This window comes from Manacus vitellinus, unplaced genomic scaffold, assembly GCF_001715985.3.
Source record: "Manacus vitellinus isolate BGI_N305 unplaced genomic scaffold, ASM171598v3 scaffold_7_pilon, whole genome shotgun sequence".
Classification (NCBI taxonomy): Eukaryota; Metazoa; Chordata; class Aves; order Passeriformes; family Pipridae; genus Manacus; species Manacus vitellinus.
Genome location: NW_021940813.1, coordinates 15,745,716 through 15,801,584, shown reverse-complemented (window position 1 = coordinate 15,801,584; position 55,869 = coordinate 15,745,716). Strand labels below are relative to the sequence as shown.

The 55,869-nt window shown below is 40.3% G+C and overlaps 1 protein-coding gene and 1 long non-coding RNA gene across 6 annotated transcripts; both read left to right on the top strand.

Annotated features, from left to right (window-relative positions):
- Positions 1-6: 6 nt before the first annotated feature.
- Positions 7-3,971, top strand: LOC103760327. Its single transcript, XR_608089.3, has 3 exons — positions 7-324; positions 2,784-2,831; positions 2,918-3,971. It is a non-coding gene; the product is annotated as an uncharacterized LOC103760327 (long non-coding RNA).
- Positions 3,972-33,469: 29,498 nt separating this feature from the next.
- Positions 33,470-55,398, top strand: MSL3 (MSL complex subunit 3). Of its 5 annotated transcripts, none has more exons than XM_018084206.2 (13): positions 33,470-33,599; positions 35,566-35,648; positions 36,229-36,324; positions 36,890-36,990; positions 37,700-37,791; positions 38,640-38,762; positions 39,225-39,385; positions 41,254-41,412; positions 41,680-41,942; positions 42,326-42,435; positions 42,621-42,720; positions 43,155-43,239; positions 51,883-55,398. In XM_018084206.2, exons 1-13 carry the CDS (start codon positions 33,504-33,506, stop codon positions 51,980-51,982), a joined length of 1,569 nt encoding a protein of 522 aa, XP_017939695.2. In that variant the 5' UTR covers positions 33,470-33,503; the 3' UTR covers positions 51,983-55,398. The 5 variants fall into 5 exon arrangements, 4 of the variants coding, with proteins under 4 accessions (XP_017939695.2, XP_029820586.1, XP_029820585.1 ...); XM_029964726.1 differs by lacking the exon at positions 33,470-33,599 and adding an exon at positions 34,250-34,402; XM_029964725.1 differs by lacking the exon at positions 33,470-33,599 and adding an exon at positions 34,250-34,414.
- Positions 55,399-55,869: the final 471 nt, after the last annotated feature.

Genomic DNA, 55,869 nt, shown 5'->3' with positions numbered 1-55,869 from the left:
GCCTTCCTGGTGTACGCCAGCGTGCTGTGCGAGAAGCACCCGGCGCGCTGCGGAGCCATGTTCAAGTACCTGGACACCATCCGCAAGCTGCACGCCACCTACGGGGGCACCTCCTGGATGAACTACGACGAGGACTTTAGGCGGCGGGCGGCGAAGAACCCCTCTCTGCCCTGGGGTGACGTCGACCTGGACCTGTGGATGAAGTGGATGGCGCCGCTCAAGTCGCTTGTCCCCAGGCACTCGCGGATTGAGGGCGAGACACAGCCCTCGCCGGCCCCGCCGCCCCCGCCGGCGCAGAGCCCCAAGCAGGAGGAGAAAAGCCAGGTGTGATGAGCCGATGGCCGCGTGTTTTCCCGCTCCGCTGGCTGGGCATGGTGCCCCCTCGGAGGGGAAGAGGAGGAAGGGGCAGTTGGGGTGCCCATGCATTGGTCAGCGGCTCCAGTCTCACGGCGCTGACCCTTTGCTCGTGTTGACCATAGGGACGTGGTATCACGGGTGCCCGGCTGGCCACCGGCAGAGATGTGGTCGTTGATGGACGCTGAGTAAATAACTGTAGCCTTTATTGCCCTGGCCACCAGGAAACAGGAACTGCACTAGTTCCCTCCCCCGATACATAACTTCATCTTCCTGAAGACATTATAAAAAAGATGTGGTTTTATTTTTTACCTCTGAGTTGTCTTTAAAAAAAATAAGTTTCTCATCAATACAGTTCTTTGTATGTAAGACAAAGCATCCAGACTCTCCTGTTACTATGGGAGCATGTGGGTAGTTGCAGGCTGTGTGGGAGGGCAGCAAAATTGATGTGAATAAAGATAAAATTCAGTATGAATGACCACAGCTTGCAAATGCACTGTGATTTGAAGATCAAACCTCGTTTGGGACTCAGGAGATTTAATATACAAGTTATCACCTGTTTTGTGGGAAAAGATGGTGAGTGTGATTAGGGAAAGTGAGGGAGGATTTTATTTATTTTTTTTTTTGCTTTCAGTAGAGGCATCACTGAGTTCCTCTAAACCCTGGTGCACACAGGCAGGTCTTCTGCTGCCTGAGGCATGACGCTGAGCTCTACAGCTACAAAGAGCTTCCTGCCTATATTAGGGGTTGTGCTGCTTCTCCTACTCTGGTGGCTGTAGTCTGCCAAATCCCCAGCACAGAAAATGCTGAATGCTGAACATTTAGTTTCATGCTAGCTGAATGGTGGTGTAGAGATTCTGTGATACTGGCTATATTTATTTCTAATCAGATTTTTTGGGTCTGTAGGAAGAACCTTTGCATTCCTGTAGAATTTTTGCTAGTTTATCAGATGCTCTGCTTCCTGGGGATTGCCAGCACCGAGTGGCTAAGTTGTTTGACTCTGTTAGCCTGATCTGGGAAGGGAGGATCCATTTTCAAGGCATCTGGACGTGTTTGGTGTGTCACACCAAGTCCTGACTTTTATACCTATTAAAAGTGACTTCACTAGGCCAACTGCTGACAAAGAAAGGGAGTAAACACCACACAGTAATATAGATAAACCCAGGTCTGTTGGCCTTGGGCCTTCTGTAGTTGATGCTCTATGTTCCTGCAACTTTTTCCAATATCTTGTTTATATTTCTCCATTCTCAAGAACAACAGCTCAGTTCTTGTTCTCCTACAGATCTCAGTTGAGCACCAGATGAGCAATGGCTTATAACTTTCATCTCATCTGAGACTGGACCTTCAGCTTGTCATGTTACCCACTCTTGTAACTTCTGCAGCAGCTGGTCTGTCAGTGCAGACCTTTGATCTGTTGTCTGTTGAGGCACCAGAGGTCTCAATCCCCTTTGATTTCATGGAAACTTCCCAACTGATTATTAGCAGTGGCATTGATACGTATTTCTTTTCCCCCCAGAAAGTGTGTAAAGGAAAAATGTTTAACTAAATTACAAAATACTGGAAGTTTAATCTTTGTAGAAAGAGTAGTGCTTTAGCAGCACAATTAGAAAGTAAAAGTTTTGCAATTGTTCAGTGTGGTTACAACCACTTTTCTATTATTAGAGCAGTTTTTAATTGGTAGTGCACAGTGTCTTATAACTGCTTAAAAATGTCCTTAACTGAACTAAGGGTTTGAGCAGCTGTTAAATGTAAATGAGGCCTAGGATAAAGCATGAGTTTATCACTGGCAAGGCAGCAGCAAGGAAATGTTTTCTTGGAGGTGACTTCTGTGTTTCCCCCACACCTCCCCAGTGCCTTGCAAGCTCTGACTATGTTGTGTAAAACTACTTCAGTAAAATAAGATGTGACATCACACTTGGGCAAAAGAATTGGAGAATTAAAATGGGAGAGAATAGCCTTTTATGGGCTTACAACTTTGGCCAAAACCTAAGCTTTTCCACATTCATGCTGTCAAGAGGAAGAGGAGGTGTTCTACAAAAACATTTTCCAGATTGTTAGTTTGAACTGATTTTGGTTCTGTAATTTCAACAGATAGCATTAGGCAGCATGACTGAATTTCATTTCCCCTCTAAGTCAAAGACGGGAATTTCAGCGTCATTTAGTTTAGTGACTGTATCTCTGGTTTTGCATTTCCACAGATGGTTAAACAGTAAAAGTCAATGTAAACAAAGTGTCTGTCTTCTGAAGCTATCTGTCCTTTCTAAGGCACTGGTGAAGAGCTGTATCTTTGCTTTACGTGGAAAGAACAAAGTGAGAAACCCTAGTTTTAGTTTGAATGTGGTAATTGGCATGTATGTAGGATAGCTGGTATTCATTCCTGCAAATTTGTCTGTATATATAACTTCAGACAATTCTCTTTTTTTCCCCAGACTCCATGAAAGCAGAAGGCCAGTTGGGATGGCAGTCAGACTAATTGGGTGAGTTTATTTATAAAAGTGACTAACTTTGGATCTTAAATATTTGCAGATTTGTTAAATACAGAATTTTTTATTGGTGCCAACAGCCTGACTCCGTTGGTGTTTAAGTGGAGCTCTGGTATTCTAGTGCATTCTTTTACCTCTGCTTCTGTTGCGTTGCAAGCTGTGCTAGAGAAGACGTAGGAAATTCATTTTACCCAATCAGCAATTATAACAATGGACTACAAACCTGCAGAGCAAGCCAGTTTGCTGGAAAACAGGAATTCCTGCAGCGCAGCACTTGTCACAGACTATCCAAAGAGGGCAAAGATTCAGGAAGGTGAATAAATTGAACATTGGTTGAATGAGGTCAGGAACAGTCTCCCGGAGGAGAACCCTGCTCTAAAATACTACTTTGAAAGTAAAAGCCAATTTAATGTGCAGATTAAACCTTCTCATTTGACCAAACTGTGTGCAATCCTGGATCTTTGCAGATCACAACCGGACACTTCAAAACCTTATGTATTATATTTGTTTAAAAAAAAATAAATCATAACTTGTCTTGTTACAGCTGTTACTTTTGCCATTTCATTGAGAATATTTGCAACATAAATGTGTATTTGACTCAAAACAGTATCATACACTTGCTATAATAACTCAGGTTGTCAACAGAATTATTCTGTTAGGCTCAGTATCACCTCTCCATTGTTCTTTAAAAAATGAGTTAACCATTGCTGTCATTGCCAGATAGCCCAACTGTGCATTACAAAATTCTTCAGCTATAGTAATTGACCTAAATTATAATTTTGTTTTTATTCTTGTTAGAATACTTAAGATCCTGAACATCAGACTACACCTTTGTAGTCTGGTGTTCATGAAAATTATGTTCGCTGGTTCATGGTTTAATCGTTCTGCATCTCAGTGTTTTGTTTTCTTTTCCTTTTTCCTTGCATACTAGGGGTTATGATCAAGGTAATACTATGATCCAGTAACACGCATGATGGTAAGGGTTTACCTTTAGTTGTTTCAGGAAAAAGTTGCCATTATCTCCTCTCCTTTACCTTTCTCGATAGTTCCAATAATATGCGTAACATGGAGTGTTTGTAAATTAATATCAAACTGTTTGTGACTTCACCTAAATAAATTTTTATATTCAAATGCTGTTCTTAATCTTAGTGGTTTTTCCTCCTTTGTTCTTATATTGCCACTTCCCTTTTGTAATCACTTTTCTATTACCTGACCTTTTTACAAAATTTTTGGTTTTCAGTTAGTAAAGCACAACCAAATTTTAACTGTGAAGAGAAAACAGCCTTTGAAATTTGCTTCCAATATTTTGTATAAAGACTTCATAACGTAACTGTAGTTGTTGTAGCTTATTCATCTGCCACTTGTTTAGACAGTGATAGGTATCAGGCCTTGACCTGTCTAAAAATGAAATAACTGCTGTGCTAAAATACCAGTATTTTAATGGCCCCCGAACTCAAACTGATCCACTGAGATTCCTGCATTCAATATGGTAGAATATAGAGCACTTTTACAGATGGAATTACAAGTTTCAAAATTCCTTTTCATTTTTGAGAAGAGGCTTAAGCTCAATCATCAGATCATTCATGTAATTTTTCCCTCGTCCCGTTGTCTTAAGAACTCAGAATTTGGTTACTCACTGGTCTGTGCTGCGTTTGTTACCGTCATTGCTACGTGAACTACATGCCTGCTCCATCACTGCAGGCATCTCCTCCTGAGGAAGTGTTGTAACAGTGGCAGGAGTTGGGGAGAGATGTGGGAGAGGGAGGGAATGAGGAAGGATGAGCAAATACTGGTCTCTTCTGTCTCCCTCATGAATTGTTCAAGTGTGGGTCTTAACCTACTGACTCAGAGCAGCAAAGCAGCAACAGTTTTGGTTTTTGTGTCCTATTTGGGAGCAGCATACCCAGCTGGAGTCTGAAACACTTCCTAATGTTCTTTAATGAGTCCTTCTGCCAAGAAATTTTTGGGTTTTTTGTTACTCTCTCCAGCCTTCATAGTCTGGTGCTCTTCCTGGCACTCTGTCACCTCCCAGTTTCCTGGTTGCTACTGGTGCTGAGTTGGACCACCCTGTCTGCTATGTCTACTGTAGACAATTGCCAGAGCTTTGTCTTGCTCTCCAGTGTCAGTGGCTGCTTTAAACTTGCTGCCTGCTTTCATAAAGAAACTTGAATTTCACGCAGTGCTGTTTTTACAACATGTGGGACCTCCCCCTTCTCCCCTTGTTTTTTTCCTTCTTCATCACTCTCTTTGAGCCACACAGTAATTTCACTGTGGTACTTGTGCATCCTTGCTTTGGGGTTTATTGTTGCACATGTGCTTTCCCCCTTATTGGTGTGCTGCAACCTTCTGCATGAAACTTCCTCGTACACTAGTTTCTCATTAAAAGTGTTGGGCTTAAATAGGTTTGTTCAAATTTTAACAGTTAGTTACTGCACGGGTTTGCCTGTGTCCTTGACACCCAGTGAATCTTATCTTTACAGCTCCTGATGTCCCGTCCTTGTTGAGTCAGCGTGATAGCTTACGAAAGGGTGGTGCCAAATCTGTTCACCTCTGATTTATGAGTAGATTTTTTGGTGATTGGAAGCTAAACTTGCTGTCATTTACATGATATGGCAGGCAGCATGAAGAATTTGAAGATTTTTACAAAGGTGCTGCAAAGCTTTTCACCAAGACATGGAATTTCCAGTAGGGAGTACTTGTGAAATGCATGGGAATTGATTTGTTTGGGAGGACGACCAGCATCTTATGGAAAAATAGTTTTCTCTCAGTTGAGTAGAATCAAGGAGCATATACTTTTGGGGAGTAATTTCAGACAAGTTTATTTTTAGGGATTTCTAGCAGGATAGGATTCTTTTTCACAGATGTTCTTTTTCGTGTGCTGGATTGATACACATTGTTGCAAAGAACAAATTAAAACCAGTGCAATGTGACTGACAGCACAAAATGTGTTGCAATGTAGGATTGAGACTTAATTACCTTAGTCTTTATCAAGCTTTAACAAGAGTTGAGCTTCAGCAAAAGTAGACTCAAATTTCTAAATTTCTCAAATTTCTAGATTTCTACTCAGAAGTAGACTCAAGTTTCTAACTTCCACCTGTGTGTAGCAGTTCAGTTTGAGATAGTTGAAATATCTTGAAAACTCAATGCTGTTACTACTTTTGGTCATAATTATGTGTCTTTAAAGGTAAGATGTCAGCAGAATATTTTGCATGTGGGGTAGCCTGTCGCATCTGCAGTTGAGCAAAATCATTACTTCTGATCTCAGATCTGCCAGTTATTCAGTGTGACTTCCAATTTAAGCTTAAAACATTGCTTTCCCATCTTCTGCTGTCTCCTATCATCTTGCCAACTTAGTAATCTTCTTTATAAGAATCTAGTGAGCACAGCAAACATGTTCTGAGGGTCAGCTGTGGGATCAGGCAGCGTCTGACCAGCCTGTCTGCATGTACAGAACCTTTCACCCCCGTATAGGTAGCTCTGTGACGGTGGTGGTCTCACATTAAGGAAGTCAGGCTGGATGGAGTGCACACAGGAGACTCCCCAGCTACCTGCAAGGCTTGTGGGTTTTTGAGAAGCCAGTGGCATTGGCAACAGGTTTTTCTGTCCACTCCTCTGGTAAAACCAAAAGCCCCAGAGGCTGTTGCAACCATTGAGGGGAGGGATGTGACTCAGTTCTAACAGCCTAGGAGTTGGTGGAAATGTTGCCTTAGTGATCAGCTTCTTTTTGGGTTATATCCTTAACATATGCTACAACAACTGATAGTATCTATGGAATACTTTTGGTAGTTCTTTCTGCAAAGAAAACACAGCTGGAGAAATCACAAAGCTAGATGTTACTTTTCCCCTCTTAGTTTGGCACTCAGGTTTGTCTTTTTCCCTTTTCACGAAGTTCAGCATGCATCAGCCCAGTCCAATAAAGGACACACATTTTTATCCATAAAATCTTCTGGGTCCTGCACTTTTTTTTTCTTCCCCTGGGAACTCTCATCAAAACCAGTTGGCATCTTTGCAGTTTAGCAGTTTACTGGGCAATCAGCTAAACAGCAGTGGAGATTTAAAAAGCAGGAACATGTTTATGGTATTTTACATTTTTGTAAACGTGAAATAATTCAGTAAGTACTTTTACCTTTTTTGGTGGTTGTTGTTCTTCCTTTACTTTAAAGAATACTTTCTTTTTCATAATGTCTCGGTGCAGTGTTGCTGTGTCAATATTTCCAAGGCAGCAGGGGAATGTTTACATCCAAACAAAATCTGTTTTCTTCGAATTTTTTTTATTGCAAATATTTGTGTCTATAAAATCCTTTCCATAAAACTTTTTTTTTTTTTATTCTGTGCAAAGTTAAACTTGGGTCACAGTTTTCAGATTTATTTTCTGAACCATGTAATACGAGCGTTGTATCTGAACCTACATCAGCAGGTGTAGAAGGTGCCACTTCTAATGGCAGTTCTAATTATCAGAAGTCGAGTGGTTGTTTAAAAACAGCTACATTGCTTACACTGACTTCACATGTTACAAGCACCGTTTGCATTGCTGATGTTCAAAGTGTCCATAAATATTACCCCCCAATATGAGTTTACATGAAGACAGGAGGCAGTTAAAGAGTTACATGAAGGAAGTAAAGTGTGCTGGTGTGGGTTGGTGGGGCTGCTTCGTGGATAAGCTGCAAGATAACGTGGTGGCAGAGGACCTGGGCTGTGTGTTCCCTGTAGATGTGCCTGACACAAACAGAGGCAAGACATGCCCTTCAAAGGTGTAACATGGGCCAAGAGCTCGTTTTCATACCTCCTCTGCCTAAACTTCCCGCCTTCCACTTGGGTGCTTTGGCACGTGTCTTCCACCATACCTCCCTTGTTTCTGCTCTTGGGTTTTTTTACTTTCTAACAGTGAAATGTCATTCATGTGAGTGTTTGGAATGAAGAAATACCCCTGGGACATGCAGATGGTTCCCTACTGTCTATATGTTTCCTGTGGATGATCTATGCAGTGCTAAGGGAAAAGATTTTTTTCTCCAATGACATTTATACAAGTACTTAAGAGAGGTGCTGGGATTCCAAATGTTAGCAACTGGATTCTGGAGAATAAAATAAGATCAGTTGGAGGTGGGGAAATTTCTGAGAGTGTCCTTGCTCAGGGCATGCAGGTGTGTATCTTGCTGCACTTGGTGTACCTGGGGGTAATGGACTTGAAGCAGTAGGCTTCTTGAAGTGCTGTGGGATTGGGAGAAGCATTTAATTTTCCTGTTCTCTGTCATTTTCCTTGTCGTTTCTCCCTCACCAACAGTCTTCCAAGCAAGATATGCGACTTTGTTGTCAAGCACTGGACAACAGGGGAAATCTCACTGCTGTTACATTGGGTTGCTGGGAGAAATTAGTGAGTTTATACCTGTAAGATTGTGGGGTTTTTCCAGAAGCAGCACAATAAATTTGGTGGTATTGAAGGGAAAAAGAAAGGGAAAAGAGTGACTTTGAGGGTACCTAGTCTGTCCTTTGCTTTCCCATTGAGGAAGAGAAGATTTAGTTATTTGGCTTAATGTGATATTGACCAGTGGAAAAGCTTTGGGCAGAGTATCTCAGTAAGATTTGGTACCAGAAAAGAAATTATGTGTGCATTGTTACTGCTGCAGGTGCTCTGTAGGCCAATATATGAGTAGAAAAAGGAGCCCTGGCCAGCAGGTGAAGTTGGCCAGGCTGCCTGTGATGTTGACCCACTAAGCCTGAGGGTGTTTCATAGAATTGGTTACAGAATCATGCAGCTCAAGGAGGAAACTTAAGAGAGCACTCTTCTTGTGCCTTAAGAAGCTTTAAAAAAAACCAAACAAACCACCAGAAACAAAACTCAAAAAGTACTTTCATTGTATAACTGGAACGTGCAACAAAAGATATACTTGCAAATGCTTTCTGAGAGGAGAGGAGGTGGTATCTATTATGCACCATTGCCTACACCATGCATTTTCTATTTTGAATATTATGATTGCATGCAAATGAAATGGAGTAAAATTGAATCTTTCAGTACAACTAAGATGGAGAATAATACAATTTACCAGTGTGTTAAGACAAATTAAAATGTTTTGTAGTTCTGTTAATAAGCATTTTTAAAAAAAAGCATTTAAACATTAGTTTATTTGGGACTTTTTTGTCAGTACTCAAAGCATTGAAAACAAACCTTTAGTATGTTACAACATTGTTGCAATGTTGAGAGCAGCACAAGTTGTTCATGGCCCTGTGTTTCACAGATGTGTAAGTAAGCTCAGTTGTTGCCCATCAGATGGGAGAGGAATGGATAAGCACATCCTTTACCTGACTCTATTATGAGGAAGCTATTAATTTGGAGTGCTTCCCCAAGTGGACAAGCTGAGAACTAGACCTTGGGTCACCTCGTTCCCCACTGATTCACAACATCCGAACTGCTGGGCTTGGGCATAGGCAGTACCTTTTTGCTTCACTTGATCTCTCCAGCCCACAGTTGCTGAATGAGCAGTTCCTGCAGAGCATGGAAACAAAGAAACTCTTCTTTTTCTGTGTTGTTTGTTTGTTTGTCTGTTTTTTCTGATGTTCCTGCAGCTTCAGTCTTGATGCCTTGTTCCGTGAAGCTGCTGCAAGAGAGAATCGCTGAAGCTGAGAAACAAGCGAGGAGGGCTGGCTGAGGTGTTTCCTCACAGGTGTAAGAAAAGTGCAATGAATGCTACTCAGCTTTCCTAAGTCTGGAAATGTTTGTTATAGCCTAGTTCATAACTCACAGTGGTAGAGGACCAAAAAGGTAAACTTGCTTGTTGCTGTAGCTTATGTTGCCTAGCAGTGTATTACAGCATGTTCTGTGTATTGAATGGCATGGGCATGGGAAGATTTAGTTGTGGTAGGAGGTGAAAATTACTTGACAGACATGTCCTGGTAAGATGGCTGATACTGTGGTTTAACCTGGCAAGCCACAAGGAAGTAAAACACGTCTTAATTCTCTTTCAAAATGCAGAATTGACTTTCTTGAGATGGGGGTGTTGCCTTGAGCATGTGTGCCTGTTTGATGTAGGGTGATTAAAAATAGTGATGCAAATGACAGGCCTGGTCAAGCAAGAACCTGAAAGCTTTGAAATGTTAGCTCTAGATAGCTTCACCTGTGAGTTTGTTCTGCTCAAAACTACTGGCAATTAAATTAACTGCTGTATTCCTGTTTTAATGCTGGTGAAGTTGCACCACAGGTTTACAGTGGCATTACTGATTAATTACTTCATGCCCAACAAAGGACCTATTCTTCTGATTTGTCATCTCCTCCCCCCCTTCCCCATCTGTGGGAGAAATGCCACTGTGAAAAGGAGAACAATTTCAGGCATCATGGTGAAGGCTGGAGTTCCTTAGGAAGCTTCAGAGGGCCTTTTGCCTGATCTTCCCCTCTCTGTTGCTGCACGCCTTGAAAACAGGGAGGCCCAGAGTCAAAGAATCAGCAGTACCTGGGTGGGTCAGTGGAGTGAGCCCTTTGAGATAGCTAAGGATGGGAGAGTTGTCAATATTTAATGACTTTCAGCTATGATGTCCATTTTAAGTATTTGGGGGAAGTAGGAAACACACCCACCTCACACACTAGTACTTACACAGGGCCTCCAGAAAAGGAGTGAAGTCTGGAGATAGCTTTGATTCCCTCTTTCCCTCCTTGCCTCTCTGCCATGCCTGCTGTGGAGGCTTTGGCCAGAGGAAAGAGTCAATTCATCACCTCTGTTCCCTGTCACACCTGGGCTGGGGAGTTCAAAGTGGTTCTGGAACAGTTGGTGCTGCTCGGAGAGAGGTGGGGTGAACTGCAGCTGAGGGCTGGTGGGAACAATAGTGAAAATTAAGTTGTGCTGTGCCAAGGCTGCACCACAGTTGCCTGAGCTCATCTTACTCCAGGAGCTGATGTTAGAAGCAGGAATTTAGTTGATGTCTACAAAAGCTGAGTTTTTCAAATTTGTAAGCATTGGAAATTGTAACTACAGAGCTACAGGAGGCTGGAGAAAACATAGTCAACAGTAAACTATGGGAAATACTCTTTACTTGGAAGCCTTTTTCAAGCAGTAAGGAAATAGCAAAATCTGCCAGACTGTTGTTTGTCATGCTTTTTTGAGTAAAGGACAGTCAATACAGAGAGATACATCAGAAATTATTGAGATCCATTGTACAGCTCAGATTGTTGAGTGTGGCATATGATTATTTTTTCCTTGTGTTATTTCTTATTGCAGTTTCTACTTCAGTCTTTGTCTTAGAATAACTCTTTTGTTTCTTTCTTTTTTTTTTTGACTAGGAGTTCCCAGGGGCAGTCAGTGGCAATGCCCTGAGTAGAAATTGTTTAGAGCCCTCCAAGATACACTCATGGTTTATCTTCCATGTGTGCTCCTTTGCTTTCATGTATGCTGGATTTTACCTCCTGTTGTTCTGTGTAGTTCAGTGGTTTCCCAGGGCCCTTGGCAATTTCTCAGCGTTTCCTTAAATATGACTATTCAGCCTGCATAATTTCCAAACATCACAGTATTCCTTTTAATTTCTTCTGAGTGGAGGTGCTTTCAACATCTCTAAATACCTCTGCTAGGCAGTGGGTAAGAGAAGCTTAACTTCTATGTCCTCGTGTTTATTTTGTCTCTGTCATGCCTCTTGTCCTCTGAGACACTGTGCTGTTCTTTACAGTTCAAGCTTCTATGTCTCATGTTTCTAAAACAAAGCTTAGTCACCTGACCTTGGATGCAGTGTTATGCCAAAAAAAATCAATCCATTTTGTTCAAAGTGAAGCTGCTCCTATGCCAACTATATAAAAATTATTCCAATTGTTCTCAACAGATGTGTCTCTTACATTCAACGTCACACCTTGTACATTTATTTATAAAAGTATTTCCAATTAAGTGTTTTCATTGTTGAAGTTGTTATTTTAAGAAGTTTCACCATTAGAAAAGTTGTTTCTTCCAGTAAACAGCAATTTCTATAAAACAGGAAAGGTCCTGAAAACCCATCTCAATTATTCTAAGATGTTTTGCTCCTTTTTACTCCATGAAAGGAAAATTGATTAATCTAGGAATTTGCACAGAAATTTCTCTCACTACTGCAAAGCCCTGGAAGGTCATTAGAATTGTATTGTCATGCAACTTGTTACTGCATAAAGGTGTGTGTGCTAACAAATGAGTCTTGGCTTTTACATTAATGAGGATGGCCTGCATCACAAGTGGGATGTTTCAAAACATTTTTAAATCAGAAATTTTAAATAATTTGTCCTTTTTTTTTTCTTACTTAGAGGATAACCAAATTGATATGAACCAATTTCTGGAACTATATTTGTAGCTCTATCTTTAGTTTCTATTTTGTTGTCCAGCTTGGAGCCAAACTTTTTATTTTGTTAACTTCGATTTTTTTCCTGATACAATGGAAAACAGGCTCTGTTTTATTATTCCAAACATTTTGCAAAATCTCCTTTCAGAGTAGACTTTTCTAAATTAACCAATGCTTGTGCAGTTATTTTCTACTTACAAAACCACAGCTGAAAGGAGCAATTAAAACACTTGATTGCTGCTTTAAGCCTGGAATTTAATCTGTATTTAACACAAGTAAGCTCTCATTTCAAGATTTGATGCAGCCAATGTTAATCGTACTTGTGGGTGTGTGCAGACTGTAGGATCTGGTGCTTGGGGATTTAGAAATCACAGGCTCTCATACAAGTGATTCCAGATGGGTGGATTTTTCCTTCGGTCACTTCTGGCTCTTCCCAAGACATAACTTGTACCAACCAGTTCACACTTGCAACATGATGCCTCTCAAGAGGCATTTGGTGTCACTAGGCTGTATCATGCCTCTGTAATCCTGCACCAAATTTCTCTCATCCACACTTGCCAGCAGAATAATACTTACCAATACAAAAAGAAACACGTGAAAAATCCCTGGGGGTGACTCCCTGCATACTCCCTGCAGTTTCATTGTCATTATAGGAGCAGGAAGGTGCTTGGTTCAGAGACAGCTGAGCTGATCCTGGAGTTAGGTACCGCAGAGCTGTGGCAGCATCCTGGTGATGTAGGTCTGGCAAGTCCGAGTCCTTGCTTGCTATAAACAGTGTCCCCAGCAAGACAAAAACACGAAGGAGGTGAACTGGTGCTCATCTGTCGCTTTTAGACAAGACTCTGTAAGGTGAGCTACAGAGTCAGGATTTACTCCCAAAGCAGTTTAAGCATAGGAGAGCACTAGGTCCAAGTCACACCAGCCCCAACCACGGCAATGATTAAACCTGCATCTGACTAAGTTTAGTGCTGTCAGTACAGAAGGCCAAAGCATTATGCCTGCCTACCTTTATTCCCTTTGTCCCTAAAATATAAAGCTAAGTTTACATAAATATGTAAAATACACATATATAAATGTAATGCTGATTTCATCCACAAATGTTAAATAAATGTCAATGGTCTAAACATAAATAAATAAATGGCTGTATGTGTCTGTTTTATTCAAAGCCACTTTTGCAATTCAGAAATGTTTCTTGAAGCCATCAGACTTTTCCCAGCTCTCAAGCAGAGAGAGAATCTACTTTGGGGAAACTGCCTCAGGTGCTACACTACTCATGAATATGTTGCATCTACTAACTGCAACAGCAGTCCCTGTCTGAAATTTGGGGCAGTGGAGGGCTCAACTGCAATCTTACTAGGGCATCACAAAGCTTGTCACGTATAATCAAGATACTTGTAGTTGGACTAACTTAGGTAAGCAACGTGAGGACAGAAAACCAGATCACAAACAGTTGGTAAGACATAGTGTTGTTTGATTGCTCTCTTGGTGCACATCGTTCCTGTGTCGCAGGAAAAGACCCTACCATCAAAAAAAAAATTTGTCTTGTTTTAAAACAGGATGCCAAATCACATGCACAGGGTTGGTATCCACTAAGTTTCAGTGCAAACTTTTCTTTCCTGAGTAATAGAAGTTCTCATTATCCTCCTGAGGCATCAATTTCATTCTAGTTTTCCCAGCAGACTACAGAGCAACTAACAAATGAGTACTTTGATTTTTACCAACTTTTAGTAGTTGGCATGTTTTCATAACACATAAATTATTACACAGATTGTCCTTTTGGCTGGAGAAATGAGTTCTAACACATTGCAAAGCTTTAAGGGAGAGAATTTGTTCTGAGGACAACCATGTGTCCTGGGAAAAAGATGAGAAAAGATAAACAAAATAAATTAACATTTGGAATGGAAATGGTGAGTTAGTATCTGTGTTAGTGGAAAGCAGAACTCAAGTGTATTTCTTCACATGCATGTGCAGTAGTTTGGTATCTTGAATCAAGAGAAAGAACATGAAGAATCTGCCCATTCTTTCCATTAACTGCCTGCATGCTCACATCCAGCTAACATTTGCATTTTCAGTGTGAGCAGCAATACCATAAAAAGTCCTAGCCAACCTACAGATAATATACTGAAATGGTTGATTTGATGTATTGTTAATTCTAATCTTTTTTGTTCCCATTACATTTAGGTGCTCATTTTGCTTTCTGTTTGAAAACTTAGAGATTTTTTTTTCTGCTGTTTGATTTTAGCTATATAGACCCATCCTGCAGTGTATCACTAATGGGTAAGATTTTAATATCATAAAAACTAGACTGAGGAGTTCTTAGTTACAGCATTAGGGATGGATCCATCTTCCTTTGCGTTCATCATGGGTCAGCTGAGGATTTCACTGGTGTGAGACAACATATGGCTGATGCACTGAAATTCAGCAGTGCTGAAATATGCCTGTTGTTGCCATAAGCAGCAAAATTCAATGTAGTCCTCAGGATCAGGCTGACAGCAGCTCATGTGTATGAAGGCACTTTGTCATGCTCTTCAGGATGTGCTGAAGAATCCTTAGCCATGCAATGGAAATAAGGCACATTTCCAAGTCATGTCAGCAAGTTACGGTGCAGTGCTGGTCAGTAACTTTGTGTGTGCTCCTATTCTGTCTTGTTTTAGTCTGCCCTGAAGAAGGAGGAACTTTTGCAGCTTGAGAAGTACCTGTACTTGCTCTGGCTAAGCTTCAGACTGATTTTTCAGCTCCTTAAGCAAACCAAAAGATTAAAAGAAAAAGCCCTCTCAGTCTCTTTAAGCTGACTTTTTGTTCTTCTGGAAAAAAATATTTTTTTAAACACAAAAATTTTAGAGATAGTGTAGGGGATTAACAGACCTAGCTCTATTCCTTACTGACAATGGAGAGACATAATTTGAGAAGGTGTCTTTCAAGGACACCATTTGCTTCCTGTCAGTACAGGCCTACAATGCAGATTTAATTATTAAATGAAGTATTCCTCATCTAAAGTTTCTTCTGGGTGTTCTATTTACACATAGTCCCTATGCTGTTTGTTTCTTTCTGCTTCTGTTGTCAATCATCTCTTCCTTAATTTTTAATTTTTTTTTTCTGTGTTTGATTAAAAACACCTCTGTGAATTTTTTTCCCTTGCCTTATGACAGGGGTCTTCACCATGCATCCAGTTTCATACGACTGTCTGTTCACATTGTATGCCAGAGCCTCTCCACACCCCATCTCCCCATAGCACCATGCTCCACTTCTCTCCTTTTGCCTGGGGCTCTGCATCTCCTCCCACCTGCTCTTTCTTCACCACACTTATGAGTGCCATGAATGTGCCTCTCAGTTGGTCCTCACGCTCATCCACATTGTGGTCCTTCCCCAGGTCTCCCTCTGGCATCCCTGCCACCTGCCTCTGCTCTGCTCCAGAGCCCCTCTCCCAACTCAACCCTCAAACTAGGAGACTCTCCTGCTCCTGCTGATGTTTCATTTTCCTTCTCACTCACTGACACTCCTAACTTGGCAGCTTGGGACCTGGTTAAAAACAGGGTGTTGTTTTTGCAATTAATAAATAAATAAATCTTTCAGGCTCTCCATGGCTGTATGCAGCAAAGAAAAGGTGACAATATTCTTGTTCTAGTAGAAATCTCAAAGGTAAATTGGTACCTTATGGGAGTAAGGAGGATAGATGAAGCAAATCACAGAATCATAGAATGGATAAGATTGGAAGGGACCACAGTGGGTCATCTGGTCCAACCTCCCTTCTTAAGCAGGATCATCCTAGAGCACATGGCACAGAATTGCATCCAGATGGTTCTTGAATATCTCCACTGAGGGAGACTCCACAACCTCTCTGGGCAATCTGTTCCACTGAGCAGTCACACACACAATAAATTCTTCCTCATATTCAGATGGAACTTCCTGTGCACCAGTTCCTGCCCGTTGCCTCTTGTCTTATTGCTTGGCATTGCCAAGAAGAGTCTGGCTCCATCCTCTTGGCACCCTCCTTTCAGACACTGATGGACGTTGATGAGATCCCCTCTCAGTTTTCTCTTCTTGAGGCTGAACAGGCCCAGATCCCTCAGCCTTTTCTCGTAAGAGAGATGCTCCTGTCCCTTAATCATCTTTTTTGCCCTCCACTGGACCCACTCTAGGAGCTCCATGTCTCTCTTGAACTGAGGAGCCCAGAACTGGACACAGCACTCCAGATGTGGCCTCACCAGAGCTGAGCAGAGGGGCAGGATCACCTCTCTTCACCTGCTGGCAATGGTCTTCCTAATTCACCTCAGGATACCATTGGCCTTCTTGACCACAAGGGCACACAGCTGGCTCATGGACAGCTTGCTGTCCACAGGACCCCCAGTTCCTTCTCTGCAGAGCTTCTTTCCAGCAGGTCAGCCCCAGCCTGTCCTGGCACAGGGGGTTATATTAAATTTTGCGATTTTTTTTGTTAATCTGTACTGCCATCATTCAATAATCTCCTTTTTCAGTTTGTTCCATATGCCCATAATGCTACCTAAACTGCCTTAATTTTCCCCATTCCACTTCCCAGCCTTCAGTTCTATGGCTCCTGAGTCCCAGAGAAGCAGAGGGTGCAGGAACTCATAGGAAATGCTACAAACACCCACTGACTGGTTTTTTTCAACGCTGACTATTCCCACAACAACCTGCAGCCTTTTTTTGTGACTTCAGCATGTCTCACACTGTGAGTCTCTAGCCAGAAGCATATGTATAAGCAGGTGAATGATTATCTGGAGAGATGAGGCAATGTATTTTCACCTGTGATGCGAAACCTCCAGGCCTTCATGACCTTCTTGATAAGGCCGGCCCCACATGGTGTGTCAGGTGCACACCTCTTGGAAGACAAAGCAGTGAAACATTATCTCGGGAGTCAAACTTCAGGTCTGAAAAGGTCTGTGAAAAGCTTCGTGAGCAGCTTTTACTTTTTCCTCCAGTCACAAACCTTATCATGGGTCTGACTTTGGGAATGGGGTTGTGGTCAAGAGAATTAGGAGTGTATTCAGGTTTGCTACTGGGAAAAGAAACCAGCAGCAGCCTATGCTAAGAGAGCACTGTAATTAAGCCAGGTGAAAACTAAACCCACATTGAAACTCTCAAGTCTTTGAAATCCCAAACTACATATAATTTTTGAAGCTTAAGCAGATACTACTGTTAGATGCCTTAGCTATCTGCCTTAGGCTGAGGTCACCTTTGAGCCAGGAGTGATCTCATGACATCACATCACAGGTTCCTTTCCTGTTCTCCCCAGGACTAATGCATGAACAAGTCAATGACTGCACTGAAGATTTCTTTTAAATAAATACCACAGATATGTGAGTTTAAAAAGTTAGTTACGATGTTCCAGTGTGAAATATAAAATGTACTGCTCCTTATTTGTGGCAAAGTCACTTTTATAGCATTTTACTGAATGAGACTGTGTCACAGCCATTCTCTTGAAAAATGAAGCACACTTGTCAAACTAATTAAGGTCCCCAGTCTGTTTCAACCTGCAGGGAGTAAGGCAAATGAGAGATAGACTTGATCCAAAACCCCCTGACTTCAGAGGGAGTTTTGCTGATCTTGGGATTAGATTCTCCTGTAAAAAGTAACATAAGTCATGGTAATGGATACAGAAGCTGTACTACTGGATCACCTGGCAGCACAAATCTGATGATATCAGATGTGAACACCTCTGCATTACGCTGAATCAGAGTGAAAAATATGTTATGTATGTTGATTTTATGCCAGCCACAGGAGGAAAAACAATACCTCAGCCAAAAGAAGGTGTTATAATACTTTATGTAATACCTTACACATAGCTTATGTAATAAGAATTCAGACAGACTATGTAAGTCTCTAGGACAAGACATACCTCCTACCTACATTTTTTTGAACCAGTATGAACCAGTAGAGTGAGTTTGTCTGGCACTGTGCAATTTGTGTCTGTTAGGTATGGTATGAAACACCCTAAATCAGCTTGTCAAACCACAGCCTAGGCAAATAATAAACCAAGATATTTCATACAAAGTTTCAATCTTACAAGCACAGTCATACAGCTGAAGTCCCCCAAAAACACATATGTGCTCAGGAGAACACCTCGTGGGCTCAGAATTACGTAATTAGCTGAGAAGTTACACAAAAGGGGCATTAATCCATGATTTCCACAGTTCAGTTTGGCCATAAACCTGGCAATGTTTAGCTAATACCCCAGAAATTATTCCAGCCTGGAAGGATATCTTTCCACCCTCAGCTGGAGATATTAAACAGGATGAAGTTTTCTTCATGGTGGGATCCAAACACTGCCGCTATAACATGTTTGCGCAATCTCTGCAGCTGGGTTTCTCAAGAATTTCATGTACCAGAGGTCTAGAGGTTCTCAACAGTACCAGAAGGCACACTTTGCACCTGAAAATATGAAAAGGTCACATCCTAGAACAGTGTTCTCTTGTTGTTAAAACACGAAGTGCTGTTCATTCCCTTACCTGACTCTTTAATAGAAGAAGCCAAATATAAGGAAGAATGTTTGCATATGACTCCACAAGAAATGCCTTTGCAAATCATTTGCACTAGAAATCATCTATTTGAAATATGCTGTCCTATAACATCATCTGTGAAGAGACAATCAGATGTCCTGGAAATATAACAGCTTAATGACACCTCAAGCAACACAGAACCGTGCTGGGCTGAGGCTAAATATTTGGGAAGCTATATTTTTGGCTCTATTCAGCCCAGTTAATTAAGAGGACTAATTGTGTTACTGAAAGTTTTATTATCTTCCCAAATTCATTTGAGATCACTACTGAAGGAAATACAGGCAGTGATTTAACCACAGCAAGTCTCTCAAAAGATCAGATACTTAATTTTGCTTAAGCAGAAAAGGCATCTTGAGGAAGAGAGATTTATTTTCATAACAGGGGGGAAAACATAATCATCTGTCTCCAGAGAGGCTGTAAGCTGTTGGCAGTAAATATTTAACAAATAAAATGTAATCTGGTAATCAGTTTAGTGCTGTGCCTTTACCCTGATGTCTCAGTTTAAAGAGACTAGTGTTTTGCTAAGGAGGATGAGTTATGAGGTAGATCAAACTCTTCTCTCTCAGCAATTGTAAATCTGCATTAAGAGGGTCCAATCGAGGAAGTATGGAAAAAAGAAGAAATAACAACCCTTTATTAAAGGATACATGTATATTAGCAAAAACAGTAACAGAACACAAAAACAACTAAGCAATAATCCTGTACCCAAAAAAGTCCCCTTCAAAAAGGAAACAGTCTGATACTTCTCTGTCCTCTAGCGTGATTCTAATCACGGTTGGCAGGAACACTGTTGGATCACTGGAGGAGCAGAGCCTGCAGTGCTCAGTGTTGGTTGGCAGGGAGCGCTGCTGGGCTCCGGTGGTCACTGCACGGGGGCCCCGGATCACGGGAGAAGCCGAAATTGAGAACTTCTCCCCCACCAAGGAGGGAAAGGGGAAAAAAGGGGAAAGAAAGGAGGTTTCTTTCCCACTAAACTCACGCTGTCTGCGGCTGGCTGTAGACAGGACTCCCCCTTTGTTTGTCACTGAGCACAAATTCTACGATGAAATCTGAGCAGATTCAGCTGGCGACACACAGACCGTAGACAAACCAAGACCGGAGAACAGACAGATGACCAGGTCGAGAGCAAAACGGTCTCCAAGCTTTTCCAACACACCTTGCCCTGTTAAGGCACAAAGTGAAGTGTTCCCTGTTTGTAAGGAGAGGAGAAGAAAAACTCCTCCCCCCCCCCTGCAGTTTTTAGATGGGCTATTAGCCAGGAATGCAAGTCTGCCAGCTAGTTCTTTTGTATAGTTAGTTACCCCTTCCCCCTCCTCCTCGTTCAACCTCCTTCTCTTACAGTGGAACAGGGGAAAGGAAAATTTCTGCTTGGATTTTTAGAACAAGTAAACCTATGACACCTGAAATTGTCTGTATGAACTCAGAGCAGAGCATCACTTAACTCCTGGCACCCAAGCTATGGCAAGGCAATGCCAAGCTGAAGGCATTTTCATACACGTTACCGCATCCACGACAATAGTACACGGAGCTTTCCTGTAATGAGGAAAACTAACTCCTAAATGAGGGGAAAATACACTGCTGCAGAGAAGTCCCAGAAAAGTCAGGTGAAAGCTGTAGTTATCCATCAGGTTGTGTTTCCCTGCACGAGGAGGGAGCTTGGGGATCCACTTGCTGGGATGGCCGGGTAGGGCTCACAGTCAGTAACAGCATCCCCAGCAGGGTCCAGAGACCACAGGACCTTCAGCTGGCCTGTTAGGAGATGAAAGGACTTCAGTACTTCCCTGGAACTAAACTATAACAATTCATAGTCTCTTTGAAATTGGAAATAGGTTGTATATTCTTTTTTTCCTTGCCCACACTTAGAGTTCACTTCGATATGTCATTAAAATGTGGGAGATGAATGTAAAACAATCAGATGAAGCGTTTTCCTTACCTCAGACTGTGTTTAGGATTGGAATGACATATTATATTACTGTGGAGTAAGGACTGCATTTGTTTACTTACTGAAATACAGTCAAAATCTAATAGTATTTGAGTTCATTTTTCAGCCCTTCAATAAGCATGTCTTTTCACATCTGTTAGTTTTTCTGGAACTCGATCAGTAAAATGTCTTTCAGTCTCCATTTTTATATTCACGCTCCATAGATATACTGTATGGTTTCTTACATATTATGTTCTGTCTGTATGATGCTCTATATGCATAAATCAGTTCTCTTGTGTTTTCTTTTCAAAAGATGCCTTAAAACTTTCTCAGAAACTTTCTTCTACTTCTTAGTATTCTCAGATATGTACAAAATATAAATCTATGCCACTTTCAGTAGCCAAGGCTATTCTGCTTAACAGCTTAGTATACATGACCCAAAGAAGTTTGGACATTGCATGAGTTGTCTGATGTAAACAATTGCCTTCAATAAATAAATTAAGTAGAAATATAAAAAAACCAGTGTAATGGAAAGTGATTTAGTTTACACAGAAATCTTTGGATGCCAAAAACTGTATTAATATGAGATAAAAATGAGCCACTTACTCCAAGTAGCTTCTCCACAACTCCACATCCTATCTTTCCAATATCAGTACTGGAAAGAACAATCTTCTAGGCTGTTGTAATGATCCACTTCAGAGCTTATTCAGCCTTTCTCAGCTCTCCTCCTATGTTACGCACAATCTGCAAAGACCCCAAGACTCACCTGAGCCCCCACTGCCCATTAAGAAGATTCCAGCCAACAGCAGCTCTCCTGAATTTGCAGGTTTTGTAGCAAGCTCCCTAGGCAGCCCTTGTCTGATGCTTGATGAAGATGAATTCTGCAGCCCTCCCCAAGGCTCCTAAGCATTGAGATGCTGGGCATCCCAAGACCAAAGCTGGACCAGGGGTTGGGACCTCTGCTCCTCTGGGGACTTAAAGGCCTCTGCTTTGCCAGCCATCTTCAGTCATTCATAACTGGCACATGCAAGGAAAATAAACATAAGACATCTTATACTATTGATAATTGACTCCAAGATATCTATTTCTTTTTTCCTAATAGGCTGCCAAGGTCATCATCAAAGATTTCCACATTTTCCTCAGACTTGGGTACACTGTTTTTGATAAATTTCATCCTGGCCTTAGGCTCGCAAAGCAACTACTGACTGTATACTGACTGTATCTCTCCTTTCACCCCTTAACAGTAAGGCATCTACTAAATATAGCTTTATTGAAGGGGTAAAGTCTTTTTGATTGACTCAATTAGAACATTACCTTGTCCTCTAATTCCTGGGGACTTCTTTTACTCTAATCAGTGAAATCATATCTTACTCAAGCTAGACCAGTATGCCCTGACCCTGTCCAAGCTCAAGGTATCCATGAGTACCTGAACTTCTGGACAGGAGAAAGCAACCTATACAGGGCCATCAGACATGTCAGTGGACAGATAACCTGAATATCTTCAGTTTGGTTTTACAACCCCTAGTACATTATGTATAGATCAAAGAAGGACTGATAAAGACTTGCCAGAGAGAACAAATAGGCCCTTCCTGTTTTCACTTTTCCATAGAAAATTGTTTTTGGAATAAGAAATTAAAAAAAACAAACAAACAAACAAAAAAAGCAGACCTAGCTACCTAATGAATAAAAAACCCACAGTGGTTATATCTGTTCTTGTACTTTTTTCTTAAAATTGCTGCCATATGAGGTGTGTGATAAATTGCTGAGGGTGCCAGGACATAGCAGGCGCAATAGGGCAGGGGAGGGAGAGGCAGATTTGCATGCCTATGCCTGGACTACACAGAATTGTGAGGGACCAAATCCCACAGGTGGGCTGAGCACAAGATGTATCAGGCAACATTAAACTTCCTCATGGCAAAAGCACACAAGATCTAGCACAAAAAAACCCCAAACCACTACCACCACCAAAACCCAAAGCAAACAGAAAAAAAAACCCAAGCAGATAGAATGAGCAAATGACCCACCAAGCTGTTTTCTGAGCCTGTTAGCACAGCTCTTTGTTCTGACTCTGGGTGTCTGGAGATGCCTGTAGCTGAAAGTAGCAGAATACCAAGAGCTCCCACATCTGTGGGATCCCACACCAAGAGCATACCAGACTGTCCTATATCCTACAGTCTGGGCATCACCCTCATGTCTGTTCTTCTGCCCTGAAGAGCTCCAGAGGTTCCCTGGAGAAACCATGCTGAACATAAATAGGGATGATGTTCCCCTCTTGACTTTGGATGTGACAAAGCAGGAACCTTCAGTGTTGTCACAACGGTGATTCCAGAACTTCCATTATTTTCCTCAGCTTTTGTTTTGGCCTCCTTTGAATGCCAGGTCCCTTTATTCCTACAGCACCCACAGTGATGCACACTGTTGGTGGAAGATGCTGCTGGAACTTTGCCAGACAGAAGGGCATCACCTAGGGGCTGGTGTGAAGATCTCTGTGCTCAGTGCTTATAGAAAAGAACCAAGGGAAAAGATCTTGCTTTTGCTGAAGATGACTCTTGTCACCATCCATCCAGGCAGCAGAAGTAAAACTCCAGGCAGTCATTTCTTGAGTAACTTTGCTGTATCTTATCAGCTTACTTTCAAACACATGATTGCAAACTATTTTTGTGTGTTGGGAGTTTAGGTATCTGCACCACTTTAAAGTCAAAATTTCTCCAAATTATGCACACAAAATGGCAAGAAGGACAGCTAAGAAGTGTTCTCTTATTTAAAAAAAGATTTAGGCACAGTTTTTGACACCAAAGTAGATACTAATATTTCAGTGTGTGTTAATACTCTTTGCTGAATAGGAACTGAGTTTAGCTTGTGATTAATTTCCAGCAAAACAGGGAATTTCAAACATGGGCTAATCATGTGTTTTGCTGAATTTTCAGCCTCCAGCAAAACAACCAAAGAACACAGGTGAGCCTACCATCTGAAAAGCTTTCCTGCTTTCTCTTTTCAGGGTGCATTACCTCTGTTTAGTTGTATTGGCAAATGGTAAAAGAAACAAATTGCACTGTGTGGCTTTTAGCTGAACCATTCTTCCCTGGGAAGTCCAGAGCTGGTTAGTCCAGAGCAGACCAACTAATACCAGAAGGCAGAATAGACAAGAAAGAACAAAGACACTTAGCACTAAATAAGTATGTTGAGAAAGGAATTACTCAAGGCTTGAAAGAATATGAAAGCACGTTTTTAATTCTCTAAGTACCAGTGACAGCAGCCTGAGTAATCAACAAGAGGAAGTAATTGCTTTAAATTAGCATAACCTATCCCCCAATTTTACTAATAAGACACAGTGGGAACATTTATATTATTAGATTTTTAACAATAAATCTTTTCTCTAAAACCAAGTAAAAGAAAAGAAAGTAAAAAAGAGTCCCATTAACTGGGAAAACAGTTTAAATATTAGGTGTTAGATAGGTTTGATTAGGGGAAAAAAATCACACAACTATCAGAGGAAAAGAGTTGTTACTTTCAGTTCATTGAAGAGAACTATCTTGAGGTGGTGTAGACCAGGGCTATGGCAGTTTGTCTACCTTTAACATCTAAATCCACCTCTCCCCATATCTGAGGAATTGCTGTGGTCTCCAGGTGCTGCACTAGGCTAGACTGACAGTTTCTCCTCTGGACATTTTTCAGACTCTGTGAATAATTAAATATTGACTGGAGCAGGGGTAGGTCCAGGTCCTACCTCCTGGGAGAAGGACCCAGGCACTGGCCTGCACAGTCAGTCTTCATCATTTAGTCTTTTTTTCACAGTAGTATTTACACACAGTGAAACAATATTAAGGAAAGCCTGGAGGAAGCTCATTGTGGACAACTTTGTGAATTGAATGTTGGGTGGTATTCTAAGAAATGGGAGAAAATCTCTGGCAATGGGAGAGTGAGGAAAAACAAAAGCTCTATTTTTCCATTCCCATTTTCAGACTGGTTTGCGTAGCCTTCCTTACAAATTAATTAGGATGGATTGAGTGGGTAGAGGGGATGGAGAACTTCTACACTATATTTCTGAACTGGTTTCCAAATCACTCAGAGCCTGAAAGCAAAGGAAGGACTGAGAGGATGGGATTTCATGCCACAAATGCATAATTCACAGAGATCAGTTGTGGCTCCACAAATTCTTTCCCACACCATCTGCTGCTCACCACACTTAGTCCTTGACTCATAAGCCCACCTCTGACCTCTATCTCATCCCAAATATCCTTAATTTTATAATTGTAGACAGGTCTATTGTCTGACTTCAAGAATTTGTCTCAGCTTGGGAAGAGAGGAAGAAAATGTGAGAAGACACACAACTGTTCCCAGAATTGCACCCTTTCCTATACTTGTTTTTCCAAAAGCTATCAGTCAGACACTCACTCTGAGGATAGCAAAGGCCATTCATGGTTATTTGCCATGAAGCCTGGACTGCCACTCTAAACTAAGGGGCTCCATTGCAAATACATGTTCTGCAGGGAAGAGCATGGAGGGCTTCACTGTTTCAGAGAGAATTTTCTTCTGAGCACTCAAAAAAATGACATTCCATTCCAAAGTAACTACACGCCAAGTTTCAAGCTAAAGTCATTTTGGAGTTATCCAAGCAAGAAAGAAAATAAAATACATATCCAAAAAATGTTTTAACTACGGAAATTTATGCTCAAGGTCTAAATAACTCAGGAGATGCCTAAAAAACTTTTGTGAATTACGTAAAGAAAAAAATCACTTAAAAGCACAGGGGCCCAATAAAGCATGAAAAATATCAAACTACTGGACAGATTATAAACACATGAAAATGTAAATTTAAAACTTTAAAATTGGCCTTATCTCCACCATTAATGAAAAGAGTAAAAGCATATTAAGAAACAGTCTCCCCCATAAGGATTTTGCCATGTCAGTTCATTTAGAAATAATTCAGAAGTGCTCTTGTCATGTCAGATGAGAAACTTTCAAGAATGCTCCAAGGAAATATATCTTCATTATAGCAGACATTGTTATTTGTATCTTCCAAAGGTTACCTTGGTAACTTTTAACACTGATCTTCCACAAGTTGTATAATCCTCATCCTGTTGCACTAGAGACTGCTAAACCTTTCAAGAATGCTAAATCATATTTCAATGACAGTCTATACTTTGACTTCTTAAACGTTGCTTTGTCAGACTTATTCAATGTACAGGTACAGAAGCAAAGGGAGGAACATAAGCTGTTGACTGAGTGACCTTACAGAATAAAAGACCACACTGTATCTTGTTATCTCAGGTATTTCTTTTTTAAAAGTCTCTCCCCTTCTTTATACTTTGTAATAAGATGACCATGAAAAATAGAGCTTAGCAAAAGAATGGACATACGAAAAGAAAAACTTTACTGTGCCAGCACTTCAACTGAAGATATGCAGTATGTTTGGCAGCATGAGGACATGCCTTTCTTTGCAAAAGGTAATTGCGAAGATAAAGAGGAGAAGGTGCAATTCACTTACCTGTACTTAACATCAACTTTTCTGACTCTTTGAGTAAGGGCACGGGGTCAGGTTTTTTTATCAACCACCATTTACTTTCATTAATTGCCAGTTCATGCTCTTACATCTACATGAGGAAAAATCTTGACCTTGCACATGTACTTACCCTTCCCTTTCCAAGTCATGCAAAAACTTCTACATCCAAAGAATATTAATGGGAATGTGAACTCCAACCAAGTGAGCAGGAGGTGTGGGGAGCTGAAGGCTACAAGAGAGGATGAGAAGCTGGGGCGTGGGCAGGGCGGAAGTTTCTCTTGTTGGAAATTTTTCCTGAGCACTACTAGAAAGCTTCAGGGAAGTTCTCTCAAGCTTCCTACCTAGAAAATTGAACAGGAATGAAAAAAGAGCTTAGGTGAAAAAGCAGATGCAAATTTTGTCACAGATCTTTCACACCAGGTAGAGATATCAGCCCATTTCTTTACAAAACAATGTGTCAGTTCATCTCTCCCCATCCCACAAAAATGGGAGATGAGTGAGGAAAAAAAAAACCAGAAAAACCACATGGTTGTGGGAGACAACAAATGATACAATGAAAGAGGGAAAAGAGTAAAAAATGTTGAAACAGAAAATGGGTGTGGAAAAGCCTAGGACTGCTGGGGTTACAGTGGTTACATTAAAGAAGAAAACAAAAACCATGTGTGCATCCCAAGGTCTCCCCTACATGTAAAGGATTTCACCTCAGCCTGTGCAGCTGCCTGAACTCGAGGAGTTTTCTGCAGACCACATCAAGGGACTGCCTGCAACAAGAAGCTGCTCTAGAGCAATACAAGCATCAATACCCAGGGAGTGGCCTTCCAAAGAAGAAGAAACCAAAAAACACTGTTCTGTGCTGTGGGCACTGCCGAATGGAAAAGGTTGACTCCTAAGGCTGTGTTCCTCACACGGCTGGTGATCCTCTCCGACAGCCAGGGGATGTGCTGGTGCACAGCCTGGCCATGCTCCACATACCCAGGAAATGGCTTCCTCTGCCCTCAGACTGGGGGCAGGGAGTGCCCTCTGCTCTCTTGGGCACTAGCTGCTTCTGCTCAGCCTCAAAACACCCATCCACCCAGCTCTCCTGCAATGGCCCCAGTTCCCTCCCCACTGGAATTGCACAGGCCCTGTTACGCACCCTGCCTCGCTCTGCACTTCCCTGGGCACCAAGGCAGCCATAGTGGCTGTATTTGCTTTTTCCTTTCCAAGTTCCTGACTTTGGGGCAGTAACTGACTGCATTATTTACGATGTTGCAGTGCAAAGGCCAGGAATAAGGGCGGTTTGCATTCCAAGAGAGCCATTTCTTTCCCAAGAAAACTATGCACAGTCCTAATGCCCAGAGTATGTTTTCTACTCCAGACAATTAAGTTCTATGATGTGTGGTATGTATATATACCTTATTTCTCCCTCTCCTCTTATGACTTTTGCCCTCCATAGCAACATAAAATAATGACAGACCCTGTAGGAAACCAGCAAAATTTTGTCTAATTTATTCAATGTGTATGGGGTTGAGTATTTGTTAAACCTCAATGAACACCCTTTGAATTACTTGTGGTTATGAATACTTAATCCTTTTTTTCTCCCTCAAATACTTCTGCAACTTCACTGACCCCGCTCTGCTAGCACAGTCGAGCCTCTCTCAGAATAAGTGTGTTCAGAGTCTCCAAAGAGTCTCGGGCCACCAAAGGGCAAATCTGAAGATAAAACTGCAAATACAAATGAAGGTCCAAGCACTGTGCAGCTTGCTGCCTGGATGCCTGCAGGCTTCATGCCTTGCTGCCAGCACCACTTCACACTCCATGATTACTTCATGGTTCATTTAAACCAGAAAGGTGTGAAAGTTTTAGCTTTAGTTCCCTGCTGTCTTGAAATATTATTGTTACTTCACAAGATAGGAACCAAGGCAAAACCACTGAAGTCAAATGTAATTTGTATTTTGTAATAACTACACATGGAGATATTTAAGTCTTGATTATTTTTTTAAGAATATTTGTTACTATCTGTTATTAACACTTCAGCCCAAACTTCTGCTCAATTTTGCTACAACTATAAAGACTCAACCCATATTCAGATCAGGCTCCTTGCTGTGCACACAGCTGTGCCAGGACAGCTGGTGGTGGTGAGAGAGAAAACAGCCAGCAGCAGAAACTTCTTGAGCTTCTTCAAGGAACTCTGGCCTGAGACCTTCTAAAATTAAAGAGATCTCTACTGGTCAGATGAAGTATAATGGTTTTTGCCTGAAGTACTCTAAAGCTGTGACTACACCACTAGAAAAAACAGTGCCTGGAAATGAGCTTAAGCTGCTAATTGCCCATTATGCTTAACTGCAAGCGTGTGTCCTGGAAAAAGTTTGGCTCATGTCAGCTGGCACTGTCCCAGACAGAGTCCAGACCAGGAGATGGTGCGTGTGCAGCCCATTCTGGTGGGCAGCACACACCAGGCAAATGCCACATCAGCCTCCCCGTTTTCCCCTTTCTGTGGGGAAATCACCTTTTTTTCACTGTCCTCAGGTCCTTCGAGGCATAGCATATATATTCTCAGCTTCATACTATGAAAACATCAGTCCAATAACCCTCTTTTTTTTTTTTTTTAGGAAAAGAAGGAGCCAACAAAAAAAGCACAAACGTACTAATGATTGTGTCTTAGGTTCATGGAAGGGAAGCAATTGCTTTGTAAAGTGGATCAGGCCAAGTGTTGGCACTTGGCCAAAAAGCAGTCCTTGACTTCTTTTATTTGGTGTTAAAAATGTAGCCCAGTTGCAAGAATCTGGTTTTACCTTCGCAGGGATGGCAGAAGGCACACCTGTGACATTAAGGCCACCAGCCTGCTGAAATCCTTGAGGGTCTTAAGCAAAGATTATTTTGATTTTTTTCCTTGTGCAGAACATGTTAGTTTTGTCCCTAGGAACAACAACTGCTTTGGCTGAAACCGCTGAGTTTGAAAGAGACACCCAAACAAGAACATCAGGAGGAATGTCCTTCATAGGTAATGATTATCTCCTCATATATAGCCCTTTTTTATCCCAGAGATGTCTGTAGCTTTACAGTAAATTGGGGTGGGTTTTTTTCTTCCCTTTGTTTTTATTTTTAAGATCTCACAATTTAATTATGTTGAAGCAGAAAGCATGCTTTATTTAAGTGATGTCAGGATTTTCTTGAACTGTTTCATGGGAAACATTCTTACTTCTTTTTCTCTGTTTATACTGAAGGTTTATGAAGCCAATGTAAACAGCAGAAATGAGTGTAAACACCAGGGACTAACTTTAGATTTGAAATGAACAAGGTTTGCCTTAATAAAATTAAGCAAATAGTTTAGTATTTCTATATAACTCTATATATAGTTCAGAGATACTGAAGAAGTATGTTCTCCTTATTAAAGGAGCTTTGAGCTTTTTGAGGATCACCTCAAAAAATCAAGGATAGCATTATGTTGGTTTTCAAGCTATTTTTTTATTAACTTCAGAAAGAGAACAACTGGGTTATTGCTTCATTAAATGTGCAGCCACACACATGGAAGTTGTGTTCTCTGTGCTGCAATCCAGCAAGATTGTTATGCAGTACAATATTCTTTGAACAATTATTGTCTCTTTCTCATGAGCTGTGCTTGGATTTTAACTGCCTCCTCCTCCGCTCACTGTAGATGTCCTCTGTTTCCTCTGAGTGTCCTATAACATTAATGGGAAAATTTCCATGATCCTAATACTAAAACTACTTGTGAAAAATGAGTGGGCAAAAAAGAAGAATATCACTCTGTCAGAAATAATGTATCATCTTGCCTTGATCAACGCCAAAACAAATAATTTTGTTTCCTAACAAACAAAACATACAAGAGAACATTCAGAAGATGGCTGTTGAATATAAGTTTGGGAACCAAGTTATACAGTTTTAAGGGATTCCAATCTGGGCAATGTGATGAGAGCCTCTTAAAGCCAAAATACCCTCAGAATGCTGAAAAGTTTCTGCTCGCCTTTTCCGTCCTGAAAGAATTAAGAAGGGATTTTAAACAAAAACTCATTGCACGGATAAAAAAAATTATGGATTACTTAAGTATAACTTAAAGTCTCTTACTCTCTCAAGTGTAAGTTGAAGTTTCACCAGGATTTATAAGTATAATAACACTGGAGTTCTTAGAAGCACCACTTGTCTCTGCTGCCCTCAGCTGACGTGCTTTCCCCTCCAGAGTGTGCGGGCTGAGCACCGGGCCAGCTCAGGTGACCCAGGTAAATACACACCTGCCACCCTAACACCGATCCCAGGCAAAAGAATGGAAATCAGGGAGGGGGCAAACAACGGCAACCAACCCAGCTATGCATATTACATCTTTCCAGAGTAACTGGGTATGTCTTTAGAGTGCTGTCACCTTTCTTTTTGGGCTGCAGGTGTATAACTAGATGCCTGGTAACAGCAAACGGGGGTAAAACTGGGGTTACACCAGTTGTTTTTTTTTTCCTGACGCACCGGTTCAGGAAAAGCTCTGCACAGAACGGTGGGTAGGCAGTGGCCCGCCTGCCGACGCGGGCACCCCTCTTATCCGGCCAGCCTGAGCCTCGGTGTTCCCCAGAGCGCTGTGCAGAAAGGGACGAGGCAGGAAATCCTCCTCTTTGGGAGACGCTGAGGAGGACCCTGACCCCCCCTTCCCTGCGGGGCGAGGGAGCGGCCCCAGCCCCCCGCAGGACTACAGCTCCCAGCGGGCCCTGCGAGCCGCCGCCATGTTGCTCCCCGTCTGCGAACAGCGGGGGTTGCGTTGTTGCAAATAAACCCCGTTCTTGAATAAAACTTTCTCAGAGTGTGCTTTGAGCCTGCAGTGAGGCGGGCAGTCGAAATAGTTCCTCATTCTGCCGAATTAGCCCTCATGAGCTCATTGGGTGCGCTTTGCCAGGGGTTGCTTGGCAGCAGGCCAGGGGTCTCCTCTCCCAAGCCACTGTCTCCCAGAGGAGCTGTAAAAGCTCTTTTATTTGCTGGAGGCAATGTAGTGTCCTGGGAATGTCCTCAAAATACATGGTGGGTCAGCTCATCTCCTGATTCAGCAGTATTCAACAAGCCCTGCCGCTGGTATATCTCACTTGGGACATTTATCCCAAACACTGCCCCAGATATGGCTCCATTGTCTGTGACTTCCCCTTGGAGCACACTTGGTGCATACGATTGAGGCACAGCTCATCACGGGCATTGCATGGGCAGTACGTACATGCACACACACAGACACCATTTTCCTATTTTTTTTTTTTTTTTTTTTTTTAGTTTTTCACAGCCATTCGGCAGCCCTTGCTATGAAGAGCACAGTACCTTTGAAAAATCCACATTCTGCATTTTATCTAGAGGTAGGCATTGCCTGCGTAGCACTATCGCAGGGCGAGTTTTTCATAAACACACCAGCAGTTTCTCCTCTCTGGGTTCCCTCTGGGTGGATCTTATTTAAGCACAGCCCACATACAGATTTTTAAAAGTCCTGCTAGAGGAGGAGCTTTGGTGGGAAATCTGGCAAGGATCATCTACAGCCAGGTGGCTCAGGGAGATAAGGACAGATGCAGATGTGCACCTATCTGAGTGTGGGAACTGGGAGAAGATAGGCAGGGAACAACTGGATCTCAAATCCTATGGCAGAGATCTGTATATAAGTGTTAGGAAACCCAAATAAGAAATTTGAGTCAAAAGGCTTGCGGAGTAGCTTGGGTGGGAGCTGTGAAAGTGGGCTGGGGTGAAGTAGGAGAGGCTGAGATGAGATGAACGAGAAGCAGAGTCTGCAAGTGGACACCAGTGGGGAGGAAGAAAAACGGGAATCTAGGAGGCAGTGTGGAAATATGTAAGGCTGTTAGTGCAGAAGTGGTGTGAGTACTCTTAAGACCAGGTTAGAGGCAGGGACACAAAGCACAGGTTGGTGGTTCTCCTTCCCTTGTTTTGTTGTTGTTGTTGTTTTCCCCCATTTTTAAAAGCATGGTAGTCCCTTGTAAGCAGCTTTATTCTACAAGTGTCCAACAACATTTGCTTTATCTAAAAAAAAAAAAAAGAAGAGAATTTCAGTGACACTTTCTGCAATTGACATTGAATCCATGCATTTTTGGAGCCTGTTTGTTAACCTTAGCAGCAGTGGGCTCTGAACAATGTCAGAACACTTCCTTAATTTTCTCTCACTCTTTTCCATCAACTGGCTTCTCTCACTCCACTCTCTCTTAGCAGCAAGTTTGCAGATTTTTCCCACTACCCCGACTATAAAAAACATGTAAGTTTTGAATCAAAAGAAATTGAGTACTTGGTCCATCCTATCCCAAGGATACCCACCCTCTCAGTCTTGTTTTCTGGGCACCCCATATCACTTTTTACCTTCAGAAACCTTCTGGTAATACCCTAGCAGCTCCCTGTTCTTTCCCAAGGCATTCCTGCCAGTTTGCAGTTTTGTTATTGGAAAAAAAAAAAGACGATTTAAAGTTCTCTTCCCCTTAGCACTGGACTACTGTATGCTCCATTGCAGGACTGCCTTTCTCTATTTAGAGTAATCCACCTCCTGAACAGCTTTTACAGAAAGGCAACTTCAAAAATGCTAAATAATCACAAATTAACTGGTCTTTCTACCAGGCTGGCTAAGCCCAGGCCTCTCAGCTCTGTCATGGTCTTGTGTAAATCAGAAATGCAGAACTGGCATCAAAACTGTAACAGCCTGAGGAAGCACCTAATAACTAACATCCTGTGGGAAACTGCAGTGTTCCTCTGGCTGAGTCCTTTCCAGGCATCAGTGCACTGGCAAGAAAGCTGTGTATTGATTTTATTTCCACTACTTGAACACTGGAAAGATAAATCAAACTCTAAGGCAACGGCCTACTTATTTCGAGCTTATTTTCTTGAAGAACAATGAAGGAACAATGGAGAGGAAAACGAACCTTGCAGGAGGTTACAATACATGCATAGCCCACTTGGGAGTAGGGGCTGTTCTTTGCTGAGCAGAGAACACGGGACACAGGGTAAGGACTGGGAATGTCTGGTGAGGGGCAGCAGTAGCAGACAGGACAGCCCTTTTCCTCGGGGTGCATCCGGCCCCGCAGGCGGGCACAGGCCTAGCGCAAGGCCCTGCCCCGGGGGCACTGGGGCTCCGCCAGCACGGCCGGCAAAACCGCGCCCGAGCGTTCTCGCCTCCCCCTGCTCGGGCTCTCCCGGCCCAGGGCAGGCGGCCGCCCTCTCGCTCGGAGGGACCCGTCCCCGGCCGCCGCCCCTCCTCGCCCGGGCCAGCCGACCGTGCCGCGCCCCTCGCGGGAAACCAGCGGGGTGGGCACGGGTGACAGCTCATCCCTGCCGTGGCCGGGGCTGAGCCACCACTCCACACGACAGCCGGGTACCAGTGCACAGCACCTCGACTTGCTCTGCGCCCGCCCTGCGGAGGAGCCGGGGCGGGGCCGCGCCGGCCGCAGCACTCCCCGCGGGAGGCGGGCGGGGCTCTTCTCTTTGCGCCATGATGAATGACCTCGCGGGGAATGAATTTAAGTTCCACCGGGGAGAGAGTTCTCTGCTTCGAGCCCGACCCCACCAAAGCCAAAGTGCTCTATGATGCCAAGGTGACGGCCGGCGTGCCCCTGTCCCGTCCGGCCGTCCCCCTGTCCCCGGCGCGCGGGGCGGGGGCCGGCGCGGGCCCGCCTGCTCCCGTTACGCTCCCGCGCTCCCGTTACCGCTCCCCGCCGGGCGCTGCGCGCTCCGGGCGGGAGGGCGGCGCGGGAGGGAAAGGGGCTGCGGGCCCGACGGGATTCGAGGACGGCGCTCCGCCAGCAGCCAGCATTGTTGCAGGAAACGGGCGCTGGCCCGGGGAGGGGGGAGAAGGCGGAGAGGTCGCGGGGCGGGGGCCGCCCGCCAGCACGGGGCAGGGAGGCGAAGCGAGGCGGTGCCGGTCCTCTCCCCTCGTCATCGCTCCCTGCGGGTGGCTCAGGCCCGTCCCCTGGCGAGACTCAGCTCTGACCCTCCGCACACGGAGCCCCGGGGGCGAGGGGAGCGCGTAGCAGCCGTGTAGGAGCCTCTGGGCCTTTCCCAGAGCGCTGGGGAGCAGAGGCGGGTGACAGGCGATGGGGCCCGGGCCCTCAGGGCCTGGCTGTCGCGACAGGTAGAGCGGAGCCGCCCAGGATTTCTGGGAGTGTCGGAAGCGCTTCCCGCCTTCTGTTCTCTGCTGAACACCTGCAAAGTAATTCTGAAATCTGGTTTTCATCCCCGCAGTTGCGTAGCGTAGCGTAGATTTATTCCCCCTCACGCTTTCCCACGCTTGCTGCCCTTCTGCCTTTCAGAAGGGTTTAAGTGGTACCGCCGGTGCAGAGAGTATACGGAAATAGGATAGCAAGCAGTGCGCGGTGGATCCTAAGTGTTGGAGTAGGAGGTGACTGATTCAGTAAGGCCTGACCTTAAGAGTAGTAATAGTAATTACAGAGTTTTATGTAAATACAGGATTATTTTGCAGTCCTAAATCATCTCTGCCCAACTTGCAAACAGAGGGTTTTTCTTTTGTTTTTTTTTTGTTTGGTTGGTTTTTTGTTTGGTTGTTTTGTTTGTTACAGAAAGGGAGGAAAAGGAAAGTATTGCAACTGAATTCTTGACCAAATCAGTAGTTTTTGCCTGAAGTTTGCTAGTTGTGTAGGTCTGTGTTTCTCAAACACTTTTGATTAGGAACACTACCATCCTGTAATATTTTGGGCTGCCCTTTTGTTTGTACACGTATTCTCATGTTCTGACAACCCCAACACCTTTACTTGCTATCCACAGAGGTATCCTGAGTGCAAAACTGTGTAGTGCCTTTTCTTCCTCACTTTCAAATACCCTAAATAGCATTACTGTCCTTGAATCCATCAATAGTTCTTAAACTCTGGACTCCCAAATTAAACATCACACATGTTTTTGAATTAAAACATCACTGTAGCCTAACTGCTGATACGTGGTCTACTGAGAGCTATTCAAGTGCAGGCTGCATGATTCCTTTGTTATTACTATTACCAATGCTTTTCTTAATGATCCACTAGATCCATCTTTTCCTTCTGAGGTGCAGGCTCTTTCTCTCTGGCCCATGCATGAAAGAGAAAGAAAACAAAGGCTCAGATATTCACAAAGCATTTTAATGTTTTGTGGCTGAGATTCTGTGGTATTCAACAGGGCAGCATTTCTGGGGTTTATATATAGAGAAGTGTTTTCTCCTGCTTTGTGGGCTTGAGACAGAGCACAGGAGAAAACATTAATAGCCCAAATCTGCATATCCATATTGTGCTACTGCATTGTTTGACATCGCTCTTTGTCTGTCTTGAAAGCATGGGATATTTGAGGACAGGACAAAGATGGTGAGCAGCCTCCAGTGTTAAAAGTACTCAACAAGAAAGCTAGTTTTTCTGACCGTTTAGTATAATCCATATCTTCTGCTCATATCAGTGTTAACTGGCAAAATAATAAGTCCATTTAATTTAATTTTCTTTGTTTGTGTATAAACTCTCTAAATACTGGAAGGGTTACTTTCTCTCACGCTTTTTAATACATACTATTCAATGTTTGTTTCAGATTGTTGATATTGTTGTTGGGAAAGATGAGAAAGGCAGAAAGATTCCAGAATATCTGATCCATTTTAACGGTTGGAACAGAAGGTAAGAACCTGTATGTCTTGTTTCACTTCTCCCATTTCTTCTATTTTATTTTGCAAAGATAGGCATTGCACTGAAGATCAAAGGACTGCTGTTGTCAGGAGTATTTTTGGTTTTGTAAATGCCTTTAGTATACTCGCTCATGTGGACACATTGATCTGTATCCATAAATTTCAGTGAATCAGTTTGATAGCCGTGAGTTTAAACTTCATGGGATATCTGTCTGCGACATATACTTGTGGCTCCTAGGTTTCCATTAATAAAAGTTTATGCTTTGTTAAATCTAGACCTGGATTGTTTGGTTATCAAGGCCAGTACATGAGTGCAGTGTCTGACTGTGATCGATAGCATGTGTTGGTGTCACAGATGCTCTTGCATGTGAAGTCAAAGCTCGAGAGGTTTTTAGACAACAACGAGAGTTGAAGCCACGTAAATGCAGAAGAACGCAAACCTTGTGATACAGATGTTGCTTCTTAATGACATTAAAAGAGTGCTTTGTAGATTTAATGTATATTAATTCATTAGTAATCATGAATAGCATATCTTCATAGTCATTGTTAATTTTCTTTCTACTTATCCTTAGCTGGGATAGATGGGCAGCTGAAGATCATGTTCTTCGTGATACAGACGAAAACCGCAGATTACAGCGTAAATTGGCTCGGAAGGCTGTGGCTCGCATGTAAGAAATCCTTTTGGCCTCAAAATAAATGAGAGATTAATTTTCAAGTTCAAACAGATACAAGTCTACAAGTGAGCTTGGCCTTAGCTCATGCTGTAGATGGTAGATATGTACTCAGTACAGTCAGTGCAGTGTAGAGAGCTACTCTTCTCATACTGAAGTAGATATCTATGTATTGTTCTTAAGCACCACTCTAAAAGACTAACACTTAATAACTACGTTATTCTTAACTATTGTGCAAAATGCTTGTATATTGGATCTACATCTTCCCAAAGAAATGTACTTGCAAAATAACTTGGGAAAACTTGAAGTGTTTTTCAGCCAAAAGCAATAATCTAATATTGGTTGGCCGTGGCTTGAGAATCTGCTTGAGAACGGGAATATGAGCTACTGTGCAGATATTAAGGTGTCCACTCTCAAATAAGCATTGCCCAAATTATTTCAGCATTAATTAATGAAAATAACTGAAACATATGTTTCCTGTGCATTTGCATGTAGTTGAATTAGCTGGGGTAAACAAATTAAATATTAGCCAAATTTCAGTGAACAATTTTATGTTCTGTAGGAGAAGAAAGGGAAGAAAGAAGAGACGTTGCAGGTTGCCTGGTGTTGACTCTGTGTTAAAAAGCCTTCCTGCTGAAGAAAATGATGAGAGCAGCGAAAACTGTGAGCTTATTTTCATCCTTTGGTAACTGGTGGGATGCCTTTAACTTCTTGACCTGGGGAGCAGTGCGTGCTGTAACTTGCTATCAGGATGATGTAAGAGTATCATGGTCCTATCTGAAATACACAGAGGCAGTTATATGAAGAAGGAGGCAGTAAGATTATTTTTTCCCTAGTCTACCTGGCACAAAGGTCTGTTTCTTCTCAGCTGACTGGCTGATTTTCACTTTCAAGACAGATCTTTAATTTCCTGCAATTTTCTTTGTAACTAGAAAGCTAGCAGGAACACTGACTGGCACTTAACTGATGTTCTGGAAACTGTCACTGCACAGATCCAGACCTTTTGATTGAATGATTAATGTGTTAATTCCCTGTTCAGAATTAAAGACCAATGAAAATTGAGAAGATCCCTGCATGTTCAGCAATGTAGGGAGCTTTTAAAAGTGAATGTTTTTAGAGAGGATGCAAGAATACTTCCTATAAACTCATCTTACATATTTAAAATGTTTATAGTGTGCTGTAAATAATACTTGTGTGTTTAATTCAATTAGAATTATTCATCCTCATTAAAATAGAACAAGCTAGTTGTGGTTTTTTGGTGGCTTGGTGTTTTGTTCTTTTTTTTTTTTTTGCATTGGGGCCTGAAATTGTTTGGTCATAACCTCTGCAATGTAATAACGTGAGATAAATATGTGAAATCTCTTTTATGCAGCTATAAGTAGTTCTTCTTCTGATGACAGTGATGAAGGAACAGATGAAGAAATAAAAAGTGAAGAAAGTGACATAGACGAGAGGACAGAAATGGTATATTCATGAGCTCCCTAAGTTAATAGAATTTAAAAATCTGTACTTGAAAATCTGGAAAAATTGAAATAGATGAAATATAGGCCACAGGTGGTAATTTAGTTGGAATTAAAACCATAATTTTCTTACTCCTCGTCTCTACTGTTGTTGAGATTTCAAAAATTATGTCATACAGTATGTCATATTCTTGTAGAGTTATTCGATATTAATCTAAAAGTACAAATTTGTTTCTTTTCCCCTCTTCCTACAAATAAGGCTTATGTGGAGAAAATGTAGCAGACTAGATTTCCCAGTTTTGTGAGTGCTGTAAAAATTTACTGATCTGTGCAGGTTGGACAATTCCTAATAGCAGCATGTTCCTTGTGTGTTTTACTGTGACATAGACATGTCAACCCTGGTCTTAAATTAAGATGTAGAGGACTGACTTCAAGAAAAAACATTTATTTTTGTACAGTTGTTCTGAAGGTGTGTGGAATCTAAGTAGTACAGGGAGGGTGATCTGAAGTAGCAAAACCTAACAGATTTCTGGTTTGGTTTGGGTTTGGGCTTTTTGGTGGGGGTTTTTTGTGTTTTTTTTTTTTTTGTTTGTTTGTTAAATACTTAAGAGAATGCTAAATTTAAAAAAAAAGTTTTAAGAAATGAATTTGCAGGTGCTTTCAAAACCAGTATTGTTAAATAGCTTACAGTAAGACTATTATCAACTTAAATATTTATTCCATAAATAATACAATTTTATTTTTGTATGAGAAAAATGGATTGTTATATTGCATCCTGACTACTGAAGTTCTTTTTTCACTAATATTCATGAGGACTAACAATATATTGTTTCTTGCACTGATCTGTTGTAGAAAGAAGAACAGGACACTCATACAAAAAGGGACATGGAAGAAAGAGCAATAAGCATAGAAATTCCTGAAGTCTTGAAAAAGAAGCTTGAGGAAGACTGTTATTATATTAACAGAAGAAAAAGGGTATGAAATAAAAGTTGTGAAATGAATGTTCATGGGAGGGTGAGAAAGATATCAAAAGTAGTTTTTGTGTGTACAAGTTCTGTTTTTTTTAATTTTGTGGTAAAGGTGAGCTTAGACAGTATAAGGAAGAATACCAATAATGTAGCAGACTTCTCTATAGTTAAAACAATGACTTGTCATATTTAAGTGTAGTGTTTCAGTACCCAACTGTATTTTAGAATGCAGATTGGTTTTAAAGCTAGAAATGCAGCAAGCTTGTTAACCTGACCATGTTTTTTGTTGCTCCAGATGTTTATAAAGCGTTGATCAAAAATGCAGTTTAAGGGTTGAAATTAATCAGTCCTGAAATAGCTTCATGCACTAGACATTTACTGAATTAGTTGGTACATTACAAGCTCCTGTTTTCATTTGGTGTGCTTACTAACTGTTCTTATAAGACATTAATTTATTGTTTCTTTTTAGCTAGTGAAGCTTCCTTGTCAGACAAATATAATAACCATCCTGGAGTCATATGTGAAACATTTTGCTATTAATGCCGCTTTTTCAGCCAATGAAAGGTCTCGGCACCATCAAATGACTCCACATGCTAATATGAATCTTCATTATGTGCCACCAGAGAAGAAGTAAGTAACATTTAGTCCAGTGCTATTGTCACAAGAAGAATGACCTTGCGTTCTGTTGTATGGCTGTTCACTTCTGTGAGCTTATACCATGATGTATGTCTGTTTATAAGGCTTAAGGTATTTGACAGATACCTGTAGTACAGTAACGCTGACTGTTTATCAGTGAGAGTCCCTATATTCTGAAAAGTCATTATGCAAAAGTATCAATATCCTGTTTTAGCATGTAAGTTTTTGTAAATATTGTGACTCGTTTGGAAGAATGTGTTGCTGTTGTCAATGTGAAAAATTTCATATCTGATGCGAGAATGTCCTGCTTAAATAAAACTGAACGGGTTCAAGTTTTATAAAGGATGAAGAATTAATACAAACACTTCTAAAGAACTCCAAGTGCTGGTTGTTTTTTTTTTTTCAGTTGACATATGATCTTAAATCCTAGAGTCAATATGTAGGGAAGCTGTGGGTAGTAACACCAATCCTGTTTGTTAAAATTAATTGTGTCTTAGTTTCTGTTTTCTCAGCTGAGCTCTATATTCTTTTACATACTACAAACAAATTAACCCTCCACGTTTGCAGTGTGGTGTTTTTTGTTTGGTTGTTTTTTTCTCTCATGTTAAAGATTCTTGGTGTTAGATGAGGCTGCTTCTTTATGTAAGTCTACAGTCTTGTATTTTATCTAAGAGTGATCTTGACTTGTGTTACAATGTTCTATTTCAGTGGTGTGTAATTACACTATTCCTTGAAATACTTTGGTCTTTATGAGTGTCTAGGTTTATGTTGATGTCATTCATTCTTTGACAGATTAATACTTTTCCTTCGTAGTATAATCTCCCAAACAAAAAGTTAGAAGAAATATCAGAAATATGAACAGAAGGTTGTACACACATTATAATTTTTAAAGATGTACGTTTAAGGAACTTCTCCAAATGTGTATAGTTTTAGTGATCCATTAAGTAGGAGAGATTCAGCTGATGGTTTTATTATGTTACCCTTACTGCTCTAACAATGAAGGTTATTGACCTTATTTGATCTACTATAATTTCTGCACATGATGGTCCCCCAACCCAATTTAACTGTAGTATCTAAAAAAAACAAAGGCAGTAGTTTTAGCAGCTGATATGAAATGGTAATAGGTTTGGAATTTTTAACGTGGGTCATTTTGGCAGAATCAAATTTCTATCACCCTACACATATATGCACTTGAAACATGAGAGTGGAATACCTTCATAGAGGTGAGAGGCATTGCAGGTGGGCTGCACTTGGTGTTCTTTGTTCTGCTGTAACAGCACCACCTAACATTGTGAGTCTTTTGCACAAGCCGAAAACTGAAGTTCCTAGTAGCCTCTAAATGTAGTGTTTGATTACTGGAGCAGACCATTGGAGGCTGATGTCCAATGGAAATTTATCTGGTTTTGTTGGTTCACTGGATATCTCTTAAGCACAGCCTTAACTGCATCTTAGCAGCTATAGATCAAATTCCTCATATTCCTTTTAGACAGAGATTCAGTCTGTTGAGTACTTCCTTTTTCTGTGCCTCTGTTTTCAGCCTAGTAAACTTGGAAAAACAAAATAATGCTACATGAAAAACATCTGACTAACTTTGTTTACTCTACAGTAGATTTCATTAATCCAGTAATACAACAGAAAAATTGTGTCGTTTTTTTGAGGTTATGAAGCAGACTTTTTTTTGTAACTCTAAGTTAATGAGAACAACCACTGTTTTTTTAAGTATGCTTTTAATCACTTATTACTTAGTGATTAAATCAGCATATTGTAGTTATGATATTAATGGTCCATATTAAAGGGCAATTTTGTACAACTATGCTGAAAATTTTTGACATGCAACTTTTCATATTCTTTTTCCCCTCTAGTGTTGAGTTATGCAAAGAGATGGTGGATGGGCTGAGAATAACCTTTGACTTCACACTTCCATTAATTTTGCTCTATCCTTATGAACAAGCTCAGTTTAAGAAGGTGACCTCATCAAAGTTCTTTCTTCCTATCAAAGAAAACTCAACAAATACTAACAGGTAGGTTGGATATAGGGAGTTTAATACTGCTCATCTCCTCAGTAAAATGTAGAAGAATGTCGTATTTGTGGGTTTTAACTTTTATTTGAAAACAAGTATACTTCTGGAAAATAGTATTTAAAAGAAGGCCTCATCACTTTAATAGTTATTGGGAGGAGACTGTCTCATCTGAATAAGTGTTTAACAAGATGTGTGAAACTGGAAGAATGTCTTTTGTGGGGGGAACCCTCATCTCTTCAGTTCTGTAAAGCTGCCTTAATTTCCTAGGAATCAGGAGGAACTTTCCCCAAGTCCTCCTCTACTGAATCCGCCCACACCTCAGTCAACTGACAGCCAGCCGGCCACAGGGGAGCCGGCCACGCCGAAAAGGCGGAAAGCTGAGCCTGAAATCCTGCAGTCGCTGAGACGTTCCACTCGCCACAGCTCCAACTGCGACAGGCTATCGGAAAGCAGCGCTTCCCCACAGCCTAAGAGACGTCATCTCGAGACCCCGGCTTCTATGCCCAAGCTCTTCTTGCACCTGGAAAAAAGTAGCTTTTGCTCTTCAAATTGTTGGTCTAAACAAAGTGTAAAGTTCTGTTCTTTTTTTGATGCTATGTGAACTGTGAGTTGTGTGATTGAAGTGGGAATTCATTACTTTTTGTATCAATTATTTATCTCTGAGGCATTATTACCAAAGAGAGAAATATAACACAATATTCTCAGTACTCTGGTACTGTATTTTTCCACAGTATTCAATGAACTGCCTTTCTGAAAGCCTATTTTAGGATAGCTTTTATTGAATTTCAGTGTTTAAGACTTCAAACGTTTTAGCAGCAGACCTTAGTTGAGTTTAATGGCTTATAGTTTCACAAAACAAGCAGTAAAATTTATTTCTGATTTCATTTGTTCTGTTTTTTCTTTATTTTTCAAGAAACCCCTGTCCATAGTGGGTCGTCTTCACCAATAACTTTGACTCCTAGCAAAGAAGGGAGCACGGTTTTTACTGGCTTTGAAGGTAGAAGAAACAATGAACTGAATGAGGTAACAGATTTTAATGTTACTACCCTAGATTCCATAATTAAGGGTTTTGTGGACCTCAGAGTAGGGCTATGCAAAAAAAGATTTTGTTGGTAGTACTTATCTTTGCATTTGAAGTTCTGTACAGACTAAATCATTTATGATGCTATAAAGATTTAATAACCAATGTCTTCACGTTTCATGTTTAGGTTTTGTCCTGGAAATTGATGCCAGAAAATTATCCACCAAGTGATCAACCGCCACCTCCTTCATATATCTATGGATCTCAACATTTGCTGCGGATGTTTGGTAAACTGATGAAAAACTCTCTGCTCAATCGAAGTTGCTTTATTTTTTTTTCTGTTGCTTATACCTTTGTGATTTTTCTGTTTGCTTTATCACATTAAATTTTATTCTTTGCTAAATGTACATTTTAATCTATTTGGAACTCCTAGGCTGTTCATAGATTTGGTTATCTTTTACTGGTTCTGTAAGCCTTCATTTAAGAAAAGCAAAGCAGTGTTACTTCCAGTACACTATCAAACATCATTAAACCAAGCAACATTTGCTTTCTCAGCATGTTCCTATTTAGTAAGGCTTTGAAAGATCAATGAGTAGCTTGCAAGGAAAAGTGGGGTCTGTGGGGAGAAGAAATTTTTATATTCTTTTCTTTATACTGGATAAAAGTAATTAAAAGTTGCTTTTACAAGAACAGGTGTAAACATTATTTCTTTTATTTACAGTAAAGCTACCAGAAATATTGGGGAAGATGTGCTTTCCTGACAAAAACCTAAAGGCTTTAGTAAAACACTTCGAAATGTTTCTGAGGTAATGTGACACAATGTACCACAGCAATGTTTCCATTGTTACATAGATTGAAATGTCCTGGAATGACAAAGAGGGTTTGATAAAATTAATATAAAATTTTTACAATAACAACTTGAGTTAAGATTAATATAAGATTTTTCTATTCTGTGACTCAAACTGAAGGGATCCTGAATTTCCAACTTAAAGTTTTGAGAAATACAGTGACAGAGAACTGAAGTTGGAAAGTTTGTTACTATATATAGAATGACAAGTCTTGGTTAAGAACCATGTTTATGAAGAAATTCAAAGTCTACGTTGTTATTTTTTTGAGAGCATAATCTTAAGAGATTTGACTTTCAGTGACATAAGCAGGGGAAGAAAACTTGTGCTTTAAAACATGTTTTTAATTATGGTCGATTTTTTAAAAGAAATATCTGTCTGAATTGAGCTTTGAACAGCAAGGTTTCTCTGTGATGTAGTGCAGTGGTTTTTAGAGATACCCAAACGATCTGAACACACAAGCTCCACAGCTGGAGTCAGTAAGCTCATACCTGCACCATGATCAGCTTTATTTCTACAAGGTGCTGTAGGTAGTATCTGTGCATGACAGTGAGGTGATAGATACCTAGTGTGGCACTGTGCTGTGCAACATCAATACAGTGGAAAATAAAATTGCCAAGAAAGTTTTGTAAATGTTAAACATTTGGAACAAATGTTGAAATTGTAACTTAATTTTTGGTCAATGACTTTAGTAGCCACGTATGGAAAAGTAATATAACATTACTCTAGCATAAATAAAAGTCCTATTAGAGATCAGAGAGATGAAAACTTAAATATAGTTTTACTTAAATTGTTTATCAAAAATAAGATGTCTCAAATGTCAGAGTTTCTACAATACAAAATTTTTCCCTGGAAGCATTTAGTTGTTAAGTGTTGCATCTCTCTCTTTTGTCAGATCCTTGTTGGCATTCAAAGTACCCTAAAGTCAAGCAGGACAAAAGTAGAGCTCGTTGTTGGAAACCTGTTTTTGGAGTGAATATTTCTTAGGGAACTTAACTCACTATGGATCAGATCAGTTTTTATCAGACCTTTGCCTGTTCAGATTCTTCTGTGTTGACCACAGCAGGTCTCTGCTTTTTAGCATCCTTAATGCAGTGTTTTCATACCCATTGTATGGATGAGCTGTACTGGAATAGAATAAAGGAGAAACATGTCCCCTACTCCCTATACAAGTAGGGAGGTGGCTAAACTGAAAGTTCTAGTGGTAGTATCTCTGTCTGTCTTATTTTTCCATCTGACCATCTCATTGAAATGTGTATTCATCTCTAAATAGCAATAAATCACATTGACATTTTTAGGTGAGATAGAACTGTGCTTTTGAAGCAAATCTTTTGGTAGGTCCCATTTACCAGGCTTTGTGTTGGGATGTGGAGTGCTCAGAGTACACAAGCTGCATTCCTTGTAGAAAACACTTAAGTGTGCTTCAGTCCCCAAGACTAGGCTACAACTAAACCAAAATGGCCCCTCAAGGCAAGCATATCTGCTACAGCAAAATATTTGAAGGCTCTTAGTTTTTTTAAGTGCTTTCTTTTTTGACAGTGCCAAAAAAGCTTCCAAGTTACAGTTACTTCTGTAGGCAGCATTTGATCTTTGGTAGCTTTGTCATAAATACTCTTCTTAGTCTAGTTTCCTTATCAGTTATGCTCTGTAGTCAAATAGCACAGAAACCATGCAGATTATTAGATTTTTTTTTTCCTCAACACATATTCATGGTACTTTAACATGTCTTTCATTTGGGTATGTATTTCTTTGTCCCATGTGTCATTGAAAGTGGTCAAATAATTACATTTTCTAGGAACTTGTTTATGCTTGATTTTTATCACAGAAATAATTCTGCATTATCTATTTCTAATTACAAGAGAAAAGTTGAGGTTGAGGTGACATCTTGTACTAGTTCTTCAATTTTCAGATTCTGTCTTTTCCTTTTTGGGAATGAATTAATGGATGTTTATTATAAATACCTTATATAAGTTCTATTCTGACTTACTTTTCAAAGGGTAAGATCTGTACACATTAGATGATAGCAACCAGTTTACTTGTGGACCACTTAATTTTTTTTTAGTGAATTGCTCTTGAGTGACAAGCTGAAGTACTCTCCATTTCTTTATTTTTCTAATAGCAGACAAAGGATTGATGTGTCTGTTTGCATTAATAAAACTGCTTCTGAATCTTCTTTGAAGTCTAGGTAGAGTAGTCCAAGCATAAGCAGTTTATATATTTTTAAATAAAACTTCCATGTAGTAGACAACTGATTTAGTTCTTGCATAGATACTGATTTAATTTTGAATTATAATTTTATGGCTAAAATTTACAGTTTCATTTAACATTTATACTATTAATGTCACGTGGGCTGAGGAACTGAGACTTACTTAATACTTTGTCTGGAAGCTTGTTTTATTGAGTTTACTTAGTACTTGATAGATGCATTAAATTTTCTTTGAGATGCTACATGGATAATATTTTCCAGTCATGCCCTCAGACTGCTGCGAGACAAGATTGTTCTCAGTTTCCCAGACAACCTATATTTTTGAGGAATGTATGAAATGCATCTTTTTGACTTTCTTTTTAGGTAGAAGCTGTACCCTTTGTGCTTAGTGCAGCTTTCTACACGTGTGCATAATGAAAATTTCTTCATGGAGAACATGAAAGTTGATTTCTCAAGTATAGAATTTGCAGATGTAAAGAAAATCAATTTCTCAAATTAAGTACAAAACTCTAAGTCTTAAATTATTTAGTTTGGAAATAATTCATAGTACTTGCAGTCTGAAATAGACTTTAATGACAGTCACCAGGTGGTTTCACCGAATTTCACTTACAGTTTGAGTTTAGTCTTGAGGAGCAAGCAGTGGAAGCTCACAGAATAACTGGTGCTTGCTTACTGGTATTCCAGTAATGAAGGACTCCTGATTAAATCTTCCTACCTGTTAATAGTTTTTGAGTAGAGAAGGTGTTATCTTTTAACTAGTTCCATTATTTCAGCTATTTTTAAAATAAAATGCTGTATGGGCTGTATTTTATGATTTCTCTTTACTGTGAGGTGCCTAGCATGGCTCCAGAGGCTGCTTCAGTGATGAGAAATGATAGGCAAGAAGGTGCCAGTTTCTGGTTTGCTGTTTCCATTGATTTGAACACAGCCTTGACTTGGAAAACTGTTTTGGAATCAGAGAAGTCACTTCTCAGGACTGTTGCCCAACAGGAGCTACTTAAAAATTAGGAGACATTAGACACAGCATGTCTGTTTTTACAATAGCAAGACCCATCTTCACCAAGATAATTTCAGGATTGTATTGTAGGAAAAAAGGCAAAGCTAAGTGTACAGCACTTCAGGAAGACAGGTATTTTGACTTTCATGAAATGCAAAAGGATAAGTGATGAAATATTTCTAATATATTGCTTCTAATACATATTTTTCAGATGAGACCAACATGTATTCTTTCGCATTTTGGAGAACTAAATTCTTAATAGTCTCTAGTTTTGCAATTTGTCTTGAGTTTTGAAATACTCCCAGGTATTTCAAACTCAATATTTCCTGTAAGCTTAGATCTCTTTTCTTTTTCCCTGATGCTTTACGATCTGCTTGTATCTATTGTGCCACTCTGCTCCATGGGTAGAAAAGTATTTTGATACTGTTGAGCACTTTCTGAGATGGAAACCAAATGAGACTGTGACCAAATTAGAGAACTGTAATAATAAAATGTATGTATAGAAAGATGACAAGCTGTTTCAAGTAACCTTAAGAAACAGAACTCTGGTTTTGACAGCACATTTTGAGGGTAGTAATTGTATATGTGCAGTGGTGAATTATCACCACTAGTCTGTGCTAATGTACAATTAATGAGAGGTTATTAGTGTCTGAGAATGAAAAAATGAAGCACTGCACATGGTGAATAGAAGAGAAAACATCTTTAGTTAGGTCGAGTTTCTTTGTGACAGAATTCCTGCTCATTGTGATTCATTGTGGCTTGATAAAGTTGCAAGATGATAACTAACTAAAAATCACTTTCTGATAGATCATAAAGAATGCAATTATACCAGTGTTTGTTATATTGATTATTAATTGATCCATATTATTGAACATATTAGGGTTTTTTTGGCCTCTCAGTTTTTGGGATTAATCAGTTACTTGGCAAAAAATATCTGTGCAACATAGCAGTTATGATATACTAGAGAACTTTATGAAATTGGAGCTTACATGTGAGAAAATCAAGTTTTCGAGTATAAATTGAGGTGTGAGTTTGGAGGGCACAGACATATAAAAGAATATTCTTTTAAAAGTTTTGAAACACTTTGAAGTAATTCTGTTTGCACAGTGCCTTATTTCAGGGCATTACTATCATTTATTTGGGCTTTGCTATATTCATTGAATGGGTAGAAAAGTAATTGCCATTTTAAGTCCTCTCAAACTTTTGGCACCTTGATGTTGAATGCTTTTTAGTCAGTGAATACCTGGTATCATACAGGTTCTTATTTTCAGAGGGCTTTTGTTTGCTTGGTCTGCAGAATATGCTCATCTGTGCTTATTGTTCTTGACTAAAGAACAATAAGCTTTGAGTGCTTTGCCAAAAATACTTGCTGAAACTCACCATGTGGTTTGCTTCTCTTCCTTCTGCTTATCAAATCATGAGTGTTTGGGTACTCGAATGAGCATATTGCTGGTCAATGGCTGAGGTTTGGATCACACATCTAAATTGAGAGGTTGCCCAAAATACTTTAAATGTGCTACAGTAGCTTTTTAGAACGGAGCTCTAGGGATCTGTGCTGGCCTTACCACAAGTGAGTCTTCATCCTCAAGACAAACCAAGGACTCCTGTATTGAGCTCTTGTAGGGCTATTTTCCCAAAAGTGGTACTAGAAGTTACCACTTTTAATGATCACTCAGCCTGATTACTGGAAATGCTGTGTTGACAGCTTGGCATCTTCAGAGTTCTCTGCCCTCTCCCTTAAAAGACCAAGGGCAATGGTGTTATGATGGAGTTTTTGTTGGGGATCTTTTGCTCTGAACAGCCTTCCAGATGGAGATAGCCTATAAACTGGGGAGATAACTCTTATTCTGCAAATGACGTTTCTTTTGATGAGGTGACTCATAGAGTTAGGATCCATAATGCTCTCTTAGCAAATTCCTTTTGATAGATCATTACAGTTGCCTTTCAAACAGCACCTCTCTCAGGCCACTGATCTCTTCAAAGCATCTGCTTACCTTCTCAAACTCTGTAGCAGAAGTGTTTAAGATGTCACCTTCCTGGGAGCTTTTCCTTTGGACTCTGTGTTCTTATACCTTAATGGCTGAGGTTGTCTTTCTAAAAATTAAAGTTTTCCTTTCATTGTCATTTTCACACTTTTTGGACTATCCCTGAAGTTTATTCATGTGAGAGTAGCTGATGTTGAGTAGAAATTTTTTTCTTCAGGCAGAGACTGTTCTGGTAATAAGTTGTGTTGATGCTGTCAAGACAAGGCCCTTTTTGTTAAAAGGTGACGCTGTTAAAGCTCATATTAATTCAGTGACTCATGTTGATAAATGTTCCTGACATGTGTCAAGTGGCCTTCTAATGTGGATAGTGATAATTCTGTGCCTCTTTTGTTAGATCTACCTGTATAACTCAAAGTCAGGTGGTAGTATATTTGTGAGGCTATTGCTTGGAGTCACCTGAGGTAAGCTTGCTTACAGACTCCCATGCTTGAAGATCAGAACATAGGAATTCTTCAAGCTAAATTGCCCACATATCTGTTTCCCTTGTCTCCATCCCCTCTAGTCCTTTGAGAAGTATTGCCTCTAGCTGTGGTAGGGAGGGAAATATCTGCATTGTACCATGTTACTCCTATGTTCCAAACATGAGTGTAAAGCATGAGTTTTCTTTTTGAGGATGCTCATGATGAAAAATTGTGCAGTCTTGCATCAGTGTGGACTGTGCATCTCAGAACTTGATTACTCATAAGCAGTTTCATACATCAGCTATGTAGATGTATGCCTATGAGCTCTATAAAAAGCATAAAAGTGAAAAAGGCAATAATGCAACAGGTGACTGAATTGATCAGTTTTGTGAGTTAAAAGTAATGAAACAGTTTCTGAGTAACTCAATAGCAATGTGCTTTCTGATCTATAGCTGAACATTTGTTCTGCCTGCTAAGTACAGCTCCCTCTGTCTTTAAATCTTGGCTCATGACTTAGAGGTACCATTGTAGTTGATCCTGGAGCTATTTTAGCTTGTCCAAGAGCAAAGCATTAGTGAAATATCCACTAGCTAAGAGTCTTAGGGGACTCCTAATATTTCTGTGCCAGTGTTCTGCACTGTGATATAGTTTGAATAGAAAACAGCTTCAGAAGGGCCCTGCTCTTTGTGTACAGATATACAAGGGATTGGGACAGAAGCTGACCATGTGTTTATTTCGGCAGTTTTCTCCCACTTCTCTGCAGAAAATAATTTGTTTGCTAGCTCTGGGGTATTTTGTTTTTCACAACTGTTCTGTGGAGAACAGGGAGATGTACATTTGACTGCGTGCATTCTGCCTGCCTTTTTTTTTTTCTTTTTGAGCTGTAACTGTGGCACAGCATCTAAGTTAACATTTCTCATGTCTACCAGCTGTCACTTCAGTATGCACTAAACTGGCATGTATGACTGATCTTAAGCAAAAGTCATGAAATTTGTAAGAGAAAATAAGCTTGTTTCCCATTACTTGCCATTAGAATTCTTGGAACTGTCAGCTAACCAATGCCCCCTTTGAAGGTTCCTTTGTTTTAGTGTTCTTTTAAAACATGTTCCCTGGTATGATCCAGCTCTTAGTACTCTGTTTTACTGAATGTTATCCAAAGACGCTAAGATTTTCATCAGCCCCTGTAATCAGTTGGAGTCATCAACTTGTGTTAATGAAGAATTATTAATTAAATACCACTTGTAGCTCATCTTAATCTTGTGTTTTCTAAGCATGTTAGGTGCAACTCTGTTACTACTTAGGCCTTACCACACTCAGTTCACACTAACCCCTTGTATTCCAGAAAATGATTGGTAGCTCAAGTCAGAGGTCATAGCAGTTGATGATTCAGGTATTTTATTAGCTTCTAAATTGCCCTTATTTCAGTACTCTTGTAGTGGTTTGAAACATTTTACATCGGAAACCATTCTAGGCCCCCCTGTATACTCTTAATTAGAGAGCTCCTATGAAATAAGCGAGTATGGAGGAAGTTGACAACATGCTGTCTGAATTAATGATGACACACTGAAGGATTGTATACAAGCTGAAAAAGCTTGTATTTCTCACTGCTTTTTCTAGACTTAGTGGGATATAATTAGTTATTCCTCCAGTTTAACACTTGTTTGATACCCGTGTTTAAGTACAAGTGTGTGGGAAAAATCAACCTTTTTTCGCTTATCTGCAATTTTATGCTGTCACCATTTGATGTGAGCTCTGAGCAATTAATATACTCCTTATTAAATTTAAATTGGTTTATACAGAGAATCTTACCAGCATTCTTTGATGCTTTTGCTCTGTTAAGATCAAAGAATTCAGGCAGTGTAGCAGTGAGTGAGGTTGGAGAAACACTGTTTTTTAGTTTGGACTTTCTGTGTCCAGAGTATTGGTTCTGCAAAACTGATATTTCTGGCTTCCAATAGTGAAGTCATCACCCTAGCCACTGTTTTTGAGAAAATCCAGATCCTGCAAATGACATTGTTTCCTGTCATTTCTATTGCTTCCTCCTCTTAGCTCAGAGAACCTGTAGCTAACAGTTTGCCATGTTTATTGATGCTGATCTTTAATATCCAGGTATTTTTGAAGGTCTGTGGGTTTTTTTTCTGAAGTGCAGCTTGATTGTAGTCTTGAATTTAAGAACTGTTTTGCCCTTTGACCCCCACTTATATACCCAGTGTCTTTGATTGCAAAGGAAAGAACAGAAAGCTTATAGTCATTTTAGCTGTTTGTTACTAGTGTATGTAGTAGTAGCACTGTTTATTCTCGTTTTCAGTCCTAAACAAGGAAACAGTTGTGTATTAGAAGAGCAGGAAGACATCATAAAATATTGGGTGCTTAGCTGTTTGAATAATACTTTAAGACCATCTTGCAGAAATAGGAAAATAAGGAACTGGATTTGCAAAGCATGTGTTTTGTCTTTGAGAACCATATTTAAATCAGTACTCCTGAAAGATGGAGACCCTAAATGCACAGGCATTCATGAAACATGAAATCGTAGCTTTACTTACCTTAAAAGATACAGCTTGACTTAATGGTTCCTGGCCATTTGTATAAGATACTGACATGATAACTGAAAATACTGGTTTCGACACAAATGAAAATAGTATGCTGAGCAGGTAATTTACAGCAGTTGCAGAAAGATCTCTTTAACTTCTTTTTTCCTTCTGTGATAGTTCTTGAGATTCTTTTTCTGAGTGTAGCTTCAGCTTTTGAATTTTTTTTAATTGATAGGGAAAGGCTGTTTCTCACTATGTAAAACTTGTAAAAAATAGGGCAGGTCTTTTGTATGCCAAATTTCAAAGTGTAATAATTCTTAATTCCCAGGCTGTGGTTTTGCTGAGCTTAAAAATTAATTTGAAAATAACATTTCTCTTAAATGTTTCATGTTCTTTTCCTTTTTTTGGTGTACTTTCTTCTCAGGTTTTTAGCAGAATACCATGATGATTTCTTCCCAGAATCTGCTTATGTAGCTGCATGTGAAGCCTACTACAGTACTAAAAATCCTCGGGCAATCTACTGAAGTTATTAATAAGGATTAAATCCTACTATACATAGACCATGACAATGCTATTCTGCTACGTGGCTACAAGATGAAGATGAAAAAGGAATTAAAACAACTTCTAGAGTTGAAGAAATTGGAAAATATCTTTTGTGATGGTTGGATTACTTAGGAATGGAGAACTACTTTTCAGAAATGTGTGTAGACAGCATTGTGAGTCACTTAGAGGATTGGATATAAATCTGATTCCAGATGAATGAAGAAGCCTTGTTCTGACTTCTAATGCATAGGACTTCACAGGACTAATAAAGAGGAAAGGAGGCAAAAGCAGAGGCATTAGCAACAGGACATTTTCATGAAGATAGATCATCATGCTGTTTCATTTTAGCTCAGCCTCTCCTTCCTGAGAAATAAGACTTGACTACACATAAAGAGAACATCTCCTTACATAAAGAGAACATTTAACTGGTGTCTTATGAATTGTTTTCCTCACAAATTACACTTCATTTTGTGGAACCGTCGTGATAGAAAGGATTGCTTAATGTAAAGGTGGCTTTGCTATTTGGCTAGCATGACATCTGCCTCAAGAATGACTTTGTTGCTTGAACAAAAGATGTGTTGCTTACTTTGCATTTTGCAAAGGTGAATATAGCCCTTTCATGGTAAGACTGCCAGAGTTCCAAGCAGACCATACATTGCTGGGAATTCAGCATTTACTTGGCAATAAATGATTTCCAGAGCCATTATGAAAGAACTGGTTTTCTACAACTAAGTGGAGAAGTCAATAAAGTCATCACAGTTTAACTGGCAAACTTCTTTTCTTAATAAAGTTCACAGTGGCTGCTGTGTAAATGTGTGATTTTCACTGTCTAAAACATCTTGGTTTTGCTTAATTAGTATTTTTGAGGGTGCTAAGTGTGCGAATAATGAGAAGTGGGAGCGCTGACAACATACGGAGAAGCCTTTTCTGTATCATTGGGTGTTCTTCTGCAGACTTGAAGGATGTCTCTTTAGACAGTTTTAGACACTTTGGCTCTGGAAATAGCAATTCAGTGAGAACTGAGTTCCTAGAAATCTGACAACACATTCAGTAGAAATTAATTGAAATATAATTCTTGTCATCAAAACCTCATCCATGACTTAGAATGCTGGCCTTCAGAACACTTTGCTATGTCGAGATAGACACAGATTTTAAAAGCATAGGGAGAAAATAGGACTCTGGCTTACAGACCACTGCATTAATCACTCTGTAATCCTTGGTTCAGAAAACTTCTATTAGAATGCTGTCTGTTATGCAAAACTCAAGTTTCCTCACAGATTTGCAGAAACCAATAATATGGAGAAATCATCTTTCAAATGTAAATGGCAAGCTTAGTCTAAGGCCAAAGAAAACCTGGAATCTGCTGTTGACATGCATTGTTGCTTTTCAGATTGCACTACTGTGCTTTTGAAAATATATGAATTAGCTTAATTTTAGCAGTTAAGGTTCTTTTTAGAGAAACTTCTATGAAGAGTCTGTTAAACTCAATGGTTATTAAACCAATGCTTGGCATGGACACATGCAGATTTGGTGATTGTTAATTCTAAAGATTACTGTTTAGCAGTACTATTTTTTAAATGCATTTCTGTTGTACCAAAAAGCCCCCACATTTGTAAACTTTCCTCATTCTCAAGTGAGAAGTTTTGAATCTCTAGCAGAATCGATGTATGCCAAAATCCACTTTGCCAACATGTTTCATTCTAGGTTTAAACCATGTTTCTCTAAAAAGACAATTCAACAGAACACTAATGACTCTCTGACATGAACTTAGTCTAGGAATGCTGCCTGAAACTTCATCCTCTATCCTTTCTGTTGCAGGAATGTTAGTGTATAATATGGCAGGTCTGGTTTTGTTCAGTTGTTGGTACCTGTGCATACAAGGCAAGTTATGAGCAGCATTTAAACCTTAATTGTATGACTGTGTTTAACCATTAAAATGGCAATTTTTGCATGTGGGTGTTGGGAATACTGTTGGTATTGCCTTGTTGATACTTTGTGGCGATGCTCAAAAGATGTGAGGGGGGGAAACTTCTGAAGGTCCAGTTAGTGTAGTCTTCACCTGAACAAACTTTGTTATGAAATTCTCTTGGAGCTGCTGTTGGATATAATGTTACAAACTATCTTGCTCTTATAACAACCAAAAACTTTTCTCAGAAGTTGCACCTTTTTTGTGCTTCTTGACGCTTCTAATTGATACAACTTTCCCAGACACTATATATTTGAATTAAAAAAAATTAGGCTTACATATTCAATTACATCTTTGTAATGTACATCTTTGACATCCCCCTTCCCTACTGTCACTCTTCCTTTAAAGCATTTGTGGTTTTATACCTGATTTATTTATTCTTAAGCTGCAGGAGTGGGAGAGACTTGGAGAAACTTTAACCAGATTGAGTTAGAGGGATAGTTCTTACTAGTCTTGAAATACATAGAGATTTACCCTAGTGTGGGCCCCAAAATTTGCTTGAAATGTAATGTTCAAGGGTTCTTGTGGCTGGAGGAACCTAAGTAGTGTAGTTATACTTCCAGTGTGAATCTGTACCTCTTTGAATGTCCTTGACTGATCAGATATTTGATGGGATTTATATCCATCTGAGATGATGAAAGATGCACTTAACTGTTTGTTATTCCCTGGTCACTCTTTGTAGAGCTACTCATATCTGTTTTCTAACCTGATTCAGTCAAAATGGCTTGGGTTAGCTGAAGGAATGTGAAAACCTGACTGAAACAGGCTAGGGAGTCTTCAGGGAACAAGTCTGCTGGCAGACTTCAGAGACAGCCTCTGCAGAGGAGGAGCTGAGCTGAGAAAGCAGGTTAAGGGACAGTGATAGTTTACACCAACGTCCCTGTTTGTACAAGTCACGTGTGCTCTGCTTCCAGAGGAAGAGGGGTTTGTTTGTGTATTTAAGGGAAGTATCCCAGTGTGATTACAGTGCATACTTATACTGGTAAGTCTCTGTGCTGAAGGCAAATCCTTCCACTTGCCTTCAGGAGTGGAGTGCTTCCACAGTGAGTGTGGTGTCAGGTTTTGGATATGACTGTTCTTGGGAAAAGGCAGAGGGGAGGAATTGCAGCACAAGTTTAAAAGCAGATGATGCGGTGTGGAAAGAGTGCTGCTGCTTGTGTACCTGAGGTGCTTGGTCTGTGCTTACACCACTAATTTCAGTACCTGCTTTGACTTTGTCAGCATGAAGGTGCCTGAGTAACTCAACAGTAGGCCACAGGACTGTGAAACTGCCCTTATGTAAAGTGCTTTACGTAGACAGTAAAGATTACCAAAGAAGAATAAATGAACAGAATATAACTTTAATATTCTTCTGCTTTATTCTTGATTTTAGGTTTGATTTTGTACCTATCATGCTTAAAAAAAAAAAAAAAAGAAGATACTGTTCTTTGACATGCACTAACTAGAGTTGCCGTGTTGCCTTTTGTTTTGCTACTGTGTTTTTCAAACTCAGGCTTTCATGTAGGGTCCTTTTCTGCTGAGATGACCAATGTAGAAGAGACCAAGTGCTAATTTAAAGTATATTCCATGTCCAATTCTAAAAGCAAACTTATGCAGATGTTAGGGTTTCCCTTGGCACTTGATGTGGGCTTACATCATGTGTTGTCAGCTGTTGCGTCAGGAATGTTTGATGGGAGCTTGTCAAACAGTAGTATAGGATGACCTTACTCTGAATTATGCCAAGAGGAATATTTGTAGTCAGAGGAAATAAAAAACTGATTGGAAATAAAAAGCTGTTAATGCTTTTCATGTTTGTATCATAAAAAGTGTTATCAAGACATTTGGGAAATACACTGGAGAGATTGTTATTGGAGTTAAGATGTATATGTATATATTAAATCCTTCATTTCTTGAAAATGGTAG

Bases quoted from the DNA above. Each gene is read 5' to 3' on its own strand.
- MSL3 (XM_018084206.2), top strand. From the start codon at position 33,504: ATGACCTCGCGGGGAATGAATTTAAGTTCCACCGGGGAGAGAGTTCTC. The intron at 38,763-39,224 runs GTATGAAATAAA...GTTTCTTTTTAG, and splicing joins ATATTAACAGAAGAAAAAGG to CTAGTGAAGCTTCCTTGTCA. The intron at 41,413-41,679 runs GTAGGTTGGATA...TTAATTTCCTAG, and splicing joins AACTCAACAAATACTAACAG to GAATCAGGAGGAACTTTCCC.